The following is a 72,089-nucleotide window of genomic DNA, read 5'->3' on the forward strand; positions in this document are numbered from 1 at the left end:
AATTCTTCACTACTAAAGAAAAACTGTGTCAGATGCCTCATGTATACATATCTTCTTATAGTCAATTCGTAGTTAAGAACACCCACCTGGGATAATGGCAATATTGTTATGCAAGATTACGCTTATAGAACCGATTCAAGACACAAAGAAATTGCCTTTCTGTTGTTTAGCAATTACACGATAACGACCCGTTCGTGGTAAATTCAAAGAGAATTCTACCACCAGGTCTACCAGGTAGAGACTCCTGTCAAAACCATTTCAGCGACAGTACTTATCTGACGTCGCAGAAATGAGGGTAAGGCAATGTAAATATCAAGACAGACATTTACATGAGTATGGAGTTGCTGTACACAATCATTTTGCTACTTTAGGTGCCACACCTGAAAGCACAGTTTGTGATAATGGACGAAGTGGAATCTTAAGATAAAATGCCCATACAGCTCTGATAATTGAGTTAGCTTGTAATAAAAACAAAACATTAATAGGCCCCTAAAAATATGTCGAGAAAACAATATACCTATTGAGACGTTCTCGGAAAATTTGCTGATGCTTCATGCCTCATGTATACATATCTTCTTATAGTTAATTCGTAGTTAAGATTACCCACCTGAGATAATGTCAATACTGTTGTTTAACCATTACGCGATAACGACCCGTTAGTGGTAAATTTAGAAGGACTTCTACAACCAGGCCGACGAAATAGAGACTCCGATGTTTGTGGTACAATCCATCAGCGCTGTCACGATCGACTCGAGAGCAATGTCGAGATTTGGGAAAACAGAAACCTGAGGGTGACAAGTAAGTGTTAAATTAATCAAAACAGAATTCAAAGAAACCAGACCGTATCCAGTCAAAAATGAGAGATTCAGATCTCGGGCGGAGTCTAAACAAGCAACCGTTTATGTTTGAACTAAATACATTTTTGAATCAGCACATGTGGGAACTTCGCCAGGGGCGGATCATAGAGAAGTTGAGAGGCATTAGACTGTATTCCGAGTAGCATAAGTTGTGCACTCGTTAAAAGCGGGAAGGAAATTCTAGTGGGAATTCTAGGTTTGGATTTGCGAACAAAGGCTTCTTAAGGTAAACTATCTTCACCCGAATATTTGTCTTACTTTCGTAAATATGTGTTGTACGACTGATACATTATTACGTACAATTACTTTATTAGAATGGAATGTTCCACGCATAACTGAATTATCAACATATCGTAACATAGCGTATAGCGAATTATTAACACGCAAGATAAGCGTAACGTAAATTTGAATCGAAGTGGATTGTTCTTTTTCTACCATGTTACATCGTAATGTATAATTGAATCTATTAGAAAATTGTGTTAGAACGGTACACGGAGAACTCGCCTTGGGAGGAAGAGGTATATATATATATATATATATATATATATATATATATATATATATATATATATATATATATATATATATATATATATATATATATATATATATATATATATATTGTGTGTGTGTGTGTGTGTGTGTACTACAAAAATTGCAAGACTAGTATCTAGCTAGTATCGATCGATTTCTAGGTCAATGTAAAATATCTTCCAGCATCCGCATCAAGTCATAGACATGTAAAGTTTTGCAAAGACAAGGGTTTGTCTGTTTTATTTGTTTCTCTAGTCTATGTTTTGTATTCGCCTTGAAAAAGACTCATTTAATGTCGAAAGCGCATGGGCTAGTTAGATACTAGTTTTGCACTGTTCGTAGTCAGTTTACTACATTTATCTTAATCAATACCTGACAAACGTGATCCCTTGCTGGGTTCAGTGTACTTGAAAGGACTGTTATTCGCCAAAAGATTTGTATAGATTGTGAAGTGGCAAATTTTATATCGATCTAACAAGAATACATTAGTTGAGACCAGACAACCATTAATTAGATTTATTGAGACAGGCGCGTATCATATCGCCATACTACCGTGTACGGTAATGTCCTTCAGAGGGAGAATTTTGTTCCTAATTAAACATTTGTTTATACAGCAGCCAGGCGGACAATTTAGGACAAGGAAAACTTCATTTTCATGGTAAAGTTGTCACAATTGAGAGAACGCAGAAACTCTGTTACTGAAACTACCAAGGTCAAGTTGACCCTGACTTTGGCGCCTCTGGGAAAAGGCGGCAGAGATATTTGATTCTGATTGGTACGTTAAATGAGAGGGCGTGTTCCAACACAAAATTTCATAGGCTTTAATATCGCCCGCATCGAATTTTAATCAGTCTAAGCTTTTCCTACAAGAGGGGACCCAAAGGTTACGACTCCGGGAATTTGCAAGAAATTTTCGTAAAACTGTTGTCCAAAAAGGGGACGATTGTCGAAAGGAACCGAAGAACTAATTTACCGATTAGAGGGAGGAACGTTGAAAGCAAAGGCAGTGTGACAATTCCATGTAATTTGTTGATGCCATATATAATGCTTTGCTGAAGTTATTTACTTGTATCTGCATGAATCTTTTTTCTACATTCGTGTAATAATTTGCTTTATGAAGTATAACTGTGTTGAGTTTATGCATAGGATGTTGTACATTAATCTTCTTTAGATAAGTTTGACGAATTGTTTAAATTTGTCGTCTTGTTTGCATTAGAATTATGTTTTAAGAATTTAATACATTACATTAGTTAATTTGATTACAAGAATCCGTGTGAATTCGCCGAATTTAGAAGATTTCACGTATGATTAAGAAGAAGTGTGCATTGACGGAAATGATCTAGTAATTGATTGACGTGATGTATCCTATTTATTCACTGTGTAAATTGAGGCTGGCTCAGAACCCCAGGCCTCGCGTATGTGTTAATGTGTAAGGTCAAGGCGTAACGAATTAGCCATTTGAATAACTAGGGTCATTATAGGTCATGTGGAGTCGATTGATAGCCTTGGCGTCTGTTTAGCACTGATAGTGAAATCTGATAACGAGGAAGAATAATGAAGAATTAACCGTTTCAGAAATAACGGGAAATTTAGGTTGTCCCTATTTATATTTATCTAAAAGGGAGAAAATAGCTCCAGAGACGTATGGAACGAATGAGGGATGTTATTCTGAGACCTATACGGAGAAGCATAGAGAAGAGTGCAGTGAGACATATTATCCTGTGATGCAATCCTGCGACGTATTAATTTCTGAAGACGAATTCTGAGAGTATCCTGAGACGGGTGGTTGAAAGTATCATCCCGAGATCCAAGGGTCTGAACAGCGACAGAGGAAGCAAAAACAGACTGAGGACGAGCAGGTTATGAAATCGTACAAGACGTTGACTTCGATTGTTCACTCGATCCTATGATGAACTAAATCTATCAGTAGATCGGCTATTTTATTTAAATCTATTTGCGTTTTCTTTGTATTTCGGTGAAAGTTAAATTTCTAAAAGCAGAGTACATTCCTGATGTAATGAATTTTCACAGTGTTTGTATGTAATTGATTAAATTGTTTGTTTACATGTACGGGGGCTCGTGTTGGTTTGTTCTGTATACCTGCTCAGATCTCTATCTATTCCACCTATAAGTTCCACCACTTATATTTATATTTACTCGGACCGGGCAATAACATCGAGGGCGGTCAACCCCTAGATAACGAAAACCAAATACGGAGGGACAATCACTCCCCCCGTTTAACATATATATAAATGTTATATAAATATATTGTAATAAATTTGGAATATGCAAATTTGGTTATAACACCCCGTTTTAAGGAATTCTTAGATTTGTGTGATTACTTGTGTGATTATTGGAATTCGGCGCAATGGAAATATCCTTAGCCCGAAATAATTAGCCGATTACTAGGAGCAAACGTCACGGAGTGAAGTGTTAGTGAGTTTCCATGATGCCATGGTTCACTAGTAGTGAATTCAGGCCAAAACCGAATGAATGTCCCTGTCGTAAGATAGTCCATATTAAAATCTAATGGTGTACATTGGTGGTGTAACTGCAGTGGCAGTATCTACGGTAAGAAACCGGTAAATTACACAAAGGAATAAATAAGAAGGGACTCGGCAGATACTGTTTATGTCGCCATGGGGGCAGATGTGGTGTAATCACATTGGCGAAATGTGCCTGGAAAGCATACATTGACTGTCCTACGGTGGCGGAGTTAAAATAGTTCCCAATGTTAGGGGATACTCGTATATTTTCTAAGGCGTGAACGGCTGGCGGTACGGAAACATGATGAAGATAAACCATGCAGATGTGCGGTTGATATATATTTGGCAGGTTGTTTTATCTGTGATCTTGCATTAATTAGAGTACAATTTAGAATAGAATGGAACGTCGGACATTCTAATTTACAACTGAAGTTGTATGGAAGTCTTTGGAAAGTTGGGGTAAATTTATGACTTCTTGCGAGAATCTGGCCAGGGTTTGACAACCGCTCGGTCAAGTAAATACCCTTGGCTTGAAACAATACGTAATTTCTGTATATATTGGATCCCGTGTTGCTTTTAGTCAAAAACCCAATTTGAATCAAGAAAGAACGATTGTCCTTTAATTTAAGACAGTAATTTTCATCAAATGTACAAACAATATCCACCATTTCCAGTCTAATTGCATATGCAAATGTGATTTCTCACTGTCAACATGTAGACCTACCCAGTGACCTTCTTGTAACCCGTACAAATTTATTTAATACTTATCTTTTAGAATCATCCAGATAAATAATTTATTAGATAGTCTGATATATGATGTAATAAATAGGGCTGCACTTAATTGTTTACCATCCTGGACACCACACAGATGATTAGGCCTATGATGACAATACTAAACAGCATCATCAACTGCAAAATGCGATTCTGCGTTTACCAGTGATAATGGTCCGACATATACAGGGCTTAAGTATAGAATTATAATCACAATTAGGAAATAGAATAATTCAAGAAGCGACATAATAAAGCCGTAGCCACCATGGGGCGACATACCCAAATAAGTATCCATGATCATTGGGCGACTTCTCCAATCGCAATGGAATGATTTCTCCAACCACCATGTGACGACTTCTCCTGACACCTGGGATGAGTTCTCCAAGGGGCGAGTTCTCCATGGGGCGATTTCTCCACTGTTCTGTTAGAACTTGTACTTGCTTTATCAGTATATGAATATATAGATTGTGAAATATGCAGAGTTAGTTATTGTTGAACTTATGCACACACAATTAGGTATTTGTATATGTGTATGTGTCTTTTATATTTCGTAAGGTAGGAAATGCGTATGATTGCTATTGATGATGATAGTTAATTAAATTGAGAAGTTGACAATTAGGGATGTGTATGCATGCATTAGATCTCGTTAATAATATTATTATTATCATAGGACATTTATTATATATAAAAGCGTGTATCGAATATTTTGATGTGAGTACGCCAGTCGACCTGTTAATTATTCGTCATTATTCTGATGAAAGGTATCTGAGAGTGTGGTGAATTTTCCTGAGATTAGATTAAGGAGCCAAAAATATACGTCCCTTCTAATTCTAATGAAACTTCCCGGGTGGGTGTTAAAATTCGACACCCAAGGATCGGTGGCGAGGAAAGATACGTGAAGAGCACGTGGTAGACGTTTGTTGTGACGTCAGATGTTTGTGTGGAGGTGCTTCGCCGGAAGAATCACGTGATAGAGAGCATCCGAAGTGTAGGAGGAACGGATCCGGAAATACCAGGGGAGCACGTTCTCAAGGGTGCCAGAAGTACCAAAGAGAAACAATAAGCGGACAGTGATTGACAGATGAGTAACAGAGATAACACTGAAAGGAAACACTCTCACTTAAAACCTTTAATTTCATGTGATGGAATAATAATTGGCAACAAAGAATGGGTCATTAAATAAGTATTATTATAATGAATGATGTCTCCCTATTTTTTTACAGAAACTTCAATTTTATGCGCATATGAAAGTTTTTTTTAAACTTCTCACAAGGAAGTGCCTATTAAGACTTGGTGATCTCGAGATCATTCCGAATGTAAAATATAGGTCACCATGTGCTGTAAGGGCATGATAACTCTATATCAGACACAATCCAAAAAGAGCTGACTTTATGCGCATATGAAAGTTTTCTTTAAACTTCCCGCAATGAAAAGCTACTTGATGATCTCGAGATCATTCCGAATGTAAAATATAAGTCACCATGTGTTGTAAGGGCATGACAACTCTATATCAGACACAATCCAAAGAAAGCCTAATCTACTACACTGGGAATATTTGTTGATTATGAAAATCGGGATGAATAGATCCTCTCAAAATAAAGCATTAACACACTTATGAAATACTTTTAATTTTACAAGGACAAAGTCTCTGACACTCTTGAATAATCAAATAAGATCATCTGTATTTAGAATTATAAATGTCAGGCATCACATCTTTTCAAAAATATTCTCTTAAACCAGTCAAATGAATATCCGATTCGACGTGTTCTTTTAGAGTAGATACGCTCCTCTCTCTCTCTCTCTCTCTCTCTCTCTCTCTCTGTTTGAGGACTAAGAAACATGGCGTTCTTCCTGTTGAAAGAATACAAATTCACGATTTTAAAAGATGCACATTTATGCCAACACCTATCAAATTTGTCTGATATTTAAGTATTTCTAATAACCGATCCCTGCATTATTCGATGCGAAATAAGAACTAATGGCAAAATGTGCTTACAATGACAGTAACAAAAGTACTTAAGTAGGGCATGAAGCAAATCCCAATCTGGTAATATCAAGAAACGGATAAACAAATTGACAGTAATATAAAAATGCAGACTTACAACCACCACACCCCTCTTCTATAAATGATGTTTCAAGACTTGTGTAGTAATCGAATTTCAGCAAGCTTATATAACCGACATTCAGCTTGAGACGACCAATACAATGAATAAAAGTGGATGACTTGGTAGAAGTGTAGGTTGAATGTGGATTCAGTACTTCAGACTTGATCATTTACACATAGACACAACTGAAGAAATATAAGAGAAACTAGGTTAATGACCTGTCAATCAAATCCACAAATATTGACCAATCGGATGAGAGCGTCAGATGCTACGGTAACATCTGCCATGTTTTACCCACAAACGAACGTGTGATGAGAATACAGCTGCATTACAGACTTTCGTGATTTTTGGGATATATTGACGAAATGGTGCTTCGATGTGCATGTGGATTTATGCACTTTGTATTCTCATTGAGTGATTTGAACTCGTTTAGTAAACACACTGGAGAAGCCCTTGTCACAGATGTATTACCACAGTCGTGAGTTATTTGTGTAGTTTGTCTTAGGTACTTTGTCTGAAATGAAGAAAATAAATACTTTTCTTGTTTTTTTCAGGGATATAAACAATAGATATGTTAGCAGTTGCTGCTGAGAATCAGGATCTAAGGCTCAGATTGTCAAATAGTTCAAGAGAGATACAAGCTCTTCAACTTAAAGTGTCATCAAAGGATAAAGAAATTCAACATCTGAAGAAAATAATTGTCAATAAACAAACATTGAGTGTAGCATTGTGAAGTATAAAGAAAACACATTGAAAAATTTGTTTAAATACGATACAGGAATTACATATATAAGATGCTTAGCTTCATTCGCCTTTCTAGCCCCTAAAGAGTGTCCAGTCAAATATGGACCAGGACGAAGGGATACAAAAAGCCTTAGGCATGGTTTTGGTTTAAAAGATTTGGCCACACGGTTTGGACTGTCAGCACAGTCAGCTAGTGTTGTGTTTAACACAAGGCTCGATCTTTTGTGTATAAAACTTGGCCAGCTTTCAATTTGGCCACACAGAGATACTGTTATAAAAAACATGCCATCTGAATATAGGAAAGATTTTCCCACTACCATTATTATTATAGATGGAACTGAAATTAAAACTCAAATTCCAAGTGGACCTTGCCCACAGATCCTGTTATATAGTGATTATAAATCTGCAACAACTCTAAAGAGGTTGATAGGTTGTGATCCTAATGGTTGTGTAATGTTTGTTTCACAATTTTTTACAGGATCAATTTCAGACAAATCTATCACAGAACAATTTGGTTTTTATGATATGCTTAAAACACTCAAATCAATTGGTTATATTAAAAAAGAAAATGCCATAATGGTAGTGGAAGGTTTTAACATTGCAAAAGAAATAAATGAACTTGGTTTGAAAATAAACATTCAACCATTCGTATCGGCAAGTGGGCAAATGACAGCTTCTGAGACACTTTTGATAAACCAAATTGCCAAATATAGGGTACATATAGAACGTCTCATATGTCAAGTTAAAACGTGCAAACTTTTATCAAACTGTATTCCTACATCTTTGTTTCAAAAGGCAAATAAAATATGGACAGTGTGTTGTCTTCTAACACGTTTTCAAGATGTATTTGTTATGGATGAACACTGAATATTCTATGACTGGATAGTACCTGATACGATAATATTGACCGATCTGCATGTCTCCTAGAGGTGTTGATAATTTAGGAATGTTTGGTGCAATTCTGTACTCTAGGGATGTTCCCTTCAGACTAGAGAGATGAGACATGTCCTTTTCATCCAGTTTCGGAACTCCAAATGTAAAAGAAATGTAATGAAATAATCGTGTTAAACAATGTTGTTTCTGTGTTTACTTCGTATCAGTGCCTATTTTAGGCATCTATATTTTTCGCACATATTCTCAATGTACACCTTATTACTTGTTCTATTAGATGACATCGTATTGTACATTTACAAGAATATTTTTCTATTGCGTATCAATTCAAGGATGTTGCATCAGCATGATGAATAAAAACAATGTATTAAAGCTATAGTGTTTGTTGCGTTTATTTTAATCTGGAAGTAATAAATAGTTAACTCTATGTTCCATCTACAATAAGATTTTAAACAAATATTTATGTTGGTAAATAATTTGTATTTTAAATTCATACTTTTTGTTTATATCTGTCTGGCAAACCACTGGCTTTCTTTTCCTACTCTCTGTCGGTCTAGCAACAACTACATGGTTAAGTGGCACTGGTTGTATTTTCCATCCCCTTGGCACATGTCATTGCTGAGGCATGCTTGTGCAGCTTAACTGGTCAGGAACAGTGGTGAAGTTATGTAGTTTGAAACCCTGTAGGGACTTAATTAGCCCTACTGCATGGGAATAATACACACTGACCCTGCAACAATACATTTTTCTGATATCATACACATTAATTAGTAAAATATATGTTATCGGTGCATATATCTGAAACATACTGCTTACACCACTCAGTGAAATGCCAGAGGAAGTGTTTATACATTATTTATTAGGTTTCCAAACAACATGTGTCAAAGTTACAATTTTGATAACTGCAATTAGTAAATCCTCCTAGTGACATAATTAAAATTAAACCTGTCAGATACTGTGTTTTTTTTGTTTGTCTTTAGTGCTGCTGCCTGAGATTCCTGACATGTGAGCTTGGTATTCTAGTATACTGTATGTCAGCATGGTCATGTAAGTGAACTTACTCATCTGAAAATAAATAATAATTTTTATAAAAATGAACAGTAATATAGTTTATGCAAAGTCTATTCAATCCCAACTAATGAGGCTTTGCACCTTAAATGTCATCAAAAAGCTTCCAGAGACCATCCATATATGACGTCGAACACCGAGGGGGCATCGAACAAGTATGATGATGGGAGTTTGGGAATTTAAAAAATGTGACGTAACAAATCCAACACCAGCGCCATCTACCAGAGAAATAATTTAGAATGCAGTGTCGTATTGTTTTTCTAATGCAAAGGGATTTCAGACCAATTTAAATTTTGACAATTTTTATTAGTTGGGGGTGTCAAAGCTTTGTGACGTCATACGAGGAGCTGAGATGGGGACGGTACAAAAATAATCATCCCAAATTACGTGACGTTATATATGGATGACCACAGACTAAAATTATTGATCACTGTGGACATTTACAAAGGTGGCCAGGTACTAAATTTGGTCAAGTGAAAAGGACCTTGGGTGAAATCAACAACTAACATGATAATACGATTTTTATTTTCAACAGCTGCGGCTTTCATTGTGAGATTACAGCACGCTAACACCTTCAAGTTGACTTCATCGAAATATATCCATTTACGTAATTTAACATTTGTTTTTGCCGAATGTACTTCTCGAACAGTCTGTATAAAATGACTTTCTAAAGGTATATGGATGTATGAGGATCCAGATAAAGTGAATACTTACCGTCTTAAAGTACGTGTAATCAATTGTTAAAACGAACACATATTACTTAAATAGTCGGTACCAAACGCCTACATGACCTGCATGACTTAACGCATATTACTTAAATAGTCGGTACCGAACGCCTACATGACCTGTATGACTTAATACATATTACTTAAATAGTCGGTACCAAACGCCTACATGACCTGTATGACTTAACACATATTACTTAAATAGTCGGTACCGAACGCCTACATGACCTGCATGACTTAATACATATTACTTAAATAGTCGGTACCAAACGCCTACATGACTTGCATGACTTAACACATATTTCTTAAATAGTCGGTACCGAACGCCTACATGACCTGTATGACTTATACTATAGCAGTTGCCATTACTTCAGGGTATTAAACAGTTCAAACTTTAAAAATAGTTCATAAAAAAAATACAAAATATTAAATCTTACCCAGCTTTACATGAACAGTATGCATCTTCACACTTTTCCTCCGTAAGTTCGATGTGCAGACGGTGCGGAGGCTGGTTCTTCTTCATAGGTGGACAGCATCTCGCTTCGACGCGAATCTTAGTTAAAATCCTTCGGCAAAACCTTACTGGAAAGTTTCTCTTGATCAGGAAGGTATTTAAGGGAAATGTTATCGGGAATACGCGAGAGAGAATCTGATATGGTGCCTGTATTCTGTGATGATTCAGCCATTTTAATGGGAACGGTCTCTGAGGGGGCGGGGCTTATCTAGTCATATATATATATATATATATATATATATATATATATATATATATATATATATATATATATATATATATATATATATATATATATATATATATATATATATATATATATATATATATATATATATATATATATATGTGTGTGTGTGTGTGTGTGTGTGTGCCTGTGTGTGTAATGGGATGAGCCCAAAAGAGTACTTTTTACAATTTGAATGCCGCCGATAGTTTCGAACTCGCGACCTCTTGTTTGGGAGCAAGATTACCCGGGAGTGATTTAAAAAAAGTTTCAACATACAAATTTCGAAAAAATGTACAAGTAATGGGGTATTCCATATCAACCGAACATAGGCATATATGTCGTGTGGCACTACACAAATATATTATTTAGGGAGGTTTTAAATCCCGTTTTACACACGTATACATGTGTCTGTATCTTTCTCCAATTACATTTTTCGGCAAGCGATTATTCCGCAGAGCACCCTGTCTGGTTTTGTGACAGCAGCAATTCAACTGTCAGTTCTTTAATGACGCTTCAGCTTATTTTCTCCATGTAATCTCAGCAACTAGTGGCATCAATAATTCTAGCAAATCGGCAACGACAATCGTCTCAATAGCATCATAGTAGATAAGATTGACGGTGTCGATGTCATAGTAAATAAGACTGACGCGGTCGAGATGAAACGAGATGGAAACATCATTTGCAATGCTTTTCAACTGTTTACAGTGCCTACATTATAAAAGAAGAGCATGTATCCAGTAAACATTTTCCATTTTACCCAATGAAAGTCAAACGCCTGCGTCATGTATTTTTGAATGGTTAAATAATAATAAAAATTCCGAAATCGTTTCAGTCCCAGTTTCTAAAGACAAAAAACTTTCTGCAATCTGTTTATCGATCATGTAAAGAAAACTTTTATATAAAAAACCACATACAAAACATATTAGTGGTAACACGTTAAGGTGTGAATTCATAATGACAACGCAAGTCAGTAATTACTTTTTAATTTAGGCTGGCTATAAACACCTGCCGGACTATGTGGTGAGAAACAAATTTGGGTAATATTTCTCTTGGGATAAACAGTTTGCTTCATGCTGATATCTCATCAAAAATAAAACTTAAGTCAGTATAGGCTTTGTCCATGTTGAACAATGCGTACTGGAAACAGATTGTAAAACAATGTGGTAAAACTACAGTACTGCCTTCATGAAGTAACTAGATATAACAATGCGTACTGGAAACAGATTGTAAAACAATGTGGTAAAACTACAGTATTGCCTTCATGAAGTAACTAGATATAACAATGCGTACTGGAAACAGATTGTAAAACAATGTGGTAAAACTACAGTACTGCCTTCATGAAGTAACTAGATATAACAATGCGTACTGGAAACAGATTGTAAAACAATGTGGTAAAACTACAATACTGCTTTCATGAAGTAACTAGATATAACAATGCATACTGGAAACGGATACTTTAATTGTAAAACAATGGTACTGGAAACAGATAATTTGATTGTAAAACAATGCGTGCTGGAAACAGATACTTTGATTGTAAAACAACGCGTACTGGAAACATATACTTTGATTGTAAAACAATGCGTACTGGAAACATATACTTTGATAAGACAAATGCGTACTGGGAACAGATAATTTGATTGTAAAACAATGCGTGCAGGAAACAGATACTTTGATTGTAAAACAATGCGTACTGGAAACATATACTTTGATTGTAAGACAAATGCGTACTGGGAACAGATAATTTGATTGTAAAACAATGCGTGCTGGAAACAGATACTTTGATTGTAAAACAATGCATACTGTAAATGAATTTAGTTAGACTGATCAGCTGAGAGAGAAAGATTACACGAAGTCTGATAAGATATCCTCCATATACGTCATTTATTAAAATAATTTTGAGAGAGTGGATGCTGTCTTGTTTTACTCAGTGTGATATTAGTTATACCTTCTCATCGCCATCGTATTCGTTGTCATTGTCGTCGTCCTCGTAGTAGTTGTAGTAGTAATAGTGGCAATAGAAATAGTAGTAAGAGTGATAGTAGTAGTAGTAGTAGTAGTAGTAGCTCCGCTCCTGTGGTCTAAGTGGTTAGAGCCTCCACCTCGGATGCGGGAGGTCGCTGGTTCGAACCCCGGCCTAGTCATACCAAAGACTTATAACAATGATACTAGTACTTGCCGCGCTTGGCGCTCAGCATTAAGAGATTAGTGTAAGGGCTGGTCGGCCTAGTGTCAGGATACTGTTAATGGGGTGGGACATAATGCTACATGTCTGCGGCATAATCCCCCAGTGCTAAACATCACTATAAACTGCCACACTGCAGACATCGTTGCGATATGACTGAATAATTGTTAAAGCTACATTAAAAATCCAAATTACACACACACACACACACACACACACACACACACACACATACACACACACACACTGAGTAGTATCAAAAGTATTAGTGGCATTACTAGTAGCAGTAATAGTTGCAATACCAGTATTAGTAGTAGTAGTATTAGTAGTAGTAAGGAACGAGCTTATCCTGTTTTACTCATCTAAAATAACCATACTAGATAACTACCATACTAGCTAATTAAACAATAGGATGGTAAAATCGTTCATAGCAATATCCTCATTACGAAAAAGAAGTATTCCTTTCAACATCAGGGGCAGTTCTCCTTCTTGGTGTGAACGAATCTACGCTGCGTGTGCCATTAAAATTAAGACTGAATAAAGGAACGTACGCAAAGCTTTCACTGTAAATCAATGTTAGCATGAAGCACAAAGTTACAAGATTTTAATTTTCTCCTTTTCCTTCACGTGTATACTCGACATTTTTAGTACAACGAAGGAAAACACACTGATATCAACCTTTTCTTGTTTCACGGGTAATTAGTCTTTAACATAATAACAGTTCGTACATACTAGCATCTTTTTATCTGAGAATTAAAAATATGATTAAAAGAAACTAATTATCGCACCGACTCCTCCAGAACTTCCAATAAATGCATATAACTACATATACATTCATACATAAGCATCCTGCTTCGCTTGAGACGACTTTCCCACGTTTTAATTCCATCGCTGCATAATGCAATTATCCCTACGACAGAAGAAGCACATTTTCTTTGCAAATAAAAACTGGGAGAACTCACAAGCAGAAATCCAGAGGGAGTACTTTAGCAAGACCATACAAAAGATCCCAGTAAAGTACTCCTTCAAACAGATGTTACTTATTTAGAAAATTGTGGGGATCTCGTAGCGAATATGCTGGTGAGAAAATACCCCAACAGTTATGGGAACAGCTATTGTTTCGGATCTGGAGAGAAAGAGACCTGTCCGCAAATTGGTCTAAATTATAATTCTGAATTACTACCATGCACTCAGCTCCCACGAATAAAGACTACGTTTCAATATAGATAGTTTGTGTTTGGAAGTTTACGACGTATGATAATTATGTTAAGACTGGGATTTGAGTTGTATCATGTTGTCAAATTTAGGAGCTTCGGAAGTACGTAACTCTGGTTTTCTTTCTCTCTTTCTCCCATACGAGACCTTTTGGTCATTGTTACATCAAGAAAGTAATATTTTCTGCTCTGGATTAGATGAAAAAAAAGTCATGCAAATAATGCAGCGCACGAAGAAATGATGTTCCCGGAGTTACTTTTTGAAAATCAATTAGTCTTGAACAAAATGTGAATTGCTACTGAGTCATCTGCGTAATATTTCTTATGCATATTGCTGTCACCTTGGAGATGATTGCTCATATATTTGCTGGAAGAATACAATTATATTATTTACTTCACCTGAAGACACTATTTATATGATATAGAGTTCGAGTGTTTGATATACATTTTTACATTGTTACATAATCAGGTTGGTGTTAGCTTGTTTGACATACATTTTTACATTGTTACATAATCAGGTCGGTGTTAGCTTATTTGACATACATTTTTACATTGTTACATAATCTGGTCCGTGTTAGCTTGTTTGACACAATTTTACATTGTTACATAATCAGGTCGGTTTTAGCTTGTTTGACATACACTTTTACATTGTTACATAATCAGATCGGTGTTAGCTTGTTTGACACAAGTTTACATTGTTACATAATCAGGTCGGTGTTAGCTTGTTTGACATACACTTTTACATTGTTACATAATCAGATCGGTGTTAGCTTGTTTGACACATTTTTACATTGTTACATAATCAGGTCGGTTTTAGCTTGTTTGACACATTTTTACATTGTTACATAATCAGGTCGGTTTTAGCTTGTTTGACATACATTTTTACATTGTTACATAATCAGGTCGGTGTTAGCTTGTTTGACACATTTTTACGTTGTTACATAAGCAGGTCGGTTTTAGCTTGTTTGACACATTTTTACATTGTTACATAATCAGGTCGGTTTTAGCTTGTTTGACATACATTTTCACATTGTTACATAATCAGGTCGGTGTTAGCTTGTTTGACACATTTTTACATTGTTACATAATCAGGTCGGTTTTTGACATGCCCGATTTAGTCCAAACATAAGAACTGCACATCCTGCTGAGCTCTAGTTTTGTTTTGTGCTAAAAGAAGAAGTAGGTCATTGGCATATACTTTAGTTATTTTAGTAATGTGATGTGTGTGATTTGGATTTTTAACGTAGCTTTAACAATTTTTCAGTCATATCGCTACGATGTCTGCAATGTGGCAGTTTATAGTGATGTCTAGCACTGGGGCATCATGCCGCAGACATGTAACATGATGTCCCACCCAGTCACATTATCCTGACACCGGGCCGACCAGTCCTAACACTAACCTCTTAATGTTGAGCGCCAAGCGAAGCAGCTGTTAGTACCATTTTTGTAAGTCTTTGGTATGACTCGGCCGGGGATCGAACCCACGACCTCCCGCATAGTTATTTTAGTAACTGTTCATTTAAAAACAATTATCAGCATAAACGACTGTTGTGTTACTTAGTGTTCATTTAAACATAATTGGCATACAAGACTGCTGTGTTACTTAGTGTTTATTTAAGAATAACGATCATACACTGTTGCTGCGTGCAAACGATTGCTGCAACACTCAGACGTGTCTTTTGAACCCTGGAGATCTCATTTAACTGATGAGTGATCTAAGGCGCGTGCATTTACGGATCCCTCACACAGCTCGGTTCAAACAACGTGAGGATGTGAGAAAGCTTGCCAGTAACTTCTGTGGGTCGATATGTGCTTATTCCCTGGGTCTTCTCGGGTTCTTCCTCCACCAATTATACTTACCGCCATGTATAATTTATCAAGTGCTGAAAAATGGCGACAAACAGCACAAAACCAAACCAAAACAAGCATCCCCTGAACAGAGATTGTTTAAATCACACTGGTGAGACGCAGACTGAAGTTTAGTCACAAGGTGGCAGGGTCCAGTTTCGTAAATTGGCCCCTGGCGAATTTCTTAACTTAAGACTATGGTGTGACTTTTTCAGCTATTATTGTTTACTATTTAGAGATATGGCTATATTTGTGAACTAGGTGTTTCGGGCTTGTGTTGTTCTTGAAAGTGATGTCAGGCATGTACACCTTCCATAGTTACTCTGCAGTATGTTGAATGTGAAATACCAATAGTCGGCTAGAAATAAGAACATAAGGTTTGTAAAAATAAAGGTTTTATTTTGAATACGAGCTTTGTTTGGAGTTTACTGTTACATTTTAGACCGTCATTTTGTTTTTATATTTGTTATTTTTCTCTATGATACTCAAAAAATTAAATTCGTTTTAAAAGACCAGTCCATTGGGTGCAATTGAGTTGGGTTTTATTTTTGTTTGGTTTGGTTGTTTGTTTTTGTTGTTTTTTTTTTTGGATGGGGGGGGAGGTGTTGTTGCAAAAGTACATAGATTACTCTACGCTTGATTATGGCAGAGTCTTGTTCAGACTGCCCATACTGTATAATTTGCCAGTATAGACGCGGTCTTAATTAAATTGTATCTGAAATATCACGCTTTAAACCTAATTGGATTCAGCGATGCGTCCTACACATATAGATCATACTAATGGCACTGTCACATGCAGGGTAAATTATCGACGTCTGAGGTGAGGAAATATTATTGCTGATACAGCTACTAAATGCAATAAATTCCGACAATCAAATATAGTCCTTTGAACCTACGTGGATGCTTAAAAAGTTTACTTTCGTGGATTATCTTTGACATGCTCCCACTTTACTTAAGAAGCACGTCAATACTTTAATTTAAACACGGTATCTGGCTATTTGATTGATATATAACCTGAATTTCGCGACATCGAAGAAATCAGGCAGTGTGGATGAGAGTTTAATTTTATATTGTAGCTTGAATTGATGAATGATATCAATCAACTGGCTGTATGCTCATAACCATATCTTTATTTTGCAGATGAGATATTTCCTTCTAAGCGAAAATAAAACGTATAAGATCCAAAAATATTAAAAGCTTACCATTTTGTGGCAAGGGATAATAGTTAAAGCCGTGGATAAATCTGGGTTACTACTAAAATGCCACGAGACAATTTCATGAAAGAGCATGGTTCAAAATGTCACTCGAGCATCGTTTAGTTTTGGCGTCTTTTATTCTGCCATGATTGGAATTGACATAGCAACGCTCTTTCATACATTTTATCCCTCTTGATTTAATGTACATGTCGTCGTTCAGTTGTTTAACATCTGAACAGCTATTTCAAACTTGCTGTGCAATAAGAAGATATTTCCATGCCAGGTCACTTTTCCAAAAGAGAGTTTTATCCACTTATATTAGATGTTATAAGATTTTTCTTATGCAATCTACTTTGATGAGACAGCGTCTGTGAAATTTGAATATTAGATTCTAGGAAGAAAATAACGTTGTAGATGTATTTTCAATCACTGCAAGATGGATAATGAATGAGATTTTCAAATTTCAATGTCACCTTGCCCAGCAGCAGCCAAATAACTGACGAAGTAGGAGTGAAACCATCCATATTTTATAGGATTGAGAAATAAATTGAAAATGTTCAGACCCATTGGAAACGCATTGCAGTTGCAATTGACTTACTAAGCACGTTTGGTGGATATGTTTGAAAGCGCTTGTAAAGTCTTTCCAGGTTCTAGATTCTAGAAACTCAGGAGTTGAGTAATGTTGGGAATTTATCACGTTCTTATTGTGTTATTTAGCGTTATATACACATATTACATTTCTACATTACAAACATTTAATACCCAATGACGTCACAAATGAAGTAGTGAAAGGCGAAGGCTCTTTGTGTCCGAGGCATCCAAATGAAGTAGTGAAAGGCGAAGGCTCTTTGTGTCCGAGGCATCCAAATGAACTCTAAAGACAACTTACACCACTATTTCTCAGTTTCTTTAAGTGATGGTTAGAATTTTACGTTAGTTCTCATTTGAAACCAAATTTGTGAAACCAGATGAGTAATGTCATCTTCGGTTTGCTAAGTTTGTCAAAAATTCTGATTTTACCCATTTTATAGATTTTATTTCAAATGTGCAATCATGTAATATCCTGTACATTTAATATTCGATTTACAATCTGATTACTTGGTCGTGTTTATCTTTCTTCAAACTTGCATGGTTTTGTTTCTTCTTTGTCTAACGGCACGTTTTATACATGTATTTTTTTATAGCAATCTGAGGAAATGGGAGTTAGGTTTGTTTCCCCATAGACGTATTGAGTCAGCGGACCAGGGTTGGTCTAGGCATGCACCAAACCCGCGACCCTTGGATTACAAGTCCGACGCTCTTCCAGTTGAACTAGGGCGGCTCTTGAAATCTTGTATGAATTTTATAAAGAACAATGAAAACGCCAAATTTTCATCTGTCAAAATCAACCTATGATATATTGGTAGATATTGCTAATGCTTGATTACTGTATATGTATACACTGATGATTGTATTGTTGTTTCATTAATAACATATGTGTGACAAGTACAACTTTTTCCAGCTTCATGCACAATTCAGATATATAAACAAATGGTTTTGACTTCTGATCATTTAAAAACCTTCCGGAAATTTAAAGTCATGATCTCAACACATATGACGAATGAATGGAGGTAAAGAAATCAGGTACATATGTGATATGATCATACAAACATACGTAAAAGGATTTGCAAAAGAAAGGTCTATATCCTAAAGACGATTTGCTTTTATCCACTTGAAAAGTAATGTTATATTACATAATTTCATAATTTGGTAAAAGCTGATGCACCATAAAGCAGAAAAATTGCATTGGCTCTATTTTAGAGAACAATTAGTTAAAGTATTCCACATTTTAGCAAATTATGCCAGTTTAGTTAAATTATTCCACATTTTAATTAATATGTTCCATATTTTAGTTTTAGTTAAAACATTCCATATTTTAGTCTCAAAGAGTCAGCTATATAGTACAATAACTTATATCTTTTTTAATATTTGTGGAATTTATGTTGCTGAATCCGAAATAAATAAGAGTATAAAAGGGCAGCAACATTCGTTCTTTGTCATTTTCTGTGTTATTTTCCTTTTCTAAATTTACTGAGTATTCAAAATAACAACTACAGACATTAGAGCTGTCATTTGTATGAAGAATACGTAATAGTGCCGAGCTGCATGTTGTTCTTCATCAAACATTATTTTCTTTTATGCCTATCAAAAAACATACACATCCCCACCCCACCATTACCACCACCACACACTCCTCAATCAATACTTTTGTAAATTAGTTTATGGTATCTCTCCACTGCATGTCTTCGTAACTAGACATACCAGTAAAAAGCTGTTGATACCAGTGTTCTACTTGCGTTACTGCTACTAACTACAATAATCTTCAAAAAGGAATAAAGAATGATGCCTCCATGACAATGTAAATCTTCAGATTAATCTTTCAATGTTCAAATATATAAGAGCCTCCATAAAACCAAATCCTCACTCTTACAAATATCAGAAAAGCCATTATTGATAATTACTGGACTTTAATAACGAATGCTGAAAGAAAATACCATGCTATATCACATTGCACTTCTATGGTAATACTGAAACAACAAACAGCAAGAGACGAAACCTCACAATGAATTCATATCATAATAAGACAGCCATTAGGAATTCATATAATAAAATTATAGATACAATGAATTCATATCATAAAATCATAGTTCGAATGATTTCATATCATACATTGCTACCTACAATAAGTTCATCTCATGAAATCATAATTATAATGAATTCATATAATAAAATCATAACTACGATGAATTCATATAATAAAATCATAACTACGATGAATTCATATATTAAAATCATAACTACGATGAATTCATATAATAAAATAATACCTACAATTAATTCATATCATAAATTGATACGTACAATTAATTCATATCATAAATTGATACGTACAATTAATTCAGAACATGATAGTATACCTGCAATGACTCCATATCATAAAATCTGCAATAAATAGCTGTCATAAAATTATACCTTTAATGAATCAATACAATACGACCATACCTGAAATGAATAAATATCATATAAATCATAACTGAAATGAATGTATAGCGTACAATGATACCTACAATGTTTAAAAAGCAATTAATTAGTCCGTTATGTCAACAAACACATATGGCATGACTTTTCGCAGCAATGTGACATTCTTGCTAAAAAATGAAAATGTGACCATTCAAACTATCATCTTAAAATCATACAATTTCTTACTAATATTTGAAGCTGGATGATGTTTTCTGAAGACACAGACTTGTACATAATAACAAATTATATTCACATAAAATGACGCATTATGTTTGGAAAATAAAGAACATCATCGCCGTCCTCCTAATGTGTGTTTTATTGTTAAGCATACTTGAATGCTTGTTGTAATTTAAACTTTAAGAAACAATAATTCAATATAATTTTTTCTATAAATTAGTTTGGTTGGAAATTCGGTCTTATGGAACATGGCAACTATAATGGCCGAAAAGCGAAAATAATGCACGGTATCTGTTGAAACATGAAAAGCTCAACGAATCAGTCACTTGTGCTGGAATTCTCGAGTGTCTTCTGTTATTTTCGATAATCATTTGGGGTTGCGCCATAAACATAATGCAAATAAAAGTTTTGACAGGTCTATTAAGTGACACATCCTTGGTAATGATTTGTCAGTTAAATTCTTAGCGCATTTTCTAAAATATGGCATTGATATATTTAAACATATTGCATCTACTAACACATGGACTGTGTGTGCATAGGACCTGCACCCGTCAAAGACGTACTGCCTCTTCTCATAGTGCTATTAAAGTTGTACATGACAGAGGTAGGCTCGTTAAGACTGTTATAACGCGCTTTTGGACAGCAGCAAAATAAGCTTCGGTTGTAATATTTCCTGAACTGGCTGCTGAGAAAGTACAACGCATAAGGATTTACGCAGGAATACATATACGTGAGACAGAATCCAGTAATTTTGAAAACGTGCCAAAACATGTTGTATTCACTAGGTGACCAGTAGTGCCATAGTAGGTAGATGTGTCTTGGTAGCCAGCAGACGACAAATATCACCACAAAGGACAGGACGACCTTGGCCACTTTGAGACGTGCTTCGATCTGTCGCTGTTGTTGCTGGTTCATTGCCGATCCCTTGGTGGCTTCACACGGCATTTTCCTGCTGCTGAGTATCAGAATCTTTGCCATGAGTGCGTAAAATAATCCAATCACTATCATGGGAACGAGAAAAAAGATCACAAATCTCAGCATCGGGTGTCCCTTCGTATACCACAGTGGAAAATCATACGGGTACAGGACACACACAGGGATGTACGTGCTATTATCTGTTGTGGGTTGATATTCAAGCCGGGATGTATAACAGTCTGGTATAGCGAATACCACAGCCATCACCCAGATAACTGTGACTGTAACTATGGTCAACAAAGTAGGTTTTCCCATATGCTTGGACATAGGGTGGACAATGGCTATGTATCGATCCAGGCTTAGGGCTGTGAGGGTGAATACAGAAACACCCACAGACACTGTCTGCATGAACTCGTTAAACTTGCACATGAATTCTCCGTAAGGCCATGAAGTAAATGTAAACACGGTGGCGGAGAAAGGTGCAGATGTTAAAAGCAACATTAAATCCCCAACAGAGAGACATACTACAAATATATTTGGTACATTGCGCATGGATTTGTTTCTCAAAACGATGAAGATAAGGGTTCCATTTCCTACAACACCAACCAAGAAAACAATGGTAAAGAGTATGGGAACAACAACTGATTCCGGTGATTCCGTGACTTCAGACATGTGTGTATTTGCATCAGATGAATTGTCTGTATAGCTGTCATTAGTGGCGTTGTCCGACAGGATCGTCATGATGGCAGCAGCCGTGGTCATTGTACAAAATTCACGATCTTCGTTGGGTTATTAATTCCAGACGATTATCTCTAGCATCATTTCTTTACTCATCCACCACGAACCTGCAAAAGAGTTTAAAGATATTTGTTGATATTTGTTTTATAGAGGGTAATTGATTTCCTGCAAGAGACAAGGGCCATAAAAAGCAAGGAATTGTTGGTTAAAAAAAAATGCTGACTTTGGTTATAAGTGTATTATTTCAATATAAAATAACCTCACATAATGGACAAGAATTTTGCATCATTCTATGTGTTAGAATCCATAAAAAAATAATAATGAAAACACTTATTACAGCAGAAAAATTCAAAATAAATAAAAAATGTAATCATAATAAATGCCGTTGTAATCAACGAATTATATTATGAAATACGTGATTATATTATGCAAGACATCAATTATATTATGCAAGACATCAATTATATTATGCAAGATATCAATTATATTATGCAAGACATCAATTATATTATGCAAGATATCAATAATATTATGCAAGACATCAATTATATTATGCAAGACATCAATTATATTATATAATACAGAGGAAATCTGACGCTAAAGACAACCCAGCCAACTCAACATTGCAAGAATTCACTGTTGCTCTAAACTGAAATTTTTTTTCAAAATTAACAACAAATAAAATCTTGTGATTGGCCAGAAAATTTTCGAGTAAGTCTTGGGGTAGGGAATCATTTTATTATAAAGGGACCAGATAAAATGCTAGTGATAAAATTGTCTTCGTAACACACACACACACACACACACACATGCACACACACGAGAAAACTTCTTTTTTAGTGTGTTGACCTGAATAGTGCCCTGGAATCCCTGTCACAATTCGCTAATATGATCTTTTCCAGTGTTAATAAGACGTCCAGTCACATGTGCATTGTTTAACCTTCCAGCCTTCATAGTTGATCCCTAACACTAAATAAGTTAAACAAAATGAACTGATCTTAGTACGCATTAATCGGATCTAATTCTTTTTTATTGTAAACAGAAAACAAACAAAGTAATTATTCATAAAGTTTCGTAAGAGGACCCTCTTACAAGGCTTTTAATTACGTAAATTGTTTCTTCGTTTAACTTAAAGGTATTGGAAATTCATTTCATGATTCGACTTGATTGTTCTGACGTCCTAATATCTTGTTCTTGTGTGACCCCGCTGCTAATTGCCGGTGTTCACAATTATCATTGTTCAAATCAAGAAAATTATTCACAGCTATTTCGTTGTAATGGCAGTGGTGTCCATGTTAAACACCTTAAAAATAATATTACGTGACTTACATCCAACTCATGTTTTGCAATGCAATTTGAACTGATGTTTGTGTGTTAACTAGCAGCTGAAACGAAGGGTACGTTTATATTTTAGTTTATAACACATAACGCCTGTCTTGAACATCAAACATCAATCCAAGCTAGGTTAAGTACAAATGAACCAAACTTGAAAAATCTGTTGATACAACATGGTTCATATGCCATCGATGCAATGCTATTTCTGCCTTATATTTGCAGCATCTGTTTTTATACATTGTATATAGCCTAAGTGCTAAAAAGGCCACTTTATGTACAAAATGCACTGCTGTTATCAAGATAATATTGGTGTGTGGATATCGAATCCTTAAGTGTCAGGAAAGACGCATGAACCTATATATATATATATATATATATATATATATATATATATATATATATATATATATATATATATATATATATATATATATATATATATATATATATATATATATATATATATATATATATATATATATATATATATATATATATATATATATATATATATATATATATATATATATACATACATACATATATATACATACATACATACATATATATATATATATATATATATATATATATATATATATATATATATATATATATATATATATATATATATATATATATATATATATATATATATATATATATATATATATATATATATATATATATATATATATATATAACTCTGTGTGTGTGTGTGTGTTTAGAACCACAGATAATAGATTCACTCGTTAGGTCACTTCTCGTCGGGCGTATACGGCTCATTTTCGTTTCAAGCAAGTAACAGACTCCCAACAGACGGCCCATGTTGATAACAATACTTAGCTAATTAATGTTCCGAAATAAGAAGGGTAAAATATATCTTCTTTAGAAACCCAAGTGCAATAAACCGCATCTCACATGGGTCGTCACTGTAAACCACGCGAGAGTGGTGTTCGACAAAATAATTCGATAACCAAAAGAGAAACACCAAAATCATTTACGCTGAGCCGCGTTTGATTCGAATCTATGATCAATTATTGTTGTTATTTTGCATTGCGAGTAGTCTTTGCGATCCATATGTCCAATAGCATGGAACAAATTTAATGGAAATCACACAACAGGTCAATCTGAATTTCCCAGGAACAACATATTCTCAGTAAGTTGTATGCCTTGTTGCAATAAATATTGTCGGTATGCAAGTATTGGCGTTGCAAGTTTTAATAATAGGTACGGTTACAATAATCCTACATTTCAACTGTGGTGTTTAAGAGACTCCACTGAAAATGACAAACTTGTTTACAATTTCCTTCTACAGTAAAACCTGTTGTGTCCTTAATGCCCACGATTATTGTGTTAAAAGGTAGTCATATGTATGCTTTGCATTTTCAGCAATTCCTTGTGATGCCAAATTTTTAATTTTGTGCCAGTGTCAATATCGCAGTCAAATATAATCACGATCAGTTGTACGCCTTCATTGTTACTTGCTGCATCGCTCACTACTACTGCCATTATTATTATTATTATTATTATTATTATTATTATTATTTTTATTAAGATTGGAGGTTGCTATGCAAAGCGCTACATTTTCTTGTAATCCTGCTAGTGTTCAAAGTTTTCACGATAAGTTTGCTTCCTTAACCCAGGTGCTCTAAAAGCGCCTTTAAGAATGCAGCACTCTAATAAGGTTTCTAAATTACGCCCTTACTTTTTATGCATTTTTTAAAAAAATGAAATCCTGCGCTTTAGTTATTAGCAAAGTTGCCTCAAGACTATCGTAAATATATTAGGCACTAACTTGGTTACATTTATATTAGGTACTGAATTGGGCACATTCATATTTGGCACTATATTTGATACATTTATATAAGGCCCTAAAATGGGCACATTACAGTAGGCACTAAATTGGGCAGGTTATATTTGACGCTACATTGAACATAAATTAAGCACTAAAATTGGGCACATTATATTAGGCACTAAACTGAGCACATTATATTAATCGCAAAATGGAGCACATTATATTTGGCATTAACTTGGACACGTTTATATTAGGCATTAAAATTGGGCACATTTAAATTAGGCACTAAATTGGGCACATTATATTAGGCACTTATTTGGACACATTTGTATAGGCACTAAATTGGGCATATTTACATCAGGTACTAAAGTGAACACATTTATATTAGGCACTAAATTTAACACATTTATATTAGGCACTAAATTTAACACATTTATATTAGGCACTAAATTTAACACATTTATATTAGGCACCAAATTGGGCATATTTACATTAGGCATTTAATTGGGCACATTATATTAGGCACTAAACTGGACACATTATATTAGGCACTAAATTGGACACATTTACATTAGGCACTAAATTGTTCACGTTAAATCCATAAAATATCATATGTTATGAGTGAGGTTTTTTCTGCAATTTGTATTGTAAAACTAGCATTTCTGAAGCCGGTTGAATCATACCCGTCTGTTGTCATCCTACTGAACAGCTTTAAGGCTAAACTCAATAAACATTTTATTTTCTATTTGGATTTTTAACACTGCTTTTTATTGAATGGAAGTAACATTCTTCTCTGGTAAGCTAATCTCCATGAAAAATATGAGACAATTATAAATCATTTTATTAGGGATTACAAGAGATGCAAGACCAGATGGCAGATTCATTTAGTTTAGTAAAGCAATTAACTTCCTTCCAAAACAGCCCTCATTTAAACTCTGAGACCATACAACTCATAGTCTGTTAGTTTTCAAACTGCGAATCCATCGTAAGATGTCGCATTAAAAATTATGTTGGAGGAGATCATGTTTACGCATGCGCATTGAAAATAACATTTAAGGGTCATTCTTGTCTTTAATAATCTGACCAGTACCAGTGATCTTTGACGTTTTTACATCTAGAAATAGTAGCATTAAAATTTGAAGTCTTTACATCTAGAAATGATAGCGTTAAACTTTAAAGTCTTTACATCTAAAAATGGTAGCATTAAAATTTGAAGTCTTTACATCTAGAAAAGGTAACATTAAAAAGAAGTGAATTATACAAAAGTACCAAGAATCAGAAGACTGTAATAAGGGGTGCCAATTACATGTATGTATGTATGTATGTATGTATGTATGTATGTATGTATGTATGTATGTATGTATGTATGTATGCATGCATGCATGCATCCATGCATGGTGTGCGTGTGTGTGTGTGTATGTATGTGTATATATATATATATATATATATATATATATATATATATATATATATATATATATATATATATATATATATATATATATATATATATATATATATATACACACACACACATCGGTACACATCACATAGGAGTGATAAAGCAATGCGATGCTATTTCCCAATATTTCCCATGCATCCATGCATGGTGTGCGTGTGTGTGTGTGTATGTATGTATGTATATATATATATATATATATATATATATATATATATATATATATATATATATATATATATACACACACACACACACACATCGGTACACATCACATAGGAGTGATAAAGCAATGCGATGCTATTTCCCAATATTTTGCGCAATAAAAAGAGTGTAGCATTCCTATGGGGGACCAAGTCTTAGCCAAGAATCTCCGCAACATCTGCAATTCAGAGAACAGACATAACTCCATGGAAAGTGAACAAACATCAAGAATGGCAAAAATTATACATTCCATCTTTGCTCTTCTGCATGCAAGGGAAACATGTAAGGCAACGTAGCTGCCAGAAATACAGCATACAATGAATTGCCAATCCCAGATAACAATGTCTCAATTAATTTTAATTCAAAAGGTTCGAATTAACCATTGTACTGTATTAGCCATTGGGGCTATCGTCGTGTGTTCTTTAGAAATACACGTTTCTTCACTATTCTCGGCATGGCAGAAACCACCTCGGATACGGGAGGTTGCGGGTTTGAACCCTGGGCGAGTCATACCAAAGACCTGTAAAACTGGCACAGACAGCTGCCTCGCTAGGCGCTCAGCATTAAGATGTTAGTGTTAGGACTGGTTGGCCTGGTGTTAGCGATATGACTGAAAAACTGTTAAAGCTACATGAAAAATCCAACACACACACACACACACACACACACACACACACACACGACAAAAGCTATGTTGCTGTGCCGGGGAAAAAAAATAGAAAAATAAAACCAAAACAACCAGCAAACCAAGTCAAAAGTTACTGTAACTTACATGAACATGGAAATCGTCTGTTGTGATTTAAAATTAAGAAAATGGACAGAATAGTTCTTTAGAGTCAAGATCACAAGGATTTTTTTCTTTCTGTCAAAGTCTCATCTCGGTCAAAACTATTTTGGCATGTTTCATCTTTGTACTGTAAAACACAAACGCTGCTTGAAATAACTATATCAGATCCTCGATTATTACAGGATGTATTCGATTAATACAGGATTTATTAGATTACTACATGATATATTCGATTAATACATGATTTATTCGATTAATACAGGATGTATTAGATTAATATAGGATTTATTCGATTAATACAGAATATATTCGATTAATACAAGATGTATTCGATTAATATAGGATGTATTCGATTATTACAGGATTTATTCGATTAATAAAGGATGTATTCGATTATTATAGGATTTATTCGATTAATAAAGGATGTATTCGATTAATACGGGATGTATTCGAAAGTCGACAATTACAATTAATGGTTTTCTTCACCATAGTAGTCGGCTAGGTTTATTTTCCATCTATTGTGCAAAGGCTTGATTTTAGCCATTGCAAACAATGTCAAAATACCAGTATGCCATGAAAACAAAATATATAAAACCTGATTTCATTTTGAAAATGCAAACGCTATTTGTATTTTATCGTAAAATTACCGAAAACACAATTTACTCCGTTTTCATGGTAACACATATTTGACTGATGTAGCGATGTGTAATTTTTGTCATAAACTATTCGTCTAAATTTTTAATTAGACAATAACTACACTGTAAAGTTGAAAGACAACACCAAACTTATCAACATGTAGTAGAAGTAATAGGGCACTGCATGTTGCTACGTGGACTGTATTGGGTATCTCAACGGAAATAAGTGACGACAAAACCCAAGGTTTTTCATGAAAGACAATAGTTGGTAAAGAATCAACGATTTTTATAAAAGCTAGTTAGTGCTGGATACATTTTAAAAATGTTAATAAAAGTGAAAGTTCTCTGTTAAAAGTACATACAAAATGTGAGAACTTTCTTCTGGTACTTTGTAACATCTGCACATGACTGCATAAACGCTATATTACATCACACGCAGCCGTTCGTAACATAACTTATCACAGACCTGCACTGCAAATGCTTGCAAAAGAATTGTCCTTAGTTAAGATTATATCCAAGTTTCAGAGACTTGCATAACGCTTCTAAACACATACATTGTAAATACACGTTTTATTTTTCGTCAAGGAAAGACACACATACGAGTTGTTTTCTTTAAGATAAAATTCTAAGAAGCATGAGCGCCCGCAATAGTTTTTCTAGAGTGGGGGATGGCTAGGTGTGTGTATGGAGCAAGCCATAATCATGTGGGGGCAAAGCCAATATGTATGTATGTATGTATGTATGTATGTATGTATGTATGTATGTATGTATGTATGTATGTATGTATGTATGTATGTATGTATGTGTGTGTGTGTGTGTATGTATGTATGTATGTATGTATGTATGCATGCATGCATGCATCTATCTATCTATCTATCTATCTATCATAATAATAATAATAATAATAATAATAATAATAATAATAATAATAATAATTCTTGTGCCACTGGCTACCGCACAAAATGACCTATATGTATAAAAATATGGTACAACTACGAAACGTAACAAGATTAACAAACGTTCTAATTTTCATAGATTTTGTTAGACAAATAGCACACGACCAACAACTGAAATACAAAGAGCTTGAAAGCATGTTCAAACAGCTTCATCTAGAGATGAAAAGATTTATTCACAATATTGGCAACAACTCAACATGACTCAATAGAAGCTAAATATCCTAGCCAATTTCCATCTTACAGACATAATTAAACTGCCTTTAAACAATAGCCTCTCAGGTCAACGAAGTGATGCGTCCTCAAATTAGTCTACATTGTAAATCCTTTTTTATGATGTACGGACTTTCGTATTTACCAATACATTATCAATCAGGTTTTATGACCTGAAATAGACCTTGGAGTGTGAATGATTCTATTTTACCATTAGTCTTTAATTGTTGGGAACAAAACGAGTTTGTTTTAATTTTACGCTTAGGTGCTGATGGTTAAAAACGCGGAATAAAAATACTTGTTTTGCAACAAATATGCTACGGACAATCAACAAAGGTGTACCAATAAAACAATTTACTCATATCAATGTAAATATCAATGGGTAAAACATCTAATACACATCACAACATCAGTGTACCAATAAAACAATTTATTCATATCAATGTAAATATCAATGGGTAAAACATCTAATACACATCACAACATCAATTCGTGAATATCTAAACAAGGCATGGGCAACTTCCTCCAGGGGGCGGGGGGGGGGGACAAATGAATTTTAAAGCTTTACCAGACGATGTAAATTAGCTGATAAAACCAGATCAGGGGCTGTACTTTGCCTACCCCTGGTCTAGATATTCTTTGCATGTATCTAATGCAACATCAGTTACCTCTGTCTAATATAATTATGTTCTGATGGTTGGGGTTATACTGTATTTTAATTATGTTATGATGGCTGGGGTTACACTGTATTTTAATTATGATGGCTTGGGTTACACTGTATTCAAATTATGTTATGATGGCTGGGGTTACATTGTATTTAAATTATGTTATGATGGCTGGGGTTACATTGTATTTAAATTATGTTATGATGGCTGGGGTTACACTGTATCTTAATTATGTTATGATGGCTGGGGTTACACTGTATTTTAATTATGATGGCTTGGGTTACACTGTATTCAAATTATGTTATGATGGCTGGGGTTACATTGTATTTAAATTATGTTATGATGGCTGGGGTTACACTGTATTTAAATTATGTTATGATGGCTGGGGTTACAGTGTATTTTAATTATGTTATGATGGCTGGGGTTACAATATATTTTAATTACGTTCTCATGGCTGGGGTTACACTGTATTTTAATTATGTTATTATGGCTGGGGTTACACTGTATCTTAATTATGTTATGATGGCTGGGGTTACACTGTATTTTAATTACGTTCTGATGCCTGGGGTTACAATGTATTTTAATTACGTTCTGATGGCTGGGGTTATAATGTATTTTAATTATGTTCTGATGGCTGGGGTTATACTGTATTTTAATTACGTTCTGATGGCTGGAGTTACAATGTATTTTAATTATGTTCTGATGGCTGGGGTTACAATGTATTTTAATTATGTTCTGATGGCTGGGGTTACAATGTATTTTAATTATGTTCTGATGGCTGGGGTTATACTGTATTTTAATTATGTTCTGATGGCTGGGGTTATACTGTATTTTAATTATGTTCTGATGGCTCGGGTTACACTATATTTTAATTATGTTATGATGGCTGGGGTTACACTTTATTTTAATTACGTTCAGATGGCTGGGGTTACAATGTATTTTAATTACGTTCTGATGGCTGGGGTTACATTGTATTTTAATTATGTTCTGATGGCTGGGGTTACACTGTATTTTAATTATGTTCTGATGGCTGGGGTTATACTGTATTTAATTTATTTTTCTGATGGCTGGGGTTACACTGTATTTTAATTATTTTCTGCTGACTGGGGGTATACTGTATTTTAATTATGTTCTGATGGCTGGGGTTATACTGTATTTTAATTATGTTCTGATGGCTGGGGTTATACTGTATTTTAATTATGTTTTGATGGCTGGGGTTACACTATATTTTAATTATGTTCTGATGGCTGGGGTTCACTGTATTTTAATTATGTTCTGATGGCTGGGGTTACACTGTATTTTAATTATGTTCTGATGGCTGGGGTTATGCTGTATTTTAATTATGTTTTGATGGCTGGGGTTACACTATATTTTAATTATGTTTTGATGGCTGGGGTTACATTGTATTTTAATTATTTTCTGCTGACTGGGGTTATACTGTATTTTAAATATGTTATGATGGCTGGGGTCAAATGTATTTTAATTATGTTCTGATGGCTGGGGTAACACTGTATTTTAATTATGTTCTGATGACTGGGGTTACACTGTATTTTAATTATGTTCTGATGGCTGGGGTTATACTGTATTTTAATTATGTTCTGATGGCTGGGGTTAAACTGTATTTTAATTACGTTCTGCTGACTGGGGTTATACTATATTTTAATTATGTTCTGTTGGCTGGGGTTACACTGTATTTTAATTATGTTCTGATGGCTGGGGCTACACCATATTTTAGTTACGTTCTGATGGCTGGGATTACATTGTATTTTAATTACGTTCTGATGACTGGGATTATATTGTATTTTAATTACGTTCTGATGACTGGGGTTACACTGTACTTATTCCATGCTCATCATGAACTCCAATAGCACTAAATCTGAAAAGAGAACTTATAAGTTTATACTTAAACACTTTTATCTTTGTGCCGATTCTGTTTATCTTAAACACCATGATACTAAATATCTTCATGTCAACGTTACGACCTAAAAACTAATGTATCGTGTCTTCTCTTCTAGTCACACGAACTTTCAGTAAAAAGATAATATTACTTTTAGAATTATATCCGAACACCCACTTCATAAAGTGCTAAAATTTTGTCTTCAATAACTGAACCCTGCACAATTTGTACAGATTTAGCATAACCATGGAACATGCGTACATTACACAATTTGTACAGATTTAGCATAACCATGGAACATGCTTCCATTACACAATTTGTACAGATTTAGCATAACCATGGAACATACTTCCATTACACAATTTGTACAGATTTAGCATAACCATGGAACATGCTTCCATTACACAATTTGTACAGATTTAGCATAACCATGGAACATGCTTCCATTACACAATTTGTACAGATTTAGCATAACCATGGAACATGCTTCCATTAAACAATTTGTACAGATTTAGCATAACCATGGAACATGCTAATGGCAGGATAGGGGCATGAATTGTCCATAAATAGAAAGACAAAAAAAAAGGATTTGAGCACAAGAAACGATTGCTGCTTGAATACTGATATCGTCACGTTACTTCGGTAATTTACAATGAGAGCAAAAAGTGTTAGCCAAGTAACTCTGTTGTGAAGGAAATAAAAAGCTCACTGATAACCTCAGGATGCTTGTTTACAAAATATTATTTTTCTCAATATATTCATTTTCTCAATATATTCACTACAGTTAGACAGTCAATCAAAAATCAGCAGAATATTGGTCAGACTAAGGACTAAACTTAACAGCAGCAAACTAACAAATAATTAGCAAAACGATATGCATGTCCACACCCTGACTTCAACAATTAAAAGCTCAGAGTCAGGCATGTCCATACACTAACTTCAATAATTAAAAGCTCAGGGTCACGCATTTCCATACACTTACTTCAATAATTAAAAGCTCAGGGTCACGCATGTCCACACCCTGACTTCAACAATTAAAAGCTCAGGGTCACGCATGTCCACACCCTGACTTTAATAATTAAAAGCTCAGGGTCACGCATGTCCACACCCTGACTTCAACAATTAAAAGCTCAGAGTCAGGCATGTCCATACACTGACTTCAATAATTAAAAGCTCAGGGTCAGGCATGTCCATACACTGACTTCAATAATTAAAAGCTCAGGGTCACGCATGTCCACACCCTGACTTCAATAATTAAAAGCTCAGAGTCAGGCATGTCCATACACTGACTTCAATAATTAAAAGCTCAGGGTCACGCATGTCCACACCCTGACTTCAACAATTAAAAGCTCAGGGTCACGCATGTCCACACCCTGACTTCAATAATTAAAAGCTCAGAGTCAGGCATGTCCATACACTGACTTCAACAATTAAAAGCTCAGGGTCACGCATGTCCACACACTGACTTCAACAATTAAAAGCTCAGAGTCAGGCATGTCGATACACTGACTTCAATAATTAAAAGCTCAGGGTCACACATGTCCACACACTGACTTCAATAATTAAAAGCTCAGAGTCAGGCATGTCCATACACTGACTTCAATAATTAAAAGCTCAGGGTCACACATGTCCACACACTGACTTCAACAATTGAAAGCTCAGGGTCACGCATGTCCACACCCTGACTTCAATAATTAAAAGCTCAGGGTCAGGCATGTCCATACACTGACTTCAACAATTAAAAGCTCAGGGTCACGCATGTCCACACACTGACTTCAACAATTAAAAGCTCAGGGTCACGCATGTCCACACACTGACTTCAACAATTAAAAGCTCAGGGTCACGCATGTCCACACACTGACTTCAACAATTAAAAGCTCAGGGTCACGCATGTCCACACCCTGAATTCAATAATTAAAAGCTCAGGGTCACGCATGTCCACACACTGACTTCAATAATTAAAAGCTCAGAGTCAGGCATGTCCATACACTGACTTCAACAATTAAAAGCTCAGGGTCACGCATGTCCACACACTGACTTCAACAATTAAAAGCTCAGGGTCACGCATGTCCACACACTGACTTCAACAATTAAAAGCTCAGGGTCACGCATGTCCACACCCTGAATTCAATAATTAAAAGCTCAGGGTCACACATGTCCACACACTGACTTCAACAATTAAAAGCTCAGGGTCATGCATGTCCATACAGTGATTTTGGTGGAATTGCAAAGGTTCGACAAACATTTGCAAAAGTGGATAAATCTAGGCAAGAAAATTGTCAAGACCAAATATGATGGTTCATCCTTATTTTATCGTCATTTTGTTCACATTGTTGTTGCTGCTGATGATGATGATAGTGACTTTCGTGTTTCTGTCTACATAAAGAAACAGTTAAGTAACCAGATGAATTCGTCTAAATACAGATAAAAATATCCATGTGGGAAAGGAGTTTAAGAAAATATTATGTACAGCTTTTACAAATAAAAGACAAAGTAATAAATACAGTTATATTTGCTTCTCTATTGTTATAAATTATTGCTTCTTTGTGAATATCTAATTTCCTTGTGTGACGTTCATAAAGATTAGAATGAATCTAAGAACGTATTGTTTCGTGATTACGTTGCAGATGACAATTCTAATAAACTTTTGAAGTTATCTCATTAGAACAACCAGATACAATGGCTTCAGCGGCATATAAATAGCTAAATTAACGATTCCTAAGACACAGATGCGAAAACGCTGAACAACCAAGAAGCATGTGTTTCCTCTAGCTGCATTTTAATGAAGTGATCAGAGAAAAATGACTATGAATTCCCAAGAAAAAACACAAAGAATATTTAAATAAAACGTAAAGATAGATAAGCAGAAAATCGGAATTGAGTTGAATCTACAGAAAAACAAAATCAATCCATTCCAGGCCAACTGGAAAAGTTTTTAAATGCGCATTCACTTCAATTTTAAGTAGACCAAAACGAGATTTAAAAAAAAAACTAATGTCGAGCGCCCGACCTAGTTCAAAGTTCGCTGGGCAATGTTATATGCGGATTCATAATTTGTATTAATGAATCTACGGTTGTGTATTTATTTTGGAATACAGCATAAATTCTATTTATTTGTTTCTTGAAGTTTATTCCTTTATTATTTATCCATAGGTAGGAAAACGAAATGAGTATATAATAAAAAGGTTAATGCGTTTGTGTGGGAAAATATGTACCCGTCTCTTCTACTGTATTACCAGGGTCGGGCAGTATTACTCAGAAAAAACTCGTTCATATTTTCTCATACAAATGTAGAAACATATAAATACTGACAATTCTTGCTCATAATATATATTTGTAAATGGCAATCTTTATATCTAAATCTTGTAAATGGCAATATTTATGTTTAAATCTTGTAAATGGCAATCTTAATGTCTAAATCTTTTGTAAATGGCAATATTTATGTCTAAATTGTGTAAATGGCAATCTTTATGTCTAAATCTTGTAAATGGCAATATTTATGTTTAAATCTTGTAAATGGCAATCTTTATGTCTAAATCTTTTGTAAATGGCAATCTTTATGTCTAAATCGTGTAAATGGCAATCTTTATGTCTAAATCTTGTAAATGACAATCTTTATGTCTAAATCTTTTGTAAATGGTAATCTTTATGTCTAAATCTTGTAAATGGCAATCTCAAATATCTTTATGTCTAAATCTTGTAAATTGTATCGGAAGCACAGGAAGAAACGGGGGTAGGGGTTGGGAGGCAGAGGCAACATGGCGATATTACAGAAGGGTAAAATAGTGTTTTAGCTCTGTTAGAAGAAAAACATTGTAACTGTTAATTTGTTAGAGACAAGTTCTGGTTGTTGGGAATTGCTTTTAGCAATTAGAAATAAGCCCATCGATCGATTATAAAAGATAGTTTCACTAAAAGTTTACGCAAAGTGTATGACACAAGGCGTATAGTTTCGCTAGAAAACGATTATTTACTTCTTGTAAAACATATGGTTCATGAAGAGAAAGGTACAATGTCGTATTAATCATACGCTTTTAAATATCTGCGAGAAAAAAAAACCCAGACAATAAATGTTACCAGAAAGATCGATGTAAGCGAGCTGTTTCCATTCCGATTAGAAGTACCACACATGCCTTTCGTCTAAGAATGTGTCTGTAGATTCTTCGTATCTTGATTCTAGATTACACGCAAGATAGACCTGTCGGCTTATCTAGGCAGATAATTTGTAATTCGCGGGCGGGCGTGCGTGCGTGCGTGCGCGCGTGTGCGCGCGCGCGTGTGTGTGTGTGTATGTGTGTATGTGTATGTACATAGATAGACTGATTCATAGTCAATGTATCATCTGAAACCTAGATAAAAAGGAACTGATTCCAAATCATCAGCATGTTCGAGGAATCAAGAGAAACTAAACCCAGAAAGATAGCGGCGATAAATATTTCCTTCTTTTGCACTATGTAATAAGATGTGCTACATGACGTTTTAGATGATATGCTATAAACTACATGACGTTGTAGATGATATGCTATAAACTACATGACGTTGTAGATGATATACTGCATACTGCATAACGTTGGAGATGATATGCAACATGCTACATGAGGTTGTAGATACGCTACATGCTACATGACGTTGTAGATGATATGCTACATGACGCTGTAGATGATATGCTACATGACGCTGTAGATGATATGCTACATGACGTTGTAGATAATATAATACATAACGCTGTAGATGATATGCTACAGGTTACATGACTTTGTAGATGATATGCTACATGACGTTGTAGATAATATAATACATAACGCTGTAGATGATATGCTACAGGTTACATGACTTTGTAGATGATATGCTACATGACGTTGTAGATGATATGCTACATGACGTTGTAGATGATATGCTACATGCTACCTGACGTTGTAAATGATATGATACATGACGTTGTAGATAATATAATACATAACGCTGTAGATGATATGCTACAGGTTACATGACTTTGTAGATGATATGCTACATGACGTTGTAGATGATATGCTACATGACGTTGTAGATAATATAATACATAACGCTGTAGATGATATACTACAAAACGATGTAGATGATATGACACATGCTACATGACGTTGTAAATTATATGCTACATAACGTTGTAGATGATATGCTACATAACGATGTAGATATGATACATGCTATATGACGTTGTAGATAATATGATACATGACGTTGTAGATATGATACATAACGTTGCAGATGATATGATATATGACGTTGCATGTTAATATGCTACATAACGTTGTAGATGATATGCTACATGATGTTGTAGATGATACGCTACATAACGTTGTAGATGATATGCTACATAACGATGTAGATGATATGACACATGCTACATGACGTTGTAAATTATATGCTACATAACGTTGTAGATGATATGCTACATAACGATGTAGATATGATACATGCTATATGACGTTGTAGATAATATGATACATGACGTTGTAGATATGATACATAACGTTGCAGATGATATGATATATGACGTTGCATGTTAATATGCTACATAACGTTGTAGATGATATGCTACATAACGATGTAGATGATATGCTACATAACGATGTAGATGATATGATACATGCTACATAACGTTGTAGATGATATGCTACATAACGTTGTAGATGATATGCTAAATATCGTTGTGGATGATATGCTACATGACGTTGTAGATGATATGCTAGACACTAGACCATAACGATTTAAAGGACTACTGCCCAGTTTCTAATCTCCCATTCATATCAAAAATCTTAGAAAAGGTGGTTCTATCCCAGCTTGTATCTCATCTAAATTCAAATAGTCTTTTTAGCAATGTACAATCTGCATATCGCCCTTGCACAGTACTGAAACTACTCTTCTAAAAGTAGCTAATGACATTCTTTCTGCGTTGGATGGCGGAAAGATTACAGTCCTCACCCTCCTTGATTTGTCTGCAGCATTTGACACAATAGACCATTCTATATTACTTCACCGTCTCCAGCATGTATTTGGCATTCATGATACAGCCTTACTGTGGTTCAAGTCCTACTTGGTCAACAGGACACAAATTGTATCTGCAAATGGAATACACTCCAGCCCAGTTGATCTATGTTGCGGTGTTCCACAGGGGTCTGTTCTTGGACCTATTCTCTTCATTCTGTACACTCAGTCGCTCTCAAGTGTCATAGATCATCATCCAGTGTCTCACCAATTGTATGCTGATGACACGCAAATATACAAATCTAGCCATCCAACTGAAGTTGATGCTACCATCCAAGGTGTAGAGAGGTGCATTTCTGATGTGAAATCATGGATGACATGTAACAAGCTGCAGACGAATGATGATAAAACTGAGGCCATTCTGATCACAACACAAAGACTTTCTCATTCACATCCTTTACCTCAAACAATAAATATCAGCGACGCCAACATTACATTCACACAATCAGTACAAAACCTAGGTGTTACTCTGGACAGTACTCTCACATTGCACATGTCATAAACATATGCAAGGCTGCATATCTTGAGCTGAGACGCATCAGCTCAATTCGCAAATATCTTTCAGCTGATGCCACTAAAACACTTGTGTGTTCATCAGTACTTTCAAGACTGGACTATTGTAACTCAATTCCGTCTGGTTCATCTCACTATCTACTCCAGAAACTTCAAAAAGTTCAAAACACACATGCTCGGATCTTACTTAGTGTACCACGATCAGAGCACACCTCCCCGCTGCTCTGTACCCTACACTGGCTATCCATTCGATCTAGAATCAAACACAAAATTTGTTCTCTGTGCTACGTTTCACTGTCGGACTCTAGTCCAACATACCTATCCGATCTCACCCATGTGTACACACCAGCAAGATACTTACGCTCTTCTTCTGACAATCGTATACTCATTATTCCCACAATGAAAACAAAGTCATATGGACAGCGTTCTTTTGCATACCAGGGTCCAGCAACGTGGAACGAATTACCCACTGAACTTAGACACAAAGACACAGTGATCCCATTCAAGAGTGCTCTCAAAACTCACTTATTTCGACTGCAAGAACAAACTTAAAGACCTAATAATGTTTCCTACCTGAAATATTCTCAGCGTGTTTTCTAGTTTTTAATGTTTTTCTAATTTCATGGTGTTTGTTTTTGTAATATTATTATTATATATATGTTTTTTATCTTATAGGTGTTGTCTAAGTTTGTAAAGCGCTTAGAGCTTCTAAAGATTAGGCGCTATACAAAGTCCTCATTATTATTATTATTATTATTATTATTATTATTATTATTATTATTATTATATGCTACATAACGTTGTAGATGATATGCTACATGCTATATGACGTTGTAAATGATATGAAACATGCTACGTAACCTTGTAGATGATATGCTACATGACGTTGTAGATGATATGCTACATGACGTTGTAGATGATATGCTACATAACATTGGAGATGATATGCTACATGCTACATGACGTTGTAGATGATATGCTACATGCTACATGACGTCGTAGATGATATGCTAAATGCTACATGACGTCGTAGATGAAATGCTACATGCTACATGCCGTTGTAAATGATCTAAGTTGTAGAGGATAAGTTGCAAACTCGATGTTTTTCCGACATCTTCAAAGGAAAGAGAATTAAAGAAATCGATAATGAAAGCGTATATAATAGACGGACTGAACACAGGAGATGAAACAATCTCGTTCTGTCAATTTTCCTTTTCATTCAGATGAATGAAGATAAGGTGTGCCCGCCTCCACACTATCATCGACAAAGGTACAGTCTAAATCTAATCAAGTCAGTGAATTTTAAAACAGTCACTTTCATTTAGTGTAACAATTCGCAATGTGCCCATACGACACGGATGCACGCCTCCCATCCCCAATATGATGCAAATGAAGGAAAATGTTCTAAATTCAACAATTCGACAAACTTGGATTATAACACGGATAAATTTCGACATGATCTCTGGCTCCATAGCATAAAGACATGCCAAATTTTGCTTCGGTTCACGAAGTCTTTCCAAAATTGGTACAAATCAAACTTCCTGATGTTTAGCTTCGTGCGAAACTTAACTTCGAGTTACTGAATGCTTAAAAATTGAGCAAAGACTGTAGTGCATTGTTCTGTATTAAACAATGGACATAATTCCAAAAACCTTTCCCGAATCATGCTGAAAATTGACCTTGGTCAAGGTTTTCTTTAAGTATGGCCTCACACAGATTTCTTTTCAATCCATGAATTTACGACCTGGAACGAGATTGGATTTGACAGGACGGGACGGCACTAGAAGGAGGAACAAGGACAGAACCTTATGTCCCCTGCATAAACTAAATAAAGAAATAATGAATAGATTATAAATGCCCATAATTTCATGAAGGTAGGATATCAAAGTATTTCTTGGATAATTTTACTAGATGTGATATTGAATAGTATTTATAAATTACGTTTATTAAGCTACCGTTATTAGAGACAAATTATTTTTATTTTGTCTTTAAATGTTCTAGCACTTATGATATATATATATATATATATATATATATATATATATATATATATATATATATATATATATATAGTTACAAGCCATGGTTCCTTACTTGACCGAGCGGTTGTCAAACCCTGGCGAGATTCTCACTAGAAGTCATAAGCCACAACTTTCCAAAGACTTTCATACAACTTCATTTGTAAATTAGAAAGCCCGACGTGTCCATTCTATGTCTAAATTTTACTCTGATTAATGCAAGAATACAGATAAAAAAACTGCCAAATATCTATCAACCGCACATCTGCATGGCTTATCTTCATCATGTTTCCGTACCGCCAATCGTTCACGCCTTAGAAGATGTACGAGTATGCCCTAACACTGGGAACTATTTTAACCCCGCCACCTTAGGCCAGTCAATGTATGCTTTCCAGGCACATATCGCCAATATACCTGCACCATGTTTGCCCCCATGGCGACATAAACGGTATCTGCCGAGTCCCTTCTTATTTATTCACTTGTGTAATTTACCAGTTTCCTACCGTAAATACTGCCACTGCAGTCACACCACCAATGTACACCACTAGATTTTAATATGGACTATCTTAATACAGGGACATTCATTCGGCTTTGGCCGGTATTCACTTCTAGTGAACCATGGCATCATGGAAACTCACTAACACTTTATTCCGTGACGTTTGCACCTGATAATTGGCTAAATATTTTGGGCTAGGAATATTTCCAATGTGCCGAATTCCAATAATCACACAAGTAATCACACAAATCTAAGAATTCCTTAAAACGGGGTGCTATAACCAAATGCGCATACTCCATATCATTTTTTTACAATATATATATATATATATATATATATATATATATATATGTGTGTGTGTGTGTGTGTGTGTGTGTGTGTGTGTGTGAGCCATCAACGTTTGATATATACAACGAAACATTATGCAGTTTTTACGTAAAAATGTAGATTTAACTTCAATCATAGCCTTAGATGGTTTGAATGTAGAAAATTAACTGCATTGGTCTATAAGTCTTTGGGAAGCAGGATATTGTATATCTTACAGACTGGGTAAATGTTGTATATCTTACAGACTGGGTAAATGTTGTATATCTTACAGACTGGGTAAATGTTGTATATCTTACAGACTGGGTAAATGCTTTTGACGCTAAATATTCTTACTAAATATTTAATGAATGCATGAATCTGTCATTTGTTAACTTTACTTTCAAACAGATATAAGTTGATACTAGTATGGAGATTTTTCGTGCTTGCAGGCAGTTCAACACCTTTTTATATTAATGATTGTAAACTGTGTCTAATGATATTTTATACTTTATTATTTCTTGATTGCACGTGTTAACTACGATAAGCCCGTCAACACATCTTATAAAAAAAATTGTTTCATTTGGTTGAGCGATACCATTGTATTTATAGCAACTGCCTATTGCCTAAACCCATAATAAAATACGTATCAAGTAAGTAAATAAAGGAAGACAAATGTTGATATAATCGCTTTCCAATACAGACACAAGCAACAGCAACATATTTCAATGCATTACGTATGGTTTCCCTCTGTTCTTATTTTGAGCACGATTACGAGATGGAAACTGCGATGGTTTTTATACTAGATCCTTATCTGCGTCTAAATTTTAAAGCAGAACCTAAATTATTGCATCTCACTTATCCAGTGATGAAATCTGTGCAACATAGAAAAGTCCAAAATGGCACCAAAAAATATTGCTTCTTATCTTTTATATCTTCCGCAATCACTGGATGACGTTGGGGAGAGCCACGTGCATCCGCCTGAGCGATGAGTTAGAACGATCATTTTGGCACCGACCCTGCTTGTTTTCCCGTCACTTTGATAGTCGAACCAAATGTACCCAGTTAAGACGGATCATTTTATTTTATAAATCATTGTATTTTATAAACAACGTTCACCTTCATGTGCTGGTTCAATCTGTAACTGAGAGTCCAAGATAGCTTCTCGCATTGATAACTACACTTTTCACAGTCCCTCTATGTAAGTGCTATGTTAGTATCTAACAAAAGCAAAATATTTTCTTGAAGAAAAAAAGAACACAACTATATCACTGTTTCTTTTTTACTTGTTTTTACAGATTTGGGAAGGAAATAACTCCTTCTGTAACCCTACTGCTTTTCGCAACAACAATCTTGACATTTGTTTTTTAAATGATCGAGGCCAGTGATGTTGCCAGATAACTGAGATTTTTAATGCATAACTGCCATCGATTGAAGATATTTTGTCACGTATTTAAGTAGATGACCTTAGCAAACACACAAACAATTGTTGTCACAAAACTCTGAAGAAATAAATTTGAAATTGATAGTTTTTAAAGAGTCAAAACAGTTTTTCAGAGCCAGAAATAGTCAAGAAAATTGCTCAAAAGTTGTTCATAGAGATAGAAAAGTCTATTTGACAAGTACAGATCAGTGCAGCAAACAATTTGTAAAGACGATTAATATAATTGTCTTGTGTCATTCGCGATCGTAATGAAACTTTTAGCAGTGAGAAGTGTTCAGAAACAAGATATGGTTCGCAAATGCCCGTATTTAGAGGCACCATATAGAAACATAGGTAGAAATGGAGATAGGAGAGGAGAAGTCGTAATATTATTCGCTAAATCACCCGCAAACCACGTTCATGGTATGTCTTACGTATGTCCTGATGCCCTTAATAATATGAAAATACAGCTTATATTTTCACATAGTGAGTTGCGCATACATGAAGAAAAGTAGGAAATACATTTCATGTTTTCACAAGTTGGGAAACGCGTACATGTAGAAAAATATTGTCTATCATTGGTGCGTGGAAAAATATGTATTCATCATAGTTTGTGCTTGATGTTATGATTAATGCATTCTTCACACCAAAACAAAACGTTACTCTCTCCAGGAAACTTTCTGGACAGAAACTTATTGGTAGCTGTGGTACTCAAAGTATCACAAATTCTATTTTTTTTTTTTTTTGTAGCAGAAAATTATAAATATATTTTACACTCTTGCATGTTGCAAGGGCCTCTTCTTGTTCTGAAATTAACTTCTTCATCTAGGTTTCCGACATTTGGAAAGCAGTTAACTTGTACATGCACCCACTATATCAGCAAGCTTTTCACGTGATCTAATGGAAAACGCAATACTTTTTTGTGAGCGTTTTCTCCCAGTTGTATTGCCATTTGACAACGATATCAGTTTATCAAACACGTTTTATACATTAATATAATCTCTATCAGAAACCATTTACGGCACCATACCTTACTAAATAACGCTATCAGAAACAATTTACGGCATCATACCTTATTGAATAACGCTATTAGAAACAATGTACGGCATCATACATTACTGAATAACTCTGATAATGAGTACACATCGACAGGTCCAATTGTCACAAAAATGTGAGCATACAATTTTAAGAGTTACTAAGTTTAAAAAATGACAAATCATAAACAATCCTTTAATGGCTTTCAAAACTGGCCAGGATGTAAAGGTACACAGTATTTCATAGGTCGTACACCCCTCATTTATGTTTAAAACATGTTCCTTTGTATGCCAATTACCTTTTACTAATTAACGTATCTTATTGGAGTTATTCAGTTATTCAATTATAACAAAGGTTCCTGATAAATCGCGAAATGTCGGGAAACTTATAATATTGCTGAGATGATAAACAGCTGAGGTATGTGTGTCAACTCGCTCACAATGGATGTATTGAGATATGTCGTTTATTAATACTGAAACATCAGATCACACGTATTGCATCAACTATAACATTAATTACAACTGCGACATCCAATCACAGTGTATTGCATTAACACTAACATAAATTATATTGCGACAATCGATCACATCGTTTTATATGAAACGTGGCGATATGACTGAAAAATAGTTAAAACAACGTTAAAAATCCAAATCACACACACACACACACATGCGCGTGCGCGCACGCACACACACAAACATTTATATTGCGATATCAGGTCACATGGTATTGTATTGGAATGTATAATTTATTAATATTGCGACATCAGATCACGGTGTATTATATTGAAATGTAATATTTCGTAATATTGCGACATGTACATGTACTGAAAAAATTGCGTTCAGTGCGATATCCCAATCCTGCTTGCTTTCTTAGAAGTGTTATGTATATCTATATTGTGTGTTTAACTTTTGTCCATTATTGTAGATTGTAATGATCATTTGAAAACAACAAATTACATAGCTAATTTTGTGTCCATGATTTGATTATATTTTAAGATAATTATCTTTTGTACGCATCACGTTTACTTGGATTTCATTTCAGGACATTAATTTTCATTGGGAAAAAAAACTTGGTCCACCTGACATTTGTCTGGTTATGTGCTAAAATTTAAGTAAACAGACCTAACCTTTTTTACGAATTTGATGGAAAATTACAATTCTTGATTCCTATTGTAACACAAGTCTTTGTGAATGAATTTTAGGTGTGTTCAGTTATCATTTGAGAGGATTTATTTATTTAAATTACTGATTGAAATTATAATTTGCTTATTGTCTTTTGGACTAAAAACACTGTTGTGGGATTCTGGTAAATTCATTCAAAGACATTCTGGATTATAGCAAGACTATTGGTACATCATCACGTTCAAGACCTGGAATTCCTTCACACTACTTGATACTATTGGACTTTAATAGAACTTTAAAGGTTAGTTGTTGATTTTAACTCAGAGAATTAAACTATTTGTTGAAATTTAATAAAATTGCTTAAGACCATACGGTCGTAACGGACGATCTTATAGTAGATGTGGCGATATTCATTAAAAGCAGAACCTTGGCTCATGCCTGCGCATCTCGCTGTTATCTGAGCTAATGGTTATAGCATCGTGTACAAACCCGTATTTGGTGTACATTCGATCGCTCCAGGTCTTTATGTTTTAACATAACGATTTCCGGGCACTCTGTAGCAATAGTATTAGGAGGCTCCAAGCATGAACCTTTCAGTATCTCTCAGTCTGTTGTGAAGCACGCATGCGTACATACACCAGTACGAGGAGTTATCAGTAGCTCGTCACTAATTTAGCTTTTATTGGTGGAATTCATCAGTTTTCAACCTAAATCTGATGTTAGGTGTGCTAATAAAATTTTGATCTGAAAAAGTATTGTATAAGAAAGAAAACAAATATCAGCTCTTTCGATTAACAAATAGCAACAACAAAAAACCAGTAAAAGGCAAAGTGAGAACGGTCAAGCTGCTGTTATTTTGGGGGATTTTTTGTACTTTTTTATCAATCGCAAATCGAACTCTTTTTTTTCTAGTCTAACCACTAATACGAACGTTTTTTGTGATTTACATAAAAATTGTACAAACCATCAAAATAAATATTTTTAAAAAAGAAAATAAAGTGTGAAAAAATGAAAACTATGCTATTTCAATATGCAAAGAAGTTAAATTACTAATCATTCACTTTCTTTTGACCGGACCATTGGTCTTTTAACATTAAAAGAATATGTGTGAATATTCCATCGTTAATTCATTGAAATATAGGATTCTATACACCACATACATTTAAAAATAACAAGTAGATTTCACTGCCAAGTACGTCAATGAATATAGGTAAAAATTTATGTTTTGCAAGAACACACGCTAATATATTTTAGGAAAGACACATGAGAGACTCACATTAGCACGTCATAACAGCAAGAAATGTAAAGGGGCCAATATTTGGAACTGTTGTATTAGACTCGACATACATACGTGTCCCTCAACTTGCGGGAATAATGCTCGTATCCCAAAAATTATGTAGTAATTCATATAGCACAGACGATAACTTAGCAGCGATGGTGCATAGTACAATTGACTATTCTCTCTCTCTCTCTCTCTCTCTCTCTCTCTTATAGTAGGTAGCATTGCTAAGTATAACATAATGATGACGTAGTTCACTGTAAATAACTTTGTCAACGTTTGAATTAGCTCACTCGTTTCGATGTATTCGCCGCTGTTCAAGGTTTCTGTTATTCACACACACACACACACACACAGCATTATTACATTACTGAAATATTGAGGAACAAGATGCCTATGTTGTAAGCCCAAGAGGTACTACTTTAGTTTTCTAACTATCAGTTTGCAAATATTGGAAAAGTGCAAAGAATTTGACATTTTGTATCTCGTATTTGGTACTGGTGTGGAGAACAAAGTAGGGAAGCAGTTTGAAATTTGGTATCTGGTATTGGTCTGGAGAATGAACTGTGGGAGAAACGTGGTTGAATAATCGAACGCCGTTGTACGTTTTCTCCTAATTTGATTATTTACATTACACCAAGTCTGTACACTGATATATGAAGTGACAGAATAGTTGAGGAAGGAGTTATTTTTCAAGGTTGTTGGGAATGTCAGGGTTTTCGGTAGTTAAGGAATAATGCATATAATCGAAATCCCAAATGAAATACGTAAAGCATCACAAAAATGGAGTTATATGTAATTGTTAATGTATTTGTTTCTACTTTAACTCTCAGATTGCAATATAATACGATGTAACTGGTACGATATAATACGATGCAATGGGTACGATATTACACGATGTAACGGGTACGATATTACACGATGTAACGGGCACGATATAATACGATCTAACGAGCACGATAAAGTAGGATCTAACGTGTACTATGTAATACTGTGTAACGGGTACGATGTAATAATAATGTATAACGGGTACGATGTAATAATACTGTGTAACGGGTATGATGCAATACTGTGTAACGGGTACGATGTAATACTGTATAACGGGTACGATGTAATACTGTGTAACGGGTACAATATAATACGATATAACGGGTCGATATAGTACGATCTAACGGGTTGATTGTAATATGCATTTTCATCATTTTGGACCAATATGTCAATCATCTAATTATTTCATCTAATTATTACCACGATTAATTACAGCCACGATAGGGACTTCATTCATTGTTGTCTTCGATAAATATTCATTAAAATGCAGATAACGAGACGAGCAACAGTGCTCGAAATGCGCACTACACAAAAATTAGCAGTACGGTAATAAAATGTCCTTGTGATTTCTATAGGTACTGAAATATTACATGGTATACATAACTCAGTAAGCAAGGTCACGTGGCATAGACGAAAAGCATAGGAATACAGATCGAAATACATGTACATGTTGAGAGGTTGAAACTTCTTTCTCCTTGTGAAAGAGTTTATTATATAAATCCAGAAATACATCATATACAGCAATCCGACGGAGGAATGAGGTAACAGGCCAACTGGTTCATCTATCACTATTTTTAAAAGAAATAAAATTCAGACGCCACATATGCAAAAATAGTACGGTAATAAACTTTTCCATAAAATAGATAATATTATTTTAAATGAGGAAAATGAAGCTGTAAATAATATGCCATACTTTATGTATGTCCTTACCAGCAAAGAAAATAAATTCGCCAACATTAGATTTTCCAACAAGGACAGTAATTAGCGCATGGTCATCTTGATCCACCAAACCATTCGGGGACTGATTCAATATTATTCGTATATGTAATCCTATCCAAGTCTTCCTAAAGTTGCATATAATTTAGAGCTATCATCTTATTTTCTTGTATTTTCATCTATGTATAACTGCTTTGTATCCGAATAGCTCGTTTCTAAATCCGTTAACACTGTCTGGTAAAACTGATTATGTATTTGTTATGAGGGTCCGTCTATATTCTCTATAGCGTATAACGATGAAGATATTTTATCCTTCTTAACGCTCAAGGTTGCTAATTTTACACACACACACACACACACACACACACACACACACACACACACGTACATACATACAATCTTATTTATTAGGAGTAGCAGTCAAGGAATAGAATATCTATTTCCATTTTGTGTTATGTATGATTTGCCTAGCCACTCTTTTGTAATGTTGCATTTTTGAGTGCATTATTATATAGTTTGTAGATTAGGAGATAAAAAGAAGTCATTAATTGTGTCCTCCTCACTGTCTTTCGGTCAATTGTATTAGGCCGCTATAATTTTTATATATAAGTAGGTTTGCCCAGTAACTAATTTGTAATCCCTTTTTGGATCTGTTTTATAAAGTAAAGATAGGTCTTTCCCAAGACTTCTATATGTGTTACTTAATAATTCTGCTGTGAGTAATAACAAGTTCTACAATTCTATATAACTGTACCTCGAGTCTTATAACTCGATAACAAGTTCTACAATTGTATATAACTGTACCTCGACTCTTATTAACTCGATAACACGTTCTACAGTTGTATATAACTGTACCTCGAGTCTTAATAAATCGTTTGCCTTTGCTCAAAGAAAGGCTCAAGACTGTCAAACGTGTTTGTTCATTCTGTATGTGGGCAGTCTAAACAATCCAATTTGAGCGTACCAATATGTTTGTTCCCAGTGATGCGGCAATCTAAGATGTCTAAGTTGTGTGTCTCGATACGCTTGTTTAGGCCAGATAATGTCTGATGAAGTTACTATTTTAAAACGGCATCCGTTAAAGTAACACCTTAGGCAGACTGTTTCTAGGTGTCTATTATACGTCCATTTGATCTCTTTATATTCGCGTTATCCAAGTAAAATTATATTAGTTATATCAGCTGGATATTATACGGTTTCTTCTTTATTAAGAATCCCTGCCAAATTTGTAACTATGTTGGAATCCAGGAAAAAAACATGTTCCTTACCTAACATTGCTAGAATGGAAAAAGATACAATAACAATATACGTTGTTTCTAAGCCTGATCGATTTAAAACCTCAGCTGCAATTTTATTTAAACGCACTTGCTTTTTAATCCGTTTCGCCATGCCATTGCAATTTAAATTCATTATTATAAGCCCGATTAACATAGTTCTTTGCTCCACTCTGTACTTTTTTTACTTTTCACCCGTTGTCCTGTAATGCTGCATTAATTTTACTAAAGACAGTGCATACAATTATACTGTCACAAAACGAACGTGTAAAAGGTTTGGTGTTGTCCCTCTGTGTAGCTTACGTTATTGCAAGAGCTTGTTGTCTCGTATTTTCTAGCGGCTAACACAAACCATAGCTAGATGGTGTTCAACGTTTTCCTATTTTATTGTCTTCTTTTGTGTGCATCTATTCAGTGAAATTCCACCTGTAACTTTCTATTTATTTCGATATAGTGTTCAAAGTGAATAAAATCGTTCGGTATTCACGCTCTTCATCCACACTGCTCAGTCTCCAAACGTGAAGATATTAGATTTCATCTGATTGGGTGAAAAAATTAAATAGTATGGTAATAACATAGGTTACCAGAACATGAAACATAATCGGTCGCTGTCAGATCTTCAGGTACAACAGCGGAGATCTTAATCAGACTGCTTCCTGTGCGCTAGTCCAACCGGTGAAGTAAGTTTTAATTTTTGATTTTCGTATCCTTATATGTTATCGTCACAAGCAAAACAATGACTATTCTATTCATTTAGAATAAAGTTCATTGCTAGAACTATTATTTTTATTGTAGAAGTCATTATATTAACATTCATTGAAGACAAAAAGGTCGCGAATACCATAATATGGTTGTAATTAACACTGTTAATCCAGTAATTTTCTAATCTCTACTTTTTCTCTGAAATAAGAAAAAGCATTTGTCTCTTTTAGTTATATATATATATTGTTATACCCTTAAAGTTTACACATCATAAATCTGTCAATTTTTTCTATACATACCAGCTATATAGTAGTGTCTGTCAGCTTCTCCCTGGACCTTATGTGTCAGAAGAAAACTCTGTTGCTCAAATAGAACTAATATTTTGTGATTAAAAGATGAGAAATCTTTGACAGCCTTCTATTTCATATCATTGAAAATGTGTAATAAATAGTGCAGCTATATACACAGGGCGATTCCTACCCAGCGCCTCGCAGAAAGGAAAGGAAATCTACAGAGCATAACAAAAATGGAGTTACCTGTCATTTTGAATGTAATTTCCTCAGATGTATCAACTATATTTCAATATTTTCAAATTAAATAGACATTATGAAAAGAAAATTAAGCCGTGGATGCAGGAATTCAAACGAAGGTAGTTTTACCATAGATGATGAAAAATCCACACAGGTCAATATCCGTTCGCATATCATAAAATACGACGAAAGATTTATGTATAGCAGTGTGTCGCACATGGGCAATATATAACGATGAAACGGACTGACAGTAAGGTGCATATTTAGCATATGGGTCAATGTGTAAAATATTTAATTATCAATGTTAATTAAAACCAAATTTGAACCCCATTTCTGTCTTCAAAACGTTTAATTAAAAAAGTTACTCATTACGAGACCAACAACTGTTCAAAATGAGCAATGTACAAATGTGTGCGTGTTACCATCTTTAATAAAGATAAGGGAGGATTAAAAATTCCATATTTAAAATTGACTGGAACAGGCTTGAGTATAGTAATAAAATATTGTCCGTGTGATTCCTATAGGTATTTTAATATTGCATTGTACATAAGATAGTACGCATAGGTGTGTATACAAGTTAGTAGGTAATGCCGAGTGGCATATGCGTGTACAAACGTTAGTGAGCAATGTCGCGTAGCATACAATTAAAGCATAGAAATACCGATCGAACTGTCTGTTGTTCGAAACTCAACAGAGGTGATAATACTTGGTCCAAGTCACACGCAACCGGAAATACGTCATATGCAGCGACCCCAGGAAAATATGTGACAATAGACAAATCTGTTTCATCCACCTCTATTTTTAAAACAATATGACCTCAATTCCACAACTGCTGAAATTTGACAGTAATAAAAGAATGCCTTATAATGAATAACATCATTTTAACTGACGAAAACGAAGGTTTAAATAAAATGCAAACAAACTGAAATTAATAGAAGTTTGAAAACTGACGTTCATAATCCGTAAGTTTTAAATGAGCACAACTCTTATCAATGCAGTTCGCAGATCTTTAATTTACCACATACTCCCCAACATTCTTATATATATATATGTATATATATATATATATATATATATATATATATATATATATATATATATATATATATATATATATATATATATATATATATAAAATCTCAAATTCTCAGACGGGTAATGATACTGAATTTATTAAACGAATTGAATAATGACCAACTTTTCCGAGTCTTGGCGAGCAAAAGCTGGACATTATTCAACTCGTTTCATAAATTTCATATTAAACCATTATCCATTTGAGATTCTTTTTATCACATAGTTTTATTTTAGGTGAAACTATTTAGATCGAACGAGGAACGAATAATTTCGTTCATTATGACAGACGTTGCACCTTTCATTTGTTGTGCGTAAAAAATAGTTCCAAACAAAGTTAACTCGTATTAGCGTTTAAAAGTAGATTATACTGTTTTTATAATACATAATCAAGGAACAACCATCCTTCCGAATAAACAGAACATTTTACACAAACAAAATAATCTTTCAACAAAATGACCAATGCTCGTCACATTGTTTGCTGCAGTACCGGTTAGAAAGCAGTTTACGTAACCTAAAATGTCACTTTCACAACTAAACATTACATTGTTGCAATATTCGTATAAAAGAAGGTTTCCTGTATACAGAAATTGTCATATTAACTGTTATGTATTTGTGACTGGTTATTTGCAGTATTTGACTTCGAACAGTAGGCTACAGAATATGGTAACAAATTTCATTTAGAGTCAGAATTACATCCCACATTTACCGCATAAATATATAAGGGTTGGATAAATTTCTGTCAGTTTGAGGCCGGTTTATGGCCACGTTCTTTTGTGAACAGAGGTGAGTTTATTTACTTCTGTAAGTTAACATTTAACCCATATTTGTATATAGGGTGGATTCCATGCTTCAGGTTTACCGCCTCCCCCCCACCCCCACCCCAACTTACGCATTCACTATGAACTGAGCAATACCCATAGTTTTACTTGTTGTTATTGTTGTTCTTGTCTTGGGGTTTTATATTATATATGACATAACAACCCCTGCGGTGTAAATTTGCCATATTCTCCTAATTCCTTTTGTGAATCGAATTTTTAAAAAAAGGGCGGCCAAAATGTTCATTGACAACAAAAAAAAAATCAAGAAGGCCGGGTTAAACAAGTTTTCCAACGATCGCAGCCAAACAGTACAGAGAATACTGCACAATCATATCATGGTCTTATTTGGACCAATCAGAATCACATAAAGTGATATGTTCAAAAATATAAAACTGCACACATTATTGACAAAGAGTACTGACTATGAGATAATTACAAATATTCACCAGACAGAACAGAAAGTGCTAACCATGGATTCTACAGCAGAATGTTTGATAATACTAACAGAATTGTTAGAAAACAACACGAATAATCAGCATCACCGTACAGGCTAGAGAATTTTTAATCGCATGGATATTTTAACCCGGGTTTGTGGGTAAACGACACTAATCGCCTTGCCTGTAAGCATCAAACCGTACACCATCTCAACTATGGACACATCACCAAAATATGATGTCACAGAGCGGCATAGGCATCTGTGAGTAGTAGACACATCCTCCTGTCCTCCTGGTAATTAATGCTCATCTGTACATAGTCATTCCGGATTCGTAATGCAGAAATCAAAGTATATAGAAAGAACTCACCAGACAGAACGGAAAATGTATCCATCGATTCTGCCGGAGAATGCTTGGTAATATTAACATTTTGTTTTGGGGTATAAATACTGCAATAAATTTGGAGTATGCGCATTTGCTTATAACGCCCGTTTTAAGGAATTCTTAGATTTTTGTGATTAATTGTTTGATTATTTTGGAATTCGGTCCAAAGGGAAGTATTCCTTAGCCCGAAATATTTAGCCAATTACTAGGAGCAAACGTCTTGGAGTGAAGTGTTAGTGAGTTTCCATGATGCCCATGGTTTACTTTGGTGAATTCCGGTCAGAGCTGCATGAGTGTCCCTGTCGTTCCATAGTCCTTATTAAAATCTAGTAGTGTACATTGGTTGTGTGAGTGCTACATGCAGTATTTATGGTTGGAGACTGGTAAATTACACAATGGAATAAACAGCGTTTACGTAGCCATGGTGGTAAATGTGATGTAATTATACAGGCGAAATGTGGCCCGAAGCCATGATTCGACCGGCCTAAGGTGGCGTAGTAAAAATAAATCCCTATGTAAGGGGAAAATGTATAGTTTTACGGCGAGAACTGCTGACGGTACGGAAAGTTGGTGAACAGAAACCATGTAGATATGCGGTTGATAGACAATTGGAAAGCTATGAGATATGTGGTCTTGTATTGATTAGAGTAAAATTATTTATAGAATGGACACGCTGGGCTTTCTAATTTACAACAGAATTTGAATAGAAGTTTTTGGATCAGGGTAAACATGACTTCTAGCGGAATCGCGCCAGGGTTTGACACCGCTCGGTCAAGCAAATATCCCTGGTTTGTAAGAATACAAATAAATAGCATTATCATATAGTTATCCCGATACGAGATGGTCATAAGCAAAGCCATGAATGGTTTGATCGTTTATAATCTCGTTCCTTTTGAGCACTTCATTGGTATTGAAGAGAGTCATTATATTAACATTCATTGAAGCAGAAACAAAAAATGTCACGCAATATGTTTGTAACTAGCGGTATTAATTACGTCATCAACTAATTCGGCCAAAATGCTCAAATATACACTACTAATGATTAATATGATTGGTGTGCGATGGCAACATTATACATCTTCCGTCACCAAACCCTCCATCTCAATAACATACAAATTCATTTTGTTAGCTGTCGAAAACTCCATATAGTCAATGTTTTTTTGTTGTTGTTGTCATTTGATTTAATTGCTTTGAGAGATTATATTTTCTGGCACACAAAACCGGATATATTGGAAGAAAACTATATTGCCCCAAAAAGAATGTGTTTTCTAGGATTAACTGATGATAGATCTTTGACAACGTTCTGTTTCTTATCAATGATAATGTGTAAGAAATAGTGCAATATCAAAGACATTTCATTCCGAACATCTCAGTATAGTGCATTATTAAATGCTGATCATGCTGTCTACAATTTTTACCCCTGTTTGCATCTGGATTATTAAATCTATGAGTAAATTGCAAATTTCGAATGCTATTATTGATTGCACTTGACGGAAAATGACGGCCAATGAAATAGTCTGCTCCATTTTACAGACCAAAGAAAGCATACAAGAATGGTCTGCTGAATGCGATTGAAGTCTACTCGGTCATTTCAATCAATATCAAACCAGCACTAAAAATCTGGCTGTTTTGCCATCTGTGATACACTCTGGCCTCTCCTACCAAGACAAGTTCTTTATTACACTCAGGTTATAATACGCAACATGTGAGGAAAATATCAGAATCTCATTTTGCATGTGTGTACATCAGCCATGGACGATTTTATTTCTCAAAGTAAATGTGATATAGCTCAGATTGACAGTTTTATTTCATTATTACAGTCATTAATTCAAGTGGAAAAAGATCATGTTGAGACTTGATTATACAGACATTAGTATATTTCGGAAGACCGTTTGGAAACTACTAAATGTGGAAAACAAACTTATCTGTAGCAAATACTTTACAATAATGCGTATACAGTGATTTTCTCTTCCTTAAAAAATATATTTTTTTAAAAACAATGAAAGAATTATAAAAAATACAAAACAACTGCTTCAAATATAATAAACATCAGTATCCATTTTAAGTATTTTGTAAACTTTCAGAAATTTGAAAGGAAAAAAGAAGTTGTCAAGTTTGTTAAATGAAGCCCATAAAAAATGAAACTCAGAACTTGATGTCTTACTAATATCCTTTAAACGAGAGACATTAGTAACCAGTCAGCAGACTTTGAGAGTCAATAGTAACCAGTCAGCAGACGTTGAAAGTCAATAGTAACCAGTCAGCATGAGACACAGTAGTAACCAGTCAGCAGACGTTGAGACAGTAGTAAGCAGTCAGCAGACGTTGAGAGTCAATATTAATCAGACAGCAGACGTTGAGAGTCAATAGTAACCAGCCAGAAGACGTTGAGAGTCAATAGTAACCATTCAGCATGAGAGACAGTAGTAACCAGTCAGCAGACGTCGAGAGACAATAGTAACCAGTCAGCAGATGTTGAGAGTCAATAGTAACTAGTCAGCAGACGTTGAGAGACAGTAGTAACCAGTCAGCAGACGTTGAGAGTCAATAGTAACCAGTCAGCAGACGTTGCAAGTCAATAGCAACCAGTCAGCAGACGTTGAGAGTCAATAGTAACCAGTCAGCAGACGTTGATCACGATAAGAAGACGATTTTTATACATGAGGATAAGTGGTAATTATTCACTAGTCTTTCAACAGCTTTAAAATAAAGTTCCATATTTTGCCAGCGGGATGGTAGTAGTTTCGGTCAAATTACATTTTTTACGACACGCCCGATGAGTACTTCACTTAGAATACAAGAAGGGCCAAATCTGAATTAGAGAGGCCCCAGATGGGTTTTCTGATTTATTTATTTTTGTTTTGTTTGCAGTGCAGGTGGAGTTAAAATACGAGTTATGATGGAAAACATTAAACTGTTTCTCCTAGAACCCTCATATCATTAAAGTGAATTCATGCTCGTTTGAACAAAGTTCTACATAGTACGACTGCGTTACATTTTATCTTTATTTGACAGAAATTTTATTATAGATACCTTCCCTCGTAGTTGCTATATATTCAACAACAAAAAAAGAGAACTAATTGCTCTGTCCTTATATTACAGGTATATTTTCCAAAATATGTACCTGTAGGGTTTGATAAAAAGAATTGTTTTTATAATGGCAGTGTCTTGTCTGCCACATATCTGAAGTAAAATACTTCGTTTGACATGGTTTAACAAATGTAAGTTTTCCATAAAACTTCTTGAAATCTGCTGTTTCAAGTCGTATGTACGAAGTTCATGTACTAGTTTACTATGTTTGATATATTCTAGTCGTATGTACGAAGTTCATGTACTAGTTTACTATGTTTGATATATTCAAGTCGTATGTACGAAGTTCAGTACAAGTTTACCATGTTTGATATATTCTAGTCGTATGTACGAAGTTCATGTACTTGTTTACTATGTTTGATCTATTCAAGAAATTCTCATTGACTAAGCCTTATCATATTTTCTTGTTAAGATCATTATTTATTGAAAGCGATGGGGGTGTGCACCACTTGCCGCATGTTCTTTATAATATGCAGTATTGTGTTGGTAGCAGAAAAAAGGAAATATTGACATGCAAGCATTGTTATTCTCTGGTAGCATAAAAAATACTGTACATAATCAAGAATAAGTAACCTCAAAACGACAACTGTTTCCGTGAAGTTAGTGCAGACCCTCACGGTTTCTGTGCAACTAGTGCAGACCCTCTTGGTTTCTGTGCAATTAATACAGACGTGCTTAGTTTCCATACAATTAGTGCAGACCCTCTTGGTTTCTGTGAAGTTAGTGCAGACCTTCTCGGTTTCTGTGCAATTAGTGCATATCCTCTTGATTTTTGTGCAATTAATACAGACGTTCTTAGTTTCCATACAATTAGTGCAGACCTTCTTGGCTTCTGTGAAGTTAGTGCAGACGCTATTGGTTTCCGTACAGTTTACGTCAGTTTTCGAGTTCGGTTCTTAAACTGAGTCTTGGGCTAGAATTATTTTGTTTGCATTTGTTTTCACAATAAGTCTGGTGTGAAACCATCACCGACAACGTAATGTGAATGATTATCTTTTTCTGCATGCGAGATATTAAAAAAAACAACTTCAAGAAAGTAATAAACATTAACTTGGAATACATGTATCACTATATTATATAATGAAACAAAATCTATGACTTTCTCAACACTTGGGTCAGACTTTCTTAATTTTCCATGTAGGTTATATGCATCTCTGGATTTTATTTTACGAATCTCAGCATTCAAATGATATCAATTTGAAATCAGCGGGTTGTGCTACTCGAACGCCCCATGTCCATTAATTGTATAGCGGAAGCCGAACTGTAAGGATATGTTCAGATTGAAAACATATGTAATGCAAGAAAAACTTCTATAAAATTGGTCGCCGTTCACAGACAAACACTTGGAATGGTATTAAAAAATTTCGTTGCCATGCACATGTTCAACTTACGCCAATAGGCAACTATGTATGTGCATATCGACGCAAAGTAGTAATTCAGATATAATAGAAGAATGAAGTAGCAGAAGCCCTACGCTATAACTTACCCCTATAAATACAATTAAATATTAATAGTGAATTCGGACCCGTGTCATGTAAGTTAATACGAAACTTTTATGTAGCAGGTAAAACCTTGTTTTAATGAACAATCATGTATGTAAACTTTAATACGTTGAAGGCACGAGACCAACGGCGATATATGTTTTTTAAATCTTCTAGACACTTAAGACAGTCTGACAACTTTTAATACTTCAGAGTGTCTACAAAATAGGGTTAATCTACTATCTCCGTTCTGTTCCAATCAGATAAAAAAAGCCGTTGATTATTCCTATTAATTAGACATGTCATAAGCATAAATTTCCATATCTACTACGTTAAGTAGTCTTTTACAAGTGGGGTCAGTTAACTGTGACCGTTACCGACGATATCAAGAAACTAGACATGTAAAATGTTCGGACTGCTTCGTCTGTGTAGGCGGTATGAGGAAGCAGACGTCAGCCGCATAATTCTGCAAATAAATTGCCTTGTACCAAATTATTATTTTACACCGTCTTTCCTGAATGTAAAAATACTGGACCACAATCGACAAGGATGCTATTAAATCATTTTCTATGCTAAGTATATAGGAGGGAAAAAAATCATCATTTGTGGCAACTTTGACGAAACGCGTTTCCCATTCCAACTGAAATAATAGTTAATATACTGACCCAAAAAAATCATCATTTCATGATCTCCATCCGAATATTGTTGTTTGGTTTTGCTCGGTTCTCAGAGTTAAATTTTGTCGCATTTATAGTTTGAAACGGTATGGCACATAAATACACATTTATCATCGTGTGCCTTTTATATTTTTATTCTTTAGCACAAAATCTGCATTCTAGGCTGCGCTATAACCTTGTACTATACATGTTATATACGTTCTTGGCACCCGTTAATCATTTGTCACACACCGCATGTACTCCCTTATAAGTCATGTCCAGTTCCAAACAACGTAGACACAGAGATGCCATCGCATAAGGTGCCAACATATCAGGGTCTATGTTGTTTTATTTTTTTTATTACTCATAACAAACTGCACAGAATGAGATTTGCCGCCACGCTATGTGACGGCCGATCCGAGTCTATGTAGCTTACAGAAAGATCCGACGTATGCGTTAGTACAATCGGTAATCTTGAAAACTGAAGTAAACGTTGTAATTTACCATTTACAATTAACTATTCTCGAAGTAATTTGTGATGTATTATATTACAAAACTAATTTTCTATTATCCTCACATTCAAAACTCATGTGGAGGTACTTTGGTAAATCAGCTGAAGCTACTTTATATAACCCCCTCTCTCTCTCTCTCTCTCTCTCTCTCTCTCCATGATTTCATCATACATATTGACTCAGTGTATGTGCAGTATGTACAGACGGAGACCGAAGTAAGTCCCGTTTTCCACCGTTTGATATTATACTTGAAGGTTCTCAATAGTTATTTTTAAAAAAATTGAAACAAACGGAAATTGCTAGCTCCGTATACATCCTGACACAAAACAATACAAGGAGCCTGAATACTTTTTTTTTCCAACACAGAAATGTCCCAAAATTAATTAGCACAAGTTAAACATAAGAAGTCAGTCAGCAATAAGAACAGAAACTTACCGCCAAAGATGAATAATCAAATAAAGGTAGACATTGTTCTTTTTCTTCCCATCTATCGTAATGATAATTTATCATGTTCCTACTATTCGGTTACTTCGAATTGAGCCAGCGTCCAGAATGTTTACAACATTTCGTCATTAGCGTCTTTCCATAAAACAAGCATCCACCGTTATACGTCCAACTCAAACATTTTATGCAGTTAGTCCCAGAACCGCTCACTCTTTCCTCTTTAATCCAGCGGGCATAGAATACACAGAGGCTGACTATGGTATGAAATTAACCGATCACTCGAAGGCACTGTAAAGAGAGGCCGTATCGAACTTGTGGGTTGTCTGTATCACGGAGACATGGCTAAAGTATACTTAACTAATTTCTGAAGAAGGGTGATTGGTTTACACCTACTCTAGCGTGGTTGGTTTTGTAATTGCTCGTGTGTTATAGGTGGAGAAGTCCAACAGAGGCGGGCTGTAGCCAGAAATCAACGCGAAAGTTGAACTCGTTCAGCTCTAAGAGAGGAATTAAAATGAGACTAACAATGCGGTCGTATGAATAAGGAATTAAAATGAGACTAACAATGCGTTCGTATGACTAAGGAATTAAAATGAGACTAACAATGCGGTCGTATGACTAAGTAATTAAAATGAGACTAACAATGCGGTCGTATGACTAAGGAATTAAAATGAGACTAACAATGCGGTCGTATGACTAAGGAAGTTTAGTCCACTCCAATTTAGCAGGTTGTTGTTTTGTTTATCGTCGCCTTAGTAAACTGCTTACGTATGTTTTGGTAATCTAAATTTACTCTCCATCAATATTGTTATTGTTGTGGGCTTAACGCCGTTTGTCAGCACTAGACAGGCTATAGATGGCGACTGGTATATCTGGTGGATGGAGAACTCAGGAAGAACCGCCAACCTGCGGGAAGCTACTGGCAAGCTTTCTCACATAACCACGTCGGCCGAGCATGAGAACCGAACCTACGCAGACAGAGGTGAGATGTCAGAAATCTGTAAAGGTGCGCGCCTTAGACTACTCGGCCGCCCGGGGCCCCACCATCAATATTGTATGAGATGCACATCCGGATAAAAAGTATGTGCTTATTAAAAATTTCAGGCTTTAAAAATAGAGACAGATAATTTGTATTTATGGTACAATCGTACTCATAACGATCATCACAAAATATACTTTTAAATGTTAATTGGTTTGAATGCCTATTAACCCAAGGTCCAGCTGACGGACACTACTATATAACTGGTATGTATAGAGAAAATTGATATATTTGTGATGTGTAAACTTTAAGGGTATAATAACTAAAAAAAGACAAACGCTTTTTCTTATTTCAGAGAAAAAATAGATACTGAAAATGCAGCTGTTGAATTGGCAAACATGACACAACCGACAATGTCTGATAGTTTTACTGTATATATATATATATATATATATATATATATATATATATATATATATATATATATATATATATAACAGCAATACAATTGCTAGAGTACACTAAAACAAATAACGATATAGGTATGTAAACCAAAACTGATTACTGTAACAAGAATGTGACTAAAACACTCACTAGGAGCTAAAGCAGTGCTGAAAAAGTCATAGCTATGCTTTTAATGGTGGTGCTTATTTTCTCATTAGTGAGAACTCATAATTGGTGAACTACTTTATGATCTTTGACTGATAAAAGAGGTCATACATCAAGGTAGCAAACTCACATTTAACTTTTTCCTTTTTAATAATGGCAAAGGAGAAAACTCGTGGAATAGGTTTTCTTACTTTGAATGAAATATTATGGTTTGGACTAAGGACTTTTTCTTAAATTTCAATGTGGCATCAATTTTGATATCAACGACTAAGCTGTTCTGCTTGGGTTTGGTTTTTGTTTTAGTTTTTTGTGCTTTTATAATTTGGAAAAACTGCGCTATTTAGCCAGCGTTGGTCTCTTCCACATTGATAACGCGACTCCACACACATCAACCTGTCGGCCAGTTCTGCGCGTCGGGTAATTCTGCGCAACGATACGTCATTTCTGTAAACATTGGATCACGTGCTATTCTGGGTCAAAAAACCATTTTATATAAAAAAAAAGAACGGTCGTACTTTAATTAAGAAAATTGATATTCATAAAGTGTACAAAAATATCCCAAATTCGACTCGAAAGGCATATGAAAATATGATTTCTAAATTTCAACATGAAGACCCACTCCATGACCTTAAACCTGTAACCCAGAAAATCCTATTTGCTATGTATCTTTTAGAATCAAACAAATAAATACATTATAAAAAAGATGGAAATGTATACCTTAAAAATTCTGCATTTTAATCCAATTTCCAATTTTCCAAGAAGTTATCCCACATGTACAATATCGTCTGCTACCTTGTCCTACAATGTAAAACATAGAACGTTGTTTTTTTGGGGTTTTTGTTTTAGTGCTATGTCTTACTACTCAAATAAGGCCTTGCATAGCATATTCCGATGTCGGTTGACATCGGAATGAGCAGTCAAACTTTCAGGAGTATCTCACATACTTGGCAGCCTTTATCGACACTCCTCCACTAATTTATGTGTAATTAATATACTTACTGTGCTGTCTTTATCCTGGCGGAATGAAAATGTGACACTTGCAAATGGACGGATTTTCATGTTCCGTTGACATACATTTGAACTTGTTGCAATGGGACGGGTAGTCGAGGTATGCCGAAATGTGTTTAAGTAGGTTTATGTGGGGATATGTTTCTTCAACGAAACGAAACGTTGCTTACAGTTCCAATAGGCATAATATATTTTTATTCGCTTCGTTAAAGAATAATGTTTCAACTTAACCTGATTTAAGCATTTCCAGCTTTCATCGCTTTCCAGCCAACTGAAATGTAGGCCAACGAAACTTGAAAACAGGTCCATTTCTTTTGTGAAATTTTGAATTTATTAGAAAAAAGACATCAGGGTAAGTAAAGTCTGACAAACACATTATAACTTTGCTTTATAGAAGAACGTCCTTATTGTTTGCCAGCTGTGTGTGATATTTCTGACAAAATTTCTTTCGTTACATTGTTAGTCGACATCAAAACACGCTACACAGCGCCGTTAGTTAGGCGGTAAGACCCATCCCCCCCAAACAAAATATATGGTGATGTGTCTTACGTCGTCGGACTATGCTACTCAACGTGTCAACTTGCCGCTTGAACGGCATTCTCAAGAAATTCGCAGGCGTATAGTCTGTTTCTAAATTCATTAGCAATTCTCACCCATAAACAAGACGTTGTAAACACATTAAATCATATTCATTGTTGTTTATCTTCCACATAATAGCTTCCTTTTTTAATGAAATGTTGAATGTTACTAATTTTTTTAATAGATTAGTTTAGTTTGCTTAATATATCTTGCCATTTATTGGCATTGTTAAATTGTGTAAAACTAGCTATAAACCTGACCTAATTGCTGATTGACAGAAACAGTCCAAAGTAATATATTTCATTTTTAAAGCCCGATGGATAAACATTACATCATTTCAAAACTGTGCTCAGAATAGGCCGACATCACGAGTCATGAAAACATGTGGGTGGTATCCCGTGTGTCCAAAATTAATGTTATTTTGAACAGAGTATTCAGGTAACAATTGCCTCTTTTCAAATGGTAAGCATTTCAGTACTTTATTTTGCGTTTTGCTTCAAAATTGGAGATGGAAACAGTAGGTGCGCAGAAATACCCAACAGCATTTTTAAATATCCGATAAATTCTACTTTTGGAGGAATCAAAAACACTAAAGAATAACTAAGATATACATACATACGTGCATACATACACACACACACACACACACACACACACACACACACACACACACACACATATATATATATATATATATATATATATATATATATATATATATATATATATATATATATATATATATATATATATATATATAAAATGCCAAATTTCAAATGATCGAAAATACTCAATGCTTATCATTAACTTAAAAACTAACACCTGCTAATACCAGCTGGCACCTGAGTTGTTACATTGTGAGGTGCTAAGTAATCACAACTGTATACCGGCTAAATATTAATCTGTTAAAACTTCTATGGCATTACACGCACTTACCTTCTCGTAATACGTCCCTTCTTCATGCATCAAACACAATGGGTGTTTACGGAGTCGTTTCTGGTGCGAGCAAATAGCATGTAATACATTCTTGGCACAAACACAGTAGTATTCGAAATCTTTACGTAGAGATATGCATTAACATCTGCCTTTGGTGTCAGCCAGTCAGTTTATTGAAAACGATAACAATATTGATTTGTAAGTTCAGTCTTTTGCGAAATGTTTATTTACTCAAATTGAATGTTAAGTAGTCATTTTATTTGACAAAATTTAATTTTCAAACAGTTTTTTAAAATTGCTTGTTTATTTAAATTTTGTATTGCTTTTATTTTGCAACTCAAAAGAAATATTTACCGTAAAAAGTACTGAATGTATGCACCACTCTGGTGGCCTACGTCCCTTCTTCATGCATCAAACACAATGGGTGTTTACGGAGTCGTTTCTGGTGCGAGCAAATAGCTCTAGTGGTTAAAGCGTCCGCCTAGGATGCGGGAGGTCGCGGGTTCGAACCCCGGGCGAGTCAAACCACAGACATATAAAAATGGTACTAATAGGATAATGTGACTAGGTGGGCCATCGTGCTATATGTCTGCGGCATAATGCCCCAGTGCTAGACATCACTATAAACTGCCACACTACAGACATCGTAGCGGTATCACTGAAACATTGTTAAAGCTATGTAAAAAATCCAAATCACGTACACAAGCAAACACACACACACACACACACACACACACACACACACACACACACACACAATGACAGCCCAATACCTACTCGTAGAAGAATAAAAAGAAGAGAGAGAGAACAGCCATCCCAGTGTTGATGAACGAGTCTATCGGTTAATATTTTAAATGTATGTATGTATGTATGTATGTATGTATGTATGTATGTATGTATGTATGTATTCTTATGTTGCGTGTTTAGTCTCGAATAAACAGTAACGCAAGAAAGAGTGAAAACAACAAGCTTTGAAAAATATAACAATTTATTTTCCTGGAAATATTCTGTAAAAATAAAACAAAATATGAACTTACGGTTTTATAGAATCAAAACCAAAAACAATTTAGGAATAATCCACGAATACAAATTTAGAAGTCCTAATAGCAAAATGTTAAACTGATTTCAAGTTTGAGTCCTGACGAAGAATTCAAGATGGAAGACGATAACGTATGCTGTAACCTGTAGTGTTGAAGTCTACAGTTCCTTGTACAAACAAGAAATATAACTCAGGTTTTGGAAATCCGAATGAATTTTTAAAAGAGCTCTCTTTGTTCAAGAATTTCACATAAGCACACGTATTTTCCAGGAGAAAAAAGAATTAATCCTTTTGAATCCAAGTAATTTGAAATAACTCCAAACAGCACAACATACACCCTCCAGTGTAAAGAAAAAGCCCAGCTGTGTTTACTTCTTTAATACGATGGTTTAAAACTTGAATTTTACGCCCCGGATAAGGGTCACGTGCTCATGTTTACATATATAAAAAATCACGTAGTCCCCGTATGTCCTTCATAAGACCCAATCATTTTACTCTGAGAAAGACAATTACAAAATTGTTTACATCTTAAATCAGTAGTCACATCATGACCTCAACAACAACCAATCATTTTACAATAAAAATAGAACTTATTTACGTGGTTGCTACTAATTTTGAATCAAGGTCAGGATCTAGGTCAACACCTGGTGTTTACTAAAACGAACAGTCAAGGTCAAACTATTTTCTGGAAAAAGTATCATCTCCAGTGAATAAATTTACATTAAAATAGCATGTAATGAAAAATATTTGCAAAAAATTAAAACTGACAACCAAACAGTTAAATTGAAATAAATATATATTAAATCAGATATAATTAAATCAATTATACATAACAGTATGTATGTATGTATGTATGTATGTATGTATGTATGTATGTATGTATGTATGTATGTATTAGAAGTACATTTCGATATTTTATCTTTTGAAAAGTTTTATAGAACCATACTTTCAGTACAAATTTTTCATTTATGGAAATAGTGATTTTTTGCTCATTCTCCGTCTCACTATGTAAGTGTCATTGAATATCATCAGCTTATACTTTCATTATCTAATTAATCTAATGCTTTTTGATGTTGTGATGAATATATAATTTTCACAATCTAATTGCTAATTGTAGCAATGAAAATGAGACAACCCAAATTTCATATATATTTGGGGTTTATTTTTCCCCCGCAAAAATCTATATTTGTGTATCGTCTAGTAGGGTCTATAAATATGACATCTACTGTATCTATCTGTTTGTATGTCTGTATATCTATCTATCCAGTATATCTACGTATGTATCTCCAAATCGGAGATGCGCTACACGTGTTAAACACGTGGCTAAAGGAAATCGTATTTTTTAATTAGATAGTAATTTGGTTAGTAACTTACGTTACTTGATTACATACTTACTTTCATCTTGGATCACTTGTTTGTTTATTTAGTTTTATCTAGCTTAATGTTTACACCATTAGATTTACAACGTGTGAGTTGACCATAAATTAATTACATACAACAATACAATTGCTAGAGTACACTAAAACAAATAACGATGTAGGTATGTAAACCAAAACTGATTACTGTAACAAGAATGTGACTAAAACACTCACTAGGAGCCAAAGCAGTGCTGAAAAAGTCATAAATATGCTTTTACTGGCGGCGCTTATTTTCTCATTAGTGAGAACTCATAATTAGTGTACTACTTTATGATCTTAGAGTGATAAAAGAGGTCATACATCAAGGTAGCAAACTCACATTTAACTTTTTGCTTTTTAATAATCGCAAAGGAGAAAACTCGTGGAATAGGTTTTCTTACTTTGAATGAAATATTATGGTTTGGACTAATGACTTTTTCTTAAATTTCAAGGTGGCATCAATCTTGATATCAACGACTAAGCTGTTCTGCTTGGGTTTGTTTTTTATCTTTATTTTTTTTTTTTTTTGTTGGTGCTTTTATAATTTGGAGAAAATAATCTGCGTTATTTAGCCAGCGTTGGTCTCTTCCACATCGATAACACGACTCCTGCAACATCATATCCAAAATTTTACTCAGCTATTGAATGCACTGTATGATAACATTTAATCAACTCTGACATTATACACAAAATTATCAAGCGCTGAAATTTTCGACTATTTGAATAAAGCTGATATATTCAGAAAAACAAATATTATGACATTGACATAAAACAATTTTTATCATAAACACAAAACAGCTATTTCTAGATTAGATTTGCCACTGAATTTATGTGCATTTTTATGGATAAACTCCAAGTAAATCACCTCTTCAGGTGAAATAATATCAACCTTTGATTAGTGTATACTTGGGAGACGAATATGATTAAATTAATGATAAAAGGGGACAAGAGGAGGATTTAGAAATATAATGTCAAATTCACAAATAAAGTAACTAACTCACAGAAGACTAACAAAAGTGTTCAAAAGTGTTCAAAAGATCGAAGCATTAGACGAGTCTTATAAATTTCATTTGGAATGAGAACAAATGTACAATCATTTTTATTACACGAAGAAAAACATTACTTAGATTGTATAATCGTGTAATAAATTGAAATATAGTGTGATACCGTTGCTTTTCTTGACATGATGAGATGTTTTATTAATGTGTTACATACAGTAACCAGTATGAATAGTATCACGCAGAAAATCAATTCAGACTGATGTGAACTTGTCCCCTTTTTTAACTAACGATTGCAATCATGTTAAATTTTCAAATTTTAATTGCCACTATATGGCCAGTATTGTGTTGACATATTTCCAAACCGCATACTTTACCACCTAGCTTTATCCACGTAGATTCGAGTATTCAGGATGGCATATGTGGGTATGTGAGAAAGCTTGCCAGTAGTTTGACTTGGGTCGGTGGTTATCAGAGGAGTTTTCTCGGGTTCTTCCTCCAAAAGCTTTTGGGGGCCCCGAGTGGCCGAGTGGTCTAAAGCGCTCTCCGTCACGGATCACTGCCATCTCACCGCTGTCTGCGTAGGTTCGAGTCTCGGGCTCGGCCAATGTGGATATGTGAGAAAGCTTGCCGGTAGCTTCTCGTGGGTAGGTGGTTCTTTCCGGAGGTTTCCCGGGTTCTTCCTCCACCATTAATACTGGCCGCCATGTATAGCCTGTCTTGTGCTGAAAAATGGCGTTAAACCCTAAAAAAAACAACAAAAAAAAGCCCAAAAAGCTTTTGTCCACAATAAGAAGGAATATGTTAGTTGGAGAAAGTCATAAGCTTTGAGTAAACTTGAGTGGCAGTCAGGAGTACATTGTTCATGCATAAAGAAAACGACCTTGCCCAGCCTTCACAGAGGAGGCCTAACATGAAAAGCATGCAGCAAGCCGTTCATTTACCTAATTTCTATAGTCGATCACTAGTTACCCACCTACTACGGCAACATATTGCAATAAACACCGCATAGTCATTAATATGGAAAGCCTTGGTCCGATAGGGCCTTTTGAGTAGGGTAGGATGTATACAGGTCTAGCATGGATGAATCAGTGTGATCATACCTACAAAGAGTTAACTCTGCTAGTAAAGCATAGAATATAGATTACAGTGGCTTTCTTTGGTTTTAAGAGCATTGTAGCAACAGAGATGCACCCATTTATGAGGTTTCATGACTCGAACATAAACAGCACCCAAGTGATGAACTTCCATCACAACATCTACACAAAGGTAATGATCGTAAAATATAGAAGACGTATACATCTTTTGGCGGCAAGGTTATAGAACTTATCAACTTATATCCACTCACCATGTTTCATCAATTCTCGGTAGAACAGAATGCATATAACATGTCAAAAACTCATGTAGTCATGAGCTTAATGCAAGCACCTAACAAAAGCCAGCAAAATAATACATGTAGGTCACGATATATTTTTGTTTGCTGCAAGAGATTTATATCATCATTAATTTCACTGTTAGAGCATGAACGATTCTGATAAATTAACATCAAATATATAATCTGATCCAAGTTAGTGAAGCATAAAGCTGTGTCGTTGTATCTACTAATGAAATGAAGGCACATTGCTCAGCATGATGCATTCGTATATTTCACAATAAAGGATAGTAATAACACGCATGCCAAATACATATGTGGTAATTATTTAAATGCAAGAACTTAACCTATGCAAATAGAATTTGGAATATAGGTCATAATGACCTTTACTGGTATAGGCTTGGAAGTAAGAGATATATATTTTAATACGTAGTTTAAAGAGAACATGAACAGTAAATATGTCAGCTGAATCAAAACCAATGTACTGTGGACGACTCGGCATGTTTCGTGATCCTAGGAATAACAGTAGCATACAAAGGATTAATAATCAAAGCGGTTATGAGCTAATTGCAAAAAGCATAAGCCAGTAAAATGTAAGTCACAATGACTTTCTTGTACGTGCTTGGTTCTAATACGGATGCATACAATCACCCCCTTTTGATGATTCTGGCAATAAAGGATGCTTGAGACTGAAACTATGACGCTAAAGAATGATAACTGGCTTAGTTACCTACTTTTTGTATGAGATTTGAATATTCCTCAATATACATCCCCTCGTCAGATTTCATAAATACTGGTATAACAGTTTGTATGCTGGGTGCTAAAATTCATTTTGTTTAAAGCTTAACGCAAAAATGTAGCCTAAACCAGCAAATTGTCGAATGTAGGTCACAATAACAATCTTATTCGATACCAAATGGAATGCATAACAATCATCCAGATTCATTATTCTAGCATAAATGGAGGCTGAGGAATAAACTTAAAGCACACAGTTTGACGCGAGTCAGTAAAATATGTAATATATGTTACAATGAATTACTTCCTTGATGAATGCGTAGGATGCTTTAAGGCGCATCTCCACGCCAATTTTCATGAATCTATGTATATATCTGCAAGGTACTAAAATCCTATTTCGTATGAACTAAATTAGAAAATTTAACCTAACCAATGAAATGGGAATTGTGGGTCACAGTGACCTTCTTTGTGGTATGGGTGTGGTACTAATAGAGATACATACAATCATACCATTTGATGATTCGCCATTGGCAAAGCTTGAGAAATAAGCGTAATCTTCAAAGTGTTATTAACATCAGTTAACGTGCTATATAGGTCAAAGTGACCTGCTTTTGTGATGAGGTGTAGTACTAATCAAGACGCATCCCCTTATCAAATTACACGATTCCAGGTAAACATTATTCATAAAGTGTAAGTAGTGAAGGGGGGCACTTTACGGACAATGGGAATTAGCATTACAAGACCCCTTGGGGCACTTTACGGACAATGGAAAATTAACATGGAGAAAAATCGTGGGGCACTTTACGGACAAGGGGAATTAACATGGAGAAAAATCGTGGGGCACTTTACGGACAAGGGGAATTTAACATGGGAATAGAGTTTGGGCTTGTTTAGGGACAAGGGGAATTTAACATGGGATTTTTTTCTTTAAATTTTTGAAAAAAGGGGTAGGCAATTCAAAAGACTATCTCTTTTCGAGAAATATGGCTGGCCCTGAAAAGGGCCTTTGGGTTTTCTTCTTCTAATTTCTTCTTTTCCTCCACCAACTTCTTATTTTATCTCCAACACTCTTTCTCTTCTTTTTTTTCTCCTTCTCTTCTTTCTTCTCTTCCTCCTCTTCTTCTTTCTTCCTCTTCTCATTTTCCTCTTCTTTTTCAATTTTTTCGTTCCATGTTCTTATTCTTATCTTTTCCTCTTCATCCTCCTTCTCCTCCTTGATCTCTTTCATGACACCACTAATCTTGTCCTTTGCTTTCCTTAAATTGTTAATTTCCATCTTTACACGATGGGGACTATAGGAATAATGGTCTTCAACGAGTCTTATTAGCATCTGTTCCATTATTCCTAAGTTGTCTAAAACGTCTTGCAAGGTTTGTAATTTGTCCATTTGGTTTGACGCCATCTTCTTTTTATTCTTTGCAGAATGGTTTGAACGACGAATACTGTGGGTTCTTATACGAAAAGCGCGTACGTGAAGGAAAACATGCCCCTAAAACATAAAATGGATCTTACCTAGATGATGACCCAACATCGCGCGGACGTGAAGGAAAACATCCCCCTACTTTCTCATTTCATATAATATAACCCTAACTATACTCTCCACATTTGCTAAGAAACCCATAATCTACTATTCACACAAACATACCTGAGCTCTTACCAACACACAAACACATACACTTCCATTATTAATAAAGAGTTAGTGTTTATATACACACTACTCTACCTACACACATTGGCAAATTGATCGTTATTTCTTTTCTAGAGTATTGGGTAGCCCTGAAAAGGGCTGTTTTGTTTGGAACTTCATGGGCACCTGGTTAATGGTGGCACCTTCCAGGCCTGGCGCCACATACGCATCTTATCCCCCAGTTACTTTTTACCTTTTGGGGGGAGAGAGCAGAGGCAGGATATGTCGCTTCAGAATCCCAATTTTCGCTCTCTGGGATTTTGAAATTTTTTCTCTCCTTTTCCTCCTCCTCTTCTTTCTTTCTTCTTTCCTCCTCTCTTATCCTTCCCTCCTCGACAATGGCTTCCGCGGCCAGTTCATTTAATATGCGCCTGGCATATTCCAGATGCACATGAAGCTCCAACAGTTTCTTCAGTCTCGTGTTCATTTTTGGTGTTGATCAATCAACAAGGGTAGCTGGACTGCCGAACGAGTTTCAATTTATACTGAAAGCGCGGACGTGAAGGAAAACATCACCCTAATAACATAAAATTCATCTTACCTAGATCATGAACCAAAAAACAACAACAACAACGCGCGGACCTAAAAGAAACACTCACTCACTTTTTATTCTACCCATCACTATTGTTAAATTTTTATAAATCACTTCAATAGACTATCCACATACGCAAAGCAATCCAATCTAATCCCAAATATACACCTCAAACACTATGATAAGATATCATTTTAATCTACTATCCACACCAACTTACTTTTAGCTCTTACTAACACTAACACACAAACACACAAACACATACCCTCACATTTTTTAAGAGAGAGTTAGTGTTTATTTTCACACTACTCTACTTACACACATTGGCAAATTAATAGTTATTTCTTTTCTAGAGTATTGGGTAGCCCTGAAAAGGGCTGTTTTTTTGTTTTGCTATGGCATTCTTTTTTAGTTTCTAAGAATGCGATGTCCTCTGAGGATAGACTTTCTGGCGATAGGTCTGCTTCTTCGGAAAGAGAAGAAGAACTCTTTGGTGTCGATACGGCAATCGACAAAGCCTCTGTCAGCTTCAGGTTGCTGCTGCTCTTGTTGTTGTTGTTGTTGCTGTTGTTGCTGCTGTTGCTGCTGTCTCTGAAGTCTGTACTTCTCTGTCCATTCTTCTTTTTCCCTGTTCACT

At 35.0% G+C, this 72,089-nt stretch overlaps 1 protein-coding gene across 1 annotated transcript; it reads right to left on the bottom strand.

The window, feature by feature from the left end:
- Window positions 1-19,851: 19,851 nt before the first annotated feature.
- On the bottom strand, window positions 19,852-60,054 carry LOC149801164 (neuropeptide CCHamide-1 receptor-like). Its single transcript, XM_089955191.1, has 2 exons — window positions 59,573-60,054; window positions 19,852-22,361 (listed from the first exon to the last, which is right to left on the bottom strand). Exon 2 carries the CDS (start codon window positions 22,276-22,278, stop codon window positions 21,115-21,117), a length of 1,164 nt encoding a protein of 387 aa, XP_089811317.1. The 5' UTR covers window positions 22,279-22,361; window positions 59,573-60,054; the 3' UTR covers window positions 19,852-21,114.
- Between the last annotated feature and the right edge of the window lie 12,035 nt (window positions 60,055-72,089).

This window comes from Sinohyriopsis cumingii, chromosome 4 (assembly GCF_028554795.1).
Source record: "Sinohyriopsis cumingii isolate HCF-2022 chromosome 4, ASM2855479v2, whole genome shotgun sequence".
In the NCBI taxonomy this organism is placed as follows: Eukaryota; Metazoa; Mollusca; class Bivalvia; order Unionida; family Unionidae; genus Sinohyriopsis; species Sinohyriopsis cumingii.

Excerpts from the sequence above, each read along its gene's own strand:
- LOC149801164 (XM_089955191.1), bottom strand. The coding sequence starts at position 22,278 with ATGACCACGGCTGCTGCCATCATGACGATCCTGTCGGACAACGCCACT.